Source organism: Phaseolus vulgaris, chromosome 3 (assembly GCF_000499845.2).
Source record: "Phaseolus vulgaris cultivar G19833 chromosome 3, P. vulgaris v2.0, whole genome shotgun sequence".
NCBI classification, from domain to species: Eukaryota; Viridiplantae; Streptophyta; class Magnoliopsida; order Fabales; family Fabaceae; genus Phaseolus; species Phaseolus vulgaris.
In genome coordinates, this window is record NC_023757.2 from 33886988 (window position 1) to 33959076 (window position 72089).

A 72089-nucleotide genomic window follows, 5' to 3' on the forward strand; every position below is an offset into this window, starting at 1 on the left:
TCTAAATTAGTTTCTATTATTGTTAAGTAGTTTTTAAATTGGTATCTAATTAACAACCAATGTTTTAACTACCAATTATTTAGTTTCTAAGTTTGGTCTCTAAACCTGGTTGCTAATTAGATACCAATTTAGAAACTATTTAACAATAATAAAAACTAATTTAGAAACCAATTTTTTTTTATAGTTTCTAAAATGGTCTTTATTTTAGTTACTATTGCACCTAATTATTTTGGTATCCAAAAATGAGTTTCTATTTCATTATTTTCTTGTAGTGGATGTACTGGAAACTTTCACGTTGATCCAATTAAAAACTTGGTGTTGGGTTTCATCCAAGTTGCTTTCGCGTTTTTAAAATGACTTTCTCTTGGTTAAGTTAGGAGTGTCTTGTATAACCATACATGAGATTATGTCTACTAAGAGTGATTAAGTTCGTCATTATGTATAAGGGTTGAACCACCCCTAAAGTAACTCATATTTATTTATTTTTTATTATCAATAAAAAAAAACCATATAAAACTAAAATGGAAACTCTAGACTTTTTTGTTGTATATGGTTGTTACAACCATTTTTTTTTGTCTCTCATCAACTTATTATTTATTGCTGAAAAAAAGTACTTGAAAAATTTGTAACGTGTTAATAGAACTTAGTTAATGACTATTTTAAGTTTGTTATGTTTTTTCTCATTAAGAGGTTTTTTATTACCATGACCTTCAATATTGAAAGATTTATAAAAAAATGGTATATAACAACATATACTGACATAAATTTTCTGTATATACTTAACATTGAATGTCAGGCAACGTGAATTTATGTATTTCTTAGAGTTAGTAATTATAATAACTTAAAAACAATTACCATAATTAAATAATATTTATTGTTATAAAGTAAACTTACAATTACGTAATCAAATTATATAACTCATAAACATGCAAATTACACAATCCATAAATAGACTTTTCTGAGAGTGTTTATAAAAAAGTTTCCTCCAAAGTCTTAATTTTTATTCAAGTCAAAATTTTGATTGAAATATTTATTTAAATATACACTGATTCAACTCAATTATTTTAGATACTTAAATTACTTTTATACGTGTGATTTCCTTTTTCTTCAATAAAATTATACTATAAGATATTAGATGATATATTTTTTATTATGTTTTATTTCTTATTTTTCTCTAAAAGGGTGAAAAAAGTTATCCAAATCTATTTTAAACTGTTTCAAGAACTATAATTTATGGCCGATAATTATAATTTCTCTTCTCTTATTTTCTTTTAATGACTTTTCTGATGATATATATGAGATTACCTTCAAGAACTTGTTTCCTTAAAAAAAATCATATAAAAAGTAACCCTCTCGCGAGATAAAAAAAAAATATTTTTTTGTCATAAAGACAGGTTCTTCAATAATTTAAATACACTACAAAAAATTATTAAATAGTAACTAAATTTAAAGATAAAAAATAATTAATCACTATATTAAATAATTAGATAGTAATTTAGAGATTAAAAATTATTCATAACTAAAGTGGTTTCTTTATTAATAAAAATTTATAAACTAGTTTATAAATTTGTATTTAAATTAGTTATTAATATTTTAATTTTAAATTAGTTTCTAAAAGACAAATAGAGACTAATTTTATATATAAAGTAGTAAGTAGATAAAACCTTGGTAGCTAATGGTTAAATACCAATTTAGAAATCATTTTATAGATTTTTATTAATAATAGAAATTACTCTAGATACCAATAATTTGTTTAGTTGATAAAAGATATCTACTTTAATCAAATAGTAACTAATTATTTTGGTATCTAAAATTATTTATTTAATGATTTTCTTGAAGTGATAGCTTATCTTAAAAGAATTTAAAATTTAAATTATTTACTAAAATATTTTTATGATGAGGTGAGAAGAGAGGATTAATTTTGATATCTCTAAAATAATTTCATCATATTATATATCCTTATATTAAATTTATTCTATAAATTACACGAGTGAGTATTAAATTGAAAATAATTTAACGAAATAAACTAATATGGTTTATTTATACAATATATCAATCTTAAAATTATATATAACTAAATAAATATAAAATTATATTTATGGTGTATAGATTATTATACATGCATATATATTTGAAGATAAATAATATTAACAGAATATTAATTCGAATTAGGAAAAAATATTTTTAAATTAAAATATATAAAACAGTAGATTCAATTAAGTAGACATAAAATATAATCCACCTTCTTTCTCAACATAGATGAAGTTTATCTTTCTAATAACTTTTTGAAGAGAGAGCCCGCCAGGGTGGGCACTGAAGAACGATAAATAACGGTAACGGAACGGATGTGCACTCTGAGGTTGATATACAAAACGACATGCCCTTTCTCGCAAAACGAAGATGAGAATTGAGGAAGAAAAAAAGCATACACAAAAGACAAAGAAGCAAGTAACTACTACTATTACTAATCAAACCAAAATAACAGGTTTGACTTTTGTATCATTAATTTATCGTTACCGTCTAACTTCTTCTACTAACATTAAATAAATAAAAGTCAACTCAAACACACACTTGGCCACCTTGCCACACGGACGAGAAAACACATTGAAAAGAAACAAACACGTTTTGCTAAAGTCAAGTGAGTAACACTATTCAGCATCAACTATACTATTTTTTTAATTCAACTTATTATAACTTAACTAGGAATCCAATTAGCCGTCACAATAATCTTATTCAACTCCAACACTCATATTTTATGAAAAAAGTATTATTAAATATAAAGTAATGTTTTAAATTCAAATTAATTATTAAACCCTCATTATACTACTTCAAAGTTTGAATTTTCTTTTTCTACCACGCTTGGTCCGACCTGTTTATATATATAATATGGTAGAAATAAAACACAATTTCTTTTTTTTCACTACATAAGTTATCGCCACAACAGGTAAAGCTAAACGCTCAGTTAAAATAAAAGTGAACTTATATTAAAAATAATAGTTAAATTATATAAAATAATATTAAAGAAAAATAATTTATAAAATTGAAAAATAAATTTTTAAACATAATTTGTAAGTGTTCGACACGTTTAAATTACATATTTCTTCCATCATTAAATATAAAATATTGACAACAGATTTACATAATGATTAATTTATTTAGTATCATTAAATTTGTTTGTAATTGTAATATTTTTTTAAAATTATCTAAAATGATTATATAGAGAATAATAATAATAATAATAGTGATGTTTTAATGTTTAAAACTAAACTTTTGGATTCTTCTATTTTCACAAGAGATAGAAAAAGAAAATTCTCAATATTCATTATATATATTAACTAAAATTAACAAGAATTTTATAAAGAGATAAAAAAAAAAAATCAAAACAATTTCTCATAGGGAGGATCACACTTTGTTGTAAAAGAAATATGAAACGAATAAAGTTATTTAAGTTCGTCACTCACGCAGACTATGCATTAAATATAACTAAATATTTTTATTTATTAATTCATCAATATCATATATTTATAAGTATAAATTTAGAATTTATTTCATTGTTATTTTAATATAGTTTTTGATAGTATGTTTTTTTACTTTAAATAGTAAATATAATTGTTGTAAATCTTTATTTTTATAAAATACTTAAGTTTGAGATTAAAAATAATGATTTTTTTTTTAAATTTTTTTTCAATATTTTTAGATTTATATGGGGGCTGGCCAAAAACCATAGTTATGTAGGATAAATCAGACCTATTAATTTTCAAGCGGGCTTACCGTCTTTCATTTTTTACGATTAAAAATAGGACGAGACAAAATGGGATAGGACGAGACACATTACCAGCTTTATGCGTTATTAATCATGAAGAATACATTATAATACTTTTTAACACTAAAAAGTATAATAAGTTGAAGTTTAAAAAATATATATAGGCATTTATTAATAATAAAAAATTATATTTAGAATAAAAAAGAAATATTTTAATTTTATTTTAACAAAATTAAAAATGTTATTTTATTAAATATTTTTATTGGCCTGCTACTTTTCTATGGATTTTACCTACTTTCCAGTTATTTTTATCAATTTTTAAACACTTTTATTATTTATTTTGAACTAGCTACTTAATCAATTTGTCGGTTTTTCTGTGTGATAGATTAGTTCAATACAATTTTCGTAATTATTAAATAAAATAAAAGAAAAAGCATGTTATTAGATAGGATCCGAGGTATTTTAGAGAAAAAGGTTTAAGTTGATTGAAAGGGCGTTATTGAAAGTATATACTTAAGATTACTTGAAAATAATTTAATAAAATAGAAAAAGATAGATATAGTTAATAGGGAGTTGCAACTTGCAAGTTCTATCACAAAGGGCAAGTGGCAGAGTCTAGTTATTATTGGACTTTCATGCACTATTATTAATATTGGATGCAATTTGGTTGGTTTGACTTGCTTGTTTCAACTCTTCCAGCTCTAATTAATGAGCCTTAAGCACCTTTAATACGGGATAAATCTGAGATACAAGCATTATTATAAGATAATTCCGAGTTTTAAACAAGACTAAATATCTTTTAAGTTTTAAAAAATTAACATTTTTGCGTTAAAAAAATGATAAAAGAATTTAAAGTAAATTGATCTGCTTGTGAGATTTTACATTGAATATGACTTAAAAACTAAAACTGGCACGCCAAAGTAATTAAGTAGGACCATGGACCTTGTTTCATGTTTCTCACGGTGTTAGGTTAGAAATTTTGTCACTTGAAAACAACGTGAGTAAGCTTTCTGAATTGATTTGAACGTACTCTATTGTTACGGTCTAATTAATGCATTCATGGCTGCATGTGCCTTTTACTTTCATGTCAATGATGCCAAGTTGATCATTAATACAATACAAACAACTTGGTAGAAAAAGCACTCAGATTCATCTCCAAAAGGTTCAACATACGTGCACTTATCCATTTATGAATTAGATCATCAAAAGTCAAACCCCATTTGTTTATTGTACACACACACAAACATTATAATATAAGCATCAACGATCACTACTTCATTAGCATATCCGAGTGGTTCAACAGAGGGAAGCTGAGAAAGAGTATGGGGACTTGTTTTTCTTGTAACTCAACCTCCATATTAAAGAATATCCGTGTGGTTCATATCAATGGTTATGTAGAGGATTTTGAGGAACCAATTTCAGTGAGGCAAGTAATTGGGTACCCCTCAAAACACTTTCTTTGCACTTCCACCCTCCTTCTTTCCACTTCCTCAAAACCAATGAATGGAAACACACACCTCCAACCTGGGCAAGTGTATTTCATGCTGCCATACTCAGTACTACAAGCTGATGTTTCTCCTGTGGACCTGACTGGTCTTGTAAAGAGACTCAGCGCAATAGCCAAAGCAAGTCCTTTGTCGAGCCAGAATCAAACAGTTTGGTGTTCACCTTCTAGGAGTCCTAGCAAAGCTGGTGCGGCAGAGCAATATGGTGTTGGTAAGATGAATATTGGTGGAAGAAGCCCTTGTAAAGTACAATCTTGGAAACCTATCTTGGACACCATATCAGAGAAGCCATACAATAGGAGGAGTGAATCTGATTGGCAAGAAAGTTATTGATGGTTGGATAACCTTGGATTGTGGCTATACAGATAAGACCAAGACATGTGGAGTGGTGTGTTTTGATCATTAAAAATATTCAGAAAAATGTTTCAGTTTGCTGAAACTTTCATGTTGGGAAATTGGGCTTTCATAATGTATTTTAGAGTTTTTTTTATCTGATTCTCCTAAGCTGTACTTATGAGTGTGTTAGAGGACATGTTAATTATTAAGCACCGGATACTGTAAATTTCTAATCCAGACTGTATCTAAGCTAAAAGTGAGTTAAGATACAACAGAGATAGGTTATCCTGCAATGTTTCGTCAATTATTGAAAAATAAAAAATATATTAACTTACAAAATTCACACCTTATTGAATCAAAGTGGATAAATGGTAGGTCAAGATAGTCTTAAACAATTGTTTCCTAGACTTTTTTCCATATCATTAGAACAAAGTGAAAGGTGGGGGAAGTAGGTGTATGTACATATACATGCTAACAATGGAGATTAAGTTGGAGAAAGAATAGGGTGAGTAGAAGAGCACAAGAAGAAGAATTTCTAACAGTTTTAAATAATGTATACATGAAAAGGGAGGTAAGTGATCCAAGGGAATGGGTAGGTAAAAACTGAGTTGTTATTAGGTCAATCTATGAAATTTTACATAATTCTGCTAAAAGTGAAAAATAACAGTATTTTTCAATTATAGTTGGACTCTTAAAAGTGCTCTCAAGTGTTCTAACCCTTACTTGGAGGGTTCTATTTACTTGGAGGGTTCTATGGTGTAGAGTGTTAAAGACATTAGACGATCCAATCAATTTTAGATGATTCATCGACTCGATCTGGATTCGAGATGACTAGGATCAATATAATTCTAGGTTGACTCGACTCGACTTTAACTGGGTCGACTCGAATCGACCTTAACTGGGTTGACTCAACTCGACCTGACCTTGACTTTGGTTGACTCGATTCTGTCTAAACTTGGATCGATTCAGTTTGACCTGGTTCGAGCCGATTCAACTCAACCTGAGTCCAGGTTAACTCGGCTCAACCTGATCTTAGACTAACTCAAAATCCAACCCAAAATTCATTTTGAATAATCCAAAAAGTATCTAATCTATATATAATCCATATCCAATTAATTAAATGGATCGGACTTAAAAAACAAAAATATAGATTTGGATTTGAGATAAATCCATCTCACTGGAATAAAAAATAATATGAATTTGAATAATTATAAATTGAATTTGACTGAATTTTTTTCCACCCCTACTTTAATTTATAACAAAAAATATTTTCATTAAAATATTTTTAATGAAAAGATATAATTTATACTTTAATTTTTTAATAATAAAATATTATATTTAAATTATGATAATACATATAAATAAAATAAGAATACACATAATTATTACATTATTGCATAAAGTATGAAAATTGTGAAGTATAGTCCTTTATTAGTTTTTTTATTCAATTTTTTCTTAATGTAGTACAATTTTAAAAATAATTCTGAAAATGGACAAATTTTTTATTTTTCAAATATGTAAATCGTATATGTATTGATTCAATGATATAAAATCGTCAATTTAAAACACAAGTTTTGTAAAAATGAAAACTCGTATATTTTATATATAATTTCTCTCTAAAATCGTATATGAAGTATACGTTTTCAATTTAAAATTGTAAGGACCAGTAAAAATTATAAAAAATGAAAATCGTTACCTTCATTAGGTTTTTAAGTTTTTATTTTATTATATATAATTAAAGAAAAATATGTTTTTATAAAATATTTTAATATTATATATAATTAAAGAATAATGAATGATTTTTTTATAAAATAATTTGTTATTATATATAATTAAATAATGGCCAAATAAGTTTTTATAAATTATTTTATTATTATACATAATTAAATAAATGCTGAAATTTTAGAAAATACCTTTTTTATATATAATTAAATAATGTTTGAATAAGTTTGCATAAATTATTTTATTATTACTTATAATTAAAAAATGATTGATTTAAAAAAAAATATTTTTTATATATAATTAAAAATTACATATAATTTTTTGATTTTTAATATATTAAAATCATTTTTGAATTTTGAATAAAATTATTGATGTAATATTTTAATAATATAAAAAAATATAAATAAATTGTTTTAAGAAAAAATATCAAACTAAATCTAATCTATACAATAAAAAATTAAGTTTGTAAATCTGATATTTAATTATTTCGACTCAAAGAAATGATAAATATTAGTATTTTGATGTTGATAATAGTCAACACCCAATCTTGCTCGAGTAAATAACGTTTTCACTAAATAAAATTTGAAAAAAAGAAGATAAAAAAAAAAAAAAAAAAAAAAATATTTTTTCCTTCTTCACCTTTTCTTTTCATTTCTTTGTATCCCACCTTCACTGTTCTTTTCTGCTCACATCCCTGTTTCACTTAGCACATATACGAGCTCATATTACTCTTCAGACACCCTGTTTCTCCTCACTCACCTCCCAGCCCATCTTAACCTTTTCCATTTCCACTCATACCCCATTCTTTTTCTTTGCTCCTTCACTGTCTTTGCTCCTTCACTGCAGGCCATGTTAACTAGTGCAGAAAAGCTAAACAAGGGCGGTTATTTTACATTTACAAATGCAGCTATAGAGCCGTATTTGATCAGCACACATTTGATCCATGCATTTCGATCCATTATATATTCTGGAATGGTTAAGATTTTTCAATCAGTGTTCTATCTCACGCGTTTGCCGAGAGTCGAACACCCCAGACTCAATACCAGAACATATTATTGCCGAAGATAACATATAAAGTAACAACTAACTACTAAATAATATAAATTTTAAAAAATACAAATTACATAATACATAAAAAAAAAAATTTCAAAATATAATAAGTACTAATACTAAATAATATAAATTTTAAAAAATGAAAATTATAATACACAAAATAACATACAAATTCAAAATATAATAAATACTAAATAATATAAACTTTAAAATATACAAATTCTAATACATAAAAAAATAAATTCAAACAATTAAATAAAAATTCAAAATATTTAAAACAGTACCAACCTTGTGTGAACCAACGTTGGTGGTGAAGAGTGGCAGGGAGCGCCGACAACAACGACGACAGTGGAAGCGAAGGCGGAGCAGCGACAGAGATAGGAATGCCAATGGAACAGTATCTTCGACGGAGATGGAGAGGAAGAAAATGATTCAAGAAATATAAGGAAACGAAAAACATTTATAATACTAACATGTGTGAAGATGGAGAGGAAGAAAACGATTCAAGAAACTTACATTGACACAATATAATGAAGATGCAAAAGAATAGATGAACGAAAGGCCAGTGCAGGAACAGTGCAACAAAGGAAAAACGGAGAAAAAAACTATACGAAAGTCTTTGGCGCGCTTCAAAACTTTAGGGTAAAAAAGGATTTTCAAATGCGGCTAAAAGTAAAACCGCACTTGTAAATCAAGCGCTTTGATTTACAAGTGCGGTTTTACATTTAGCCGCATTTGTAAATCAAAACGCTCTTGATTTACAAATGCGGTTATACAAATAGCCGCATTTGTAAATCAAATTAATTTAAAAAATGCCACCGCGTTTTTTACGAATGCGTTTAAGCGCGAAACTACACTAAATAAAGAACATTCTTTTCTTCATTTTGCACTAGTGGTTCTATCACGTACACACCAAACCATTAATTTTGTGGATTAATTATGTAAGAACGTAAAAAATAAAAGAAGTCGCAGACCCCTCCCCCCTATGGTTACTTTTTCTTTCCTATTTCTTTCTCTCTCCATCTCTCCCAAGTTATATTCTCTTCTTTCTCTCTTAATTTTATCTCTCAATTTTCATCTATTTTGTAATTTGATTGCACCACGTTGTAGCCAAGAAGTTAAGGAACATTTCTATTCGATAAGATTTTTAAATAAAATAAGTTCATTTTTGTCTAAAGATCATTTGTTCTCTGTTTTTTCTTAGAATTTAGTCATTGATAAAGGAAAAAGTATTTATGAAACAAATATTAATGCATTAAACTTTAATTTATTAAAGCAAAAACCCTGGATAAAGTTTCTGCATAACAAATATTAAACATACACTACAAATGTATATATAAAGGAAACATGAAATAAATAATAATAAATAGTAATTTTCCAAAAAATCATATGAATGATACATATTTCAAAAGAGTCATGAAAGTCTTTAATTTATTTTTCATCTCGTCAATGCGGTCATGAACCCTATCGAAACATGTGTTGATGTTGTCAAAACGTCTCTTCATGTTGAGGTTCATAGTCAGGATGGATTCCTACAATGCTTGGAATCCAGTTAAATATTGCGTTGACATTGTAGAGTTATCCTGCATTGGGACCTGAGGCACACTGCCATCAACGTGTTCCTCTGGAATGGTTAGGTCTGCATCATCTTCATCTTCTGCGTCATCCTCCTGGTCATCCCTTCCATACTGTCACACACCATGTACCAGATGGATATTTAACTTTTTCATTGATTTTTTTTTTCCAAAAAAGTGACACCATCTGAGATTCAAACATGATTATAGGGATAAATCGATTTCACATGCTATCATAAACTATAAGATCAACATGGCATATGGTAGAAAAATACATATGCATAATAAAATACAACCAAATTTTACATAGTTCAGGGATTTGCAGTCATTATCTTCACTAGTTTTCTAATTCGTCTCTTAAGAGGCAAGCCAAAGTGTTTTTTCACTACATTAGGATGACCACACTAGAAGTTATAACAATTATCCAATAGGTCTTTATCCTTTATGCTCATCTCCACTAACATTTCCCAGATATCAGATTCAGAGTACTGAAAAGTCGATGTACGACAGAGTGTGTGTGTGTTCACGAAATATGGAGTTTCGTTCTTCTTTTGCAACAACATGGCATCTATTATATTGCAGATTTTCTTTCATAGCATTAGTCACTAGTTGTGATGACAAACCGACAACGTCAAATGAAATGGATTGTCGCTCAACAATATGGCATAACCTATCTGACTAATCACTACCCCTCCCAAGTGCGGGGCGGGGCGGGTTGGCTCGCATAATCCGCATAACTTTAAAATGTATAATTTTTTTTTCTGCACCCCCATATTTTCTTTATGTAGCCTCATATTTCACATTATGAAATTTTTATTAACATCTTATTATGCATGTCTCATGAAAATAATATTACGAGAACATTTACCAAATACATCTAAATAAAAAAAATTCAAAATTTTTATTTAAAAATTTAATTTTTTAAAAAAATATTTCTTATGCGGGCTGGCCCGCAGACCCGCGGTCCAACTCTTGTGCAGGGCGGGCTAGAAAAATCAGCCTACAAATTCTATGCGGGACAGACCAACCCGACCTGCTTTTTACGGGTCAAATGTGGGACGAGCTTATGCGGGGCAGGTCAGCCCGCCACCCCTAATAACCACTTGTTTATAAACGCAAAGAGAATGTGTAGAGGACATAAAATGAGAAGAATTCCCATCACCTTAAACATTGATTGAAAAACTATGAAAAACAATTACTTTTTAGTATTTTCACCAAAATTTTCACTAAATAATGGCCAAAAAAAGTCACATATCTTAAACATTGAGGAAAAAATATGAGAAAAAATTAATTTATTACTTATATATAAAAAAAATGATTAGATGTAAGCAACATATGCTTCGAGAAAGAAAATCCCCTTGTCTAAAACTACAAAGAAAATATCACTACAAAAAAAATCACTTTTAGCGACCACCACATTCGGTCGCTAACAGTACAATAATCGGTCGCTAAACGTATATGCGACTGAAACAGTCACCAAATAAAGATGGAAGCGAAAATCCTAATCGCAAAGCCTTTAGCGACCGAATTATAAAGTAGTCGCTTATTTGCAACCGATATTTTGGTGGCGAAATCGGTCGCATAATATTTGGTCACCAAAGTTTAGAAACCAAATTAGCAATCGAAATTTCGGTGGCTAAATCAGTCGCAGAAAATTTGGTCACCAAAATTCAGAAACCAAATTAACGACCAAACTTTTATAAAAAATTGGTGGCTAAATCTGTGGTTGAAATAGAGGTGATAGCGACCACCATTTTCGGTCGCTAATGGATTAAATTAATTAATTAAAAAAAAAACTTTTGGTGGCTAATTCGGTAGCTAAATGGAGACCCCTTTAGCGATTGATTTGAATTCGGTGGCTAAATATTTTTCTTAATCACAGCGACTGATTATATTTTGGTCGCTAATTTTTTTTTTTTTGTTAAAATAGCCACCAAATCAGTTTCGGTGGCTATTTTTATATGTATTGTTCATACCTATTTAAAATGGTATTTTAACCATTTTATAAAGAAATTCAAACCTGCATATAGATACTCAAAATTTAATCAAGCTAAATACGAATGAACTTCAAATACAAAGTTTAAGAAGGAGTTGTAATCAAATTAAATGTAAATCGTATTACACAATAATGGATCTTCAATATTAATTTATGGATTTAGAACCTAAACAAAAGGCTATAAATTACACAATGTCTATCTAAAAGTAAAATTTGTATAAAAGGAAAATTAAAAACATACATATTGTTTGAACCATGTAGCAAAATAGGATGAAATGTATTGGCCAATTTGAGCTTCTGAAGCAGTAGGACTAATCTCTCTTAAATATTCAACATAAATACTGCAACAAAGAAATTGATTATTCAAACCTCATGCAACATAATTAACTTTCTTTTCAAATGAGTGAACATTGTCTTACTCAAAGTATGGTTGAACCTCTTCACAGTTTTGAAGAACATACAATTGGGCAGCATCAAAGTCCCTTTGATTTAGATAATATGTCATGCATTTTCCAATTTCTCTTCCTAGATAATTGAAAATTGAAATAGGAGGAGCATGTGAAGAACCCTCGCCTACTTCAAGATTACGAGGGATCCTAGTCCTTCTTGTTTCAACATGATCAGGATAATAAAATGAGGCAAATGTAGATGTTTCCTCCACCAAGTAAGCTTCACAAATAGAGCCTTCCACCCTCGCTTTATTTTTTACTTTTTTTTAGGGAGTGTAAGAACCTAAAAAAGAATATGGATGTACACAATTTTAAATATTAAATAAATAAACAACAAATGTTATAATAGTGATTAGTAATTTTATACCTCTCAAATGGATACATCCAACGATATTGGACTGGACCACCAACTTTTGCCTCGTAAGGTAGATGAATTGGAAGATGTTCCATGAAATCAAAGAAGCTTGGTGGAAATATTTGTTCCAATTTACACAATAACACAAGAATATTTTCTTCCATAACTCTTTAGGTGTTCAACATTTAGTGTTGTCGAACTTAATTCTCTAAAGAAAAGACTAAGTTCAATAAGAACTTTCCAGATTGATTTTGGTAATGCATCAAATGCAATTGGAAGCAAACGTTGCATGAACACATGACAATCATGACTTTTCATGCCATGTAACTTGCCTTGATTAAGGTCAACACATCTACCTAAATTGGAAGCATATCCATCTGGAAAATTCAGTTCTTTAACCCATTTTCAAATAAAAGACTCTTTGGGATTTCGTAAATGTATATGCTGCTTTTGGTTTGATGAGTTTGCCACCACCAATGTCTTTCAACTCCAACTCTTTTCGGTTGCATATTTGTGCTACATCCAATCGAGCCTTGTTTGTGTCCTTAGTTTTTCCTTTGATATCCATCACAGTGTCAAACACATTCATAAACACATTTCTCTTTGTGTGCATAACATCAATATTGTGACGTAAAAGTTAAGTTTTCCAATATGGCAACCTCCAAAATATACTTTGTTTCTTCCAATTATGTTTAATACCATATTCAGGAATATTTTGTTGTTCTTGTAATTCAGTGCAAACTGGTAAGTGTGCAACCATATTCCAAATGTCAAGACTAGACAAACGTGGAAGAGGGGGATCAGTCTCAACAAACTTCTTATTGAATGCCTTTTTATTCTTCCTAAATTGATGATCAGGTGAAAGAAACTGACGATGACAGACGAAAAAGGATATCTTGTGGCTATGACTAAGATAGAATGCCTTTGTTCTTTCCATGCATATAGGGCAAGAAAGTCTACCAGAAGTCATCCAACCCGATAACATGTCGTAAGTTGGAAAGTCATTAATTGTCCACATCAAAGCAGCTTTAATCATAAAATTTTGCCTTAATGACACGTCATAAGTCAATATCCCTTCAGTCCACAAGGTGCATAAGTCATCTATAAGTGGTTGCAAGAACACATCAATCTTATGCTTTGGATTTGAAGGACCTATAACTAAGATTGTCAAAAACATAAACTCCCTCTTCATGAACATGGAAGGCGGAAGGTTGTATGAGGTTAGGATAATTGGCCAACAAGAAGGTTGGGTGGTTTCCACTTGTAAAATGAGCATCCGCACCAGATCAGATGAGACAAAGTTATGACTATCCCCACTATCAATCAGAACCAAAACAATTCTTCCATTAAATCTTCTTTGCAACTTCATAGTCTGATTTGGTGTCATTCCCCCTATCGAAAAAATAGACAGATCCATGTGCAAACATTCTCTATCAAAATCTTTGGGCCGCTTTTCCTCTATGAGCTCTTCAACCTCATTGTGCTTGCAAACCGAGGTCCTCATCTTTAGCCAAGATATGACTCTTAAATTCTTATCAGGACAACAATGTCCAGGACTGTAAGCACCACCTCAGTGAAAGCATCTTCCCTCTTCTCTCCTCCTAATGTACTCATGATAGGCTAGGTTTTTGGTCCCTCAGTTTCTCATCCCTGCCGAATTCATTCCTTCCATTCTTGATCCTTGCCAAAAATAGTTACTCAGTTTCTATCAGTACGTACTGATTTTATAGCTATTGATGGTATTTAATAGATGCAGGGGATTGGATAATTTAGTGTTGGAAAAATAGTTACTCAGTTTCTATCAATACGTACTGATTTTATAGCTATTGATGGTATTTAATAGATGCAGGGGATTGGATAATTTAGTGTTGGATCAGGTCTTGTACATGACAGCTTTTGCAGCAGCTGAGATTTAGACTTTATCATGTTCATATATACATGTTCATATGTATATATATATATATATATATATATATATATATATATATATATATATCACTATTACGCTAATTGCTTCATACACATTCATAATTTAACAGTTCATAAGAAATTGCATTGGAACATTAATTAACTTGAGTAAAATATAGTAGAAAATACTTGCAGACCTCCGTTCGCATCTGTTCGCAACTCCGTTCGTCTTTGCTCGCGCCTCCGTTAGTCTCCGTTCGTCTTCGTTCGCGCCTCCGTTCGAACCTCTGTTTGTCTCCGTTTGCGCCGACGCCCTCCACCCGCAGCTTCCTCCTCCTCCTCTTGCACCTTCATTCGCACCACAACCACCACCTGCAACTTCCTCCTCCTTCTCCAATGGTTCTTTGTTTTATGAAAATTTACCCACTTCAATGCCCTAAAAGTCAACACCAACTCTCTGAAGCTAGAAGAAAAAAAGTAAGAAAACTTTCTTAAAATAATAATAATAATATTCAAGAATTTATGACACACAAATTTTTCTATAGATAAAATAAAATTGATTTTGAATCAACATCCCAATATTTTATTTAACTACATTATTTATTTTTTCAATTAGTAAAATAAAATTAATTTTGAATCAACATCTCAATATTTTATCTAATTACATTATTTATTATTAGAAATGAATAAAACTATGTAGCCATACACATTAAAAAATAAATATTAAATAAGTATTTAAATATACACATGATAATAAATATGAATATTTTAATCACTTAATTATTTTTCATAATAATACAAATTTCATGGTTTCTAACCTGTATATACTTATTATCTCTATTAATAATTTTTATTTAAACAGCCTTTTTTTATAGAAACAAGTAATAAAAGTGCTATTAATAAAAAAATATTAATAATTAAAAAATTATTTACAATTTAATTTTGAAAATTTATTTATTTTTATAAAATTAAAGTTATTTTGAAGAGATAGTTTTATTTAAATTTAATTATGTGGCGTAATTTATTTTTTTAAAAAAAATTAATTTTATTAATAATAATTTTTTGTTATGTAATTTTATTTATAATTTTTATTGAGCTGATATTTTAAAAATAATATTTAATTAATTTTATTTAAATTTAAGAAATTACAAACTTATGACCACTCATGAATATATAGAATGTGATTCTTGTATAGTTTTTTAAAATAAAAATAAATTATTATTATTATTAGCAGTAGTAGTAAAATAAACAATTATATTTAGTGACCAAAACAAATTTGGTGGCTAAAAAATAAATGTATTTGGTGGCTGATTTGGTGGAAAAAAATAAACACTTATATTTTGCGACCACAAATAAATCGGTGGCTAAAAAATAAACAAATTTGGTGGTTATTTTGGTGGCAAAAATAAACAATTATATTTAGCGACTAAAGAAAAATCGATGACTAAACAATAAACATATTCGGTGACTAAATAAGCAATAATAATTAGCGACCGAATTAGAATCGGTGGTTAAAAAAGAAACATAATTGGTGGCTAATTCGGTCGCAGATATATTTTCTCAAATTTATTCAAAACAGCCACCACTTTAGCGACCGATGATTTTGTCACTCTCATTGTCGGTCGCTGATTCGGTCGCAAAACTAACTAACATTATTAATAATTCAGTTGGTCGCTATTTCGGTCGCAAATTTGACACTACAAGTATTCGGTGACTAATTCGGTTGCAAATTGCAATCACTTGTTTTTTGTCGCTAAATTCGATAACTAAAGTGTTATTTTCTTGTAGTGTATGTAAAAAATAAAGATGGAAAAGAAGACACAAATGACCTGAAAAAGGAGGAAATAATAATTACAAAATCAAAATATATTAAAAGAAGATATTGTTATTACTTCTTGTCGATCCATCTTTTCTTGTCCAGAATTAGGATAACATATATGCATAACTTAATAATTAAAATTTTTAAAATAATCGTAAAAATAACACGTCTGTCATAAAACAATATGTTAAAATTGTAAATTTCTTATATAGATAATATATATTACTACCCACCTTATATTTGCAATCATGAATAACCCTCCAAGATAAGGATGCAGCATTTTTCCAACAAAATCCTTTTAACTTGGACATCAATCAATCAGATGTAAATAATGCAAAATTAATTTTTTTTAGGTATAAATAGTATATTTTTTTATATATTTATAGTAAAAAATTATTAAAATAAGTCATCATCAATTTTCTTTAAATGATAAACAAATTTTTATTATAAATTAAAATGTTACAATTTTGATACTGATTCAAGAAAATATTTGTTCAAATAATTCTTTTGTTATAAATATCCAATAGATTAAGATTTATTATATAGACACGTTATAGTACATATAAAAAAAAACATTTAAGATCAATCAATCAGTCAATACAGGTAAGTTTTTCATAACACTTATTTTTTAAAATAAAAATATTTTAATTTATTAAAAACTTTTTAAAAAACTTTATAATTAGTCACTTTTATCAAAGTTATAATATGTTTACAATCTTATTATTTGGTACAAATATCCTAGGGCTGCTTTTATTAAATTTACTAAATATTTCAATTAAATATCTCAAATTAATATTTTATTATTAAAACCTTAGAGAAAGATGGTTACCAGGGCATAATTTTCCTTTATCAAACAACTAACCCACTTTCGGTCAATGTATTATAAAAATTTGTGGTAATGGAAACATGATATTGAAAGATATGTTTACAAAAGCTATCTAGAAAAAGTTTATTTTGACACTAAAAAAAAAAAGATAAATAATACTAAACTTACATAACAATCCATTATAATAATATATATTAAGATTTTAAGTTAAAAAATAATATAAATATAAGTAAAATATACATGAGAAACCTGTGGTGGGAAAAGTGGAAAAAAAAAACCTGTTATCACAAAATAAATCAAGGAAAATACTTCACTTTTTCTCTCTCATCTATTTTCCAACTCTTTTTGTTCTTTAAATTCAACAGACAAATGTTCCAACACAATCTCAGTTATCTTATCTCTTCCTGGTGTGGAGAACAACTGTGATGGAGCCCGAAACTTTTGTAGCACTGGTAGCTGGTGTCACAGGGATGGCTGGGCTGAGTCTAGCCCAAGCCCTGAAGCAGCCTAATTGTCCCGGAGGCCCATGGAAAGTTTACGGCGCCGCTCGCAGGCCCCCTCCCAGTTGGTTCCCTCCTTCCACCGTCGACCACTTCATCACCTTTGACGCTGTCGACTCTTCCGACACGCGCGCCAAGCTTTCACCCATTGCGAGTGAAGTCACGCACCTATTCTGGGTGAGCTTGCAGGTTCGTGTAGATGAAGAAGCCAACGTGAGAGTCAACGAAACCATGCTCTTCAACGTTCTCTCCGTCCTCAAATCTTGCACGTCTTCAAAGCTTACCCATGTCACGCTCCAAACCGGCACCAAACACTACATGGGCCCAATTTTCGACCCACTCCTCTCTACCCAACTCATCTCCCACGACCCACCCTTTAACGAGAACATGGCGCGACTCCCTTACCCGAACTTCTACTACGCACTCGAGGATCTCGTTGCATCGTACGCGCCATCGCTCACGTACTCAGTGCACCGCTCCTCTATTATAGTAGGCGCCTCCTCCAGGAGTATATACAACTCCCTGGTCACGCTAGCAACCTACGCCGCAATTTGTCGCCACGTAGGATTGGCGTTTCGGTACCCGGGAACGAAGTACACGTGGGAGCATTTCTGTGACATGACTGACGCCGGAGTGTTGGCGCAGCAGCACGTGTGGGCTGCGGTTACCCCTGAGGCTAAAAATCAGGCCTTCAATTGCACAAACGGCGACGTTTTCACGTGGAAGAGCGTCTGGAAGTTATTCTCTGAACTTTTCGATGTGGAGTTCGTGGCGTTGGACGAAACGCAAGACTTGGATTTGGTGGAGGTGATGCGTGATAAGGGTAGCGTTTGGAAGGAGATTGTGGAGAAATACGAGCTTGAGAACACCATATTGGAGGAAATAACCTGCTATGAAGCCGTCCAAGCGGTGCTAGGTTTTAAGTTTCAACATGTATCTAGCATGAACAAGAGTAGAGAATATGGATTTTTTGGGCATGTGGATACCTTTAAGAGTATCAGATTTTGGGTGGAGAAGCTGAAACAGATGAAGATCATACCATCTTATCAACCATCAACTCCCTAAGATAACACTCTTGTAATGCTCATCTTTGCCAAGGTTCTATTTCAAATAATTTAACTTTGTCATAAATAAACTATTAACAATAATAACCATGTTTAAAACATTTTAACATTTTTTTAGTAATTAGATGATATATTATGTTGAACTAATTAAAATTTTTATTCTCCCATATATAAATCAAATTAGGTTGGATAACTCTTAAAAGTATGTTTAGCTATGATAAAAATAATCATCTCACAATTAAATTAAGAGACTATTTAAACAAAACATTCAATATAAAGAACAGTTAGTATTTTTCTTTATCGATGAATACAAAATTCCTATTTTAGTTGCATTAAAATCACTTCAAGACAAACAAATAAAGGTAAAGCCTCAAAAGTACAATATTTTATCATAAGTGTATACATAATTCATTTTTCAGTTAAGGTACATTTGAAGCATACAATATTATACTTAGGGTCATTAAGCTTAAAAGTGTAATCTTTTAATTATGATAAATAAATCATTCATCTTACAACCACATTAAGAAAACTTAAACAATACATTTGGCAGGACTCAATTTCTCTAGGTTAAAAATAGAATAGTTAAATGAAGAACAAATTTTATTTTTTTTAATCAGTAATAAAAATTTAATAAATAGAAGTAATAGGGTACTCCAAACCATGTACAAACAAATTTTATCTTAATTTGATTGTATTACAAGTTAATATAATAGCACGAGGAATAAGTTTATATCATATCAATAATATTATCATGACTGAATTATTTATTTTGTTTAAAAAACTGACAATATTTATAATGATATTTAAATAAAGACTTAATTATAGAAATAGACAGTATGCACTTGGTTTCAAATCACACTTTAGATCATATCGTTATTTTTTAAATGTATTAATTATAAAATATAAAAAATAAAAAATAAAAAATAGGTTGAAATTATAAAAAGTAGTTTTAAATATATAAATATATTTTAAAATATAATCATTTTACATTTTTTTAAACATATGAACAAAGATAACTAAGACAATTGAGAATATAAACACTGTTGTAGATCTAGAAGCATGAGAAAGGATAAGAAAATGGAGCAGAAACTATCTTTGGTGTTTCTTTCTACACCACTTGTTAGAATATCTTTCTATCATAAGCATTAGTCAACAAAAAAAATGATGTTCCAACCATCATTGTGTTTTTTTAGAATAACCAGTTGAGGTAACAACAGGGTAGAAGATTTCTGTTCATAATAAAAAAATCATATATCAAAGTTGGTTGCAGTGGTCGAACAAGAAATATATATATATATATATATATATATATATATATATATATATATATAAATATATATAAAGTGATTCATGAGCACAAGATTCTTCAAAAGACTCATTCAAAGAATAAAACAAATATGTTATAATACTAACTAAAAATCAAGGAAATCTAATGCTTGGTCTCTCTGCCTATCATATTATATGTTTTCATATAAACAGATTATAACAGTCTACATTACAGATACAAGATTGACTAATAATTTCAATAATTATCACAACATAACATAATTATACAACCTATACATTTATCACTCATAGTCTAGACAACATCAATAAATCATACTTGAATTGCTTACTTTGTAAAATAAAAACTTACTTTGTTGAAAAGTTGACCGGTTAAAAGGGTATTGAAAATTCATCCTTAAGAATATATACAAATTTAATAAATTGAACAACTTTACTTATTTACACAGAAAGAAAACTTTTTGTGTAAGTGTCGAAATCAATTTTGTTTTTGTTTGAGCAATTTCACATCATTTTGAGCGATACCTACTTTAGATGAAAAAATAATTAATACAATCTATATCTTAATTAAACGTCATCTAACATATTATCTTCAAAAGAAAAAGACTTTATTCGTATTTCTATTATTTAAAAGCTTACACATCTAAGTGTCTATACTACAGAAAATTATCAAATAGAAACCAATATTTAGAAACCAAAATAATTAGTTGCAATAGTAACTAAATTATAGACCATTTTAGAAACTAAAAAAGATGGTTTAGTTTCTATTATTGTGAAATAGTTTCTAAATTAGTATCTAATTAGCAACTAAGGTTTTAACTACCAATTATTTAGATTCTAAATTTGGTAGCAAAAACCTTAGTTGTTAATTAGATATCAATTTAAAAACCATTTAACCATAATAAAAACTAATTTAGAAACCAACAATTTATTTAGTTCCTAAAATGATCTCTAATTTAGTCACTATAGCAATTAATTATTTTTAGTCTCTAAAATTGGTTTCTATTTCATGATTTTCTTGTAGTACTAGTGTTGTAATAACACTTGTTACTTCATCTAAGTAATATGATTTATTATGATAGAAAAAAAAACATTAAAAATTAAAAACCAAAAAACAATCAATAATTGTAAAAGATAAACTCTTAATAAAATAAGAAATGAAATTTGTAATAAAATAAAGAATGAAGTTTTTAAATAAGCTGATATAATTTATTTTAAAATTATATCTTTAAGAAAAATAGGAATCTTCCCCCATTTCTTTATTCAAATAAGTATTTAAATCAAGCAATTTATTAATCAAACACATTCTATTCTAAGCCAATTCAACGTAATTAATCATTACTAGTCTCTTTTAATTTTAAACCAAAAGAAGGACTAAATTTAGATAACAAACAAAATATAAATTGCATTCTTCATAGTCACGAAATTACGATGAAGAGACATCGTGAGTGCCAATTAAAAATAAATACCTATAATTGACATAAGCAAATACATAAAATTTTGGCAAATGCACTAAACTTGTAGTGAACACAGGGAAACTCTTGAACTCAAGAAAACTAAGATGAAGAACACTCATATATAATGTAGTGAATGAAAAAAAAAAAAAAAAACACCTATAATTGACATGAGCAAACAAATAAAATGTTGGTAAATGCAACAACTTACAGTTTTTTTTATCAGAAAAAATGAATAAATATATGAGTTATTTCAGGAATACATTAACTTTTTTTTTGAAAGATTTACCTGAAGTTCTTACATTACTCATGCTAAATGCATCTTAGAAAAATTGACAGAAATTATATAAATTAATGGCTCAAGACACCTATCAGAATACGAAAAACTTACATTACGTATTCTAGATATGGATCAACTTATAATGACAATGAGTACAAAAAATTTATTTAGATTGGAAGATGAATATAAATGGTTTGAATTAAATTATAAAAATATCAATAACTTTATTTATTATTAATTGTTTTAATTAATTATTAGAATAAATAAAATAAAGAACTTTTGGTTCCCGTAAATTGTGTTTTTTTTTTTACTTAAATCAAACAAGGAAAGTGCGTCTTTCAGCACCGTCTCTTTCCGCTCATATATAAAAACACAGTGAAAAGGAGCTGCAATGAAAAAATAAAGTTGAAAATAATAAAAAGTACAAAAAATGATTAAATTATGTAGTGGAAAAAGTTTTAACTATAAAAAAAGTAATAGTTAATTTTTTTTTTTTAAAAAAACATGAGCAGATGAAAATAATACATGCCTCATTTGGATCCACAAAACTCCAATGAAATAGGAGGAAAAAAACTCATCACCATGAAACATCCATAGTCACCAATCATACTACAAAACAGCCTCCCAAACATATGATGACACTCATGCAATTGCTGCCAAAGAAATAAAACGAGAAGGGGAAAGAAATTGTATCAAAATCACAAGGAAAAAAAGTTAAAAATTATAATTTAAATAATTTTATTTTTTTTAGCAAAGAATTAAATTAAATAAAAGGAAATACTTCAGGGGTATCCTAACCTGTGTACAGAAAAAGGAAAGAAATCTATCTATATCTAGAACAAACACCTCTTCCCTTCTTAAAAAACTAATAAAACTTTCAATAAGGGACCATAAACAGTTTGCACCAAGAACAGGTACCATAAACTAGGTGACACAAGACAAGGCTTCATTAGAGCTAAGCCAACACCAACGAAACAACTAATTCTATCATTCCTCCAACACATCACAAACCTTGCATCCCCATGGATCATCCACGGCTTCCAGCAAAGTCACTACACCATAAACTAGGTGTTGGAATCTTATATCTTCATATTTACCAACCAGAGCCAGCCAAAAAACCAAATTGGCAGCAACAAATAATTAGCTGCAGCACACATCAAATAGCATTCTAGGATTGATACAGGCCTTGATTTGGCCTTGGATAACATCTGTCATATCTACCATCAGAACCACTGATAGCATCCTACATCCCTTCATTTGGATTAAGCTGTCCCTGCATAACGCTGTCATGTAATTAAAAAGGCAAACAACACACTACAACATCGTTTCCATCACCATCCAAATCTTCACCGTGGCACTTTAAGCACCTAGCCCTTCCGAATTGCTATGCACTAATACCCATACCAAGAAAACTCACTCCACTAGATCCCGCATCTAAACAGTATTATGGAATGACACTCATCCTTGAGATCAGAATCTCTTATGAAGTGGCAACCTCCAGTTGTGCTCATCTTCTCCACCTTGTCTCCAACATGGTCTCTAAAATCCAGCAGCATATACTTCCTTAGTTGGTTTTTTGACCATGATGGGTTTTTTTTTTTTTTTTGGTTTTTACCAAAATGGGGTCCGTTTAAAAAAAATTACAAATTTAGGCAAGTCGTGCCAATTCGGCACGACTTCATATGCAAAAATTGTTCCAATTAGGCACGACTTCTGCCATGTCATACTGAAGTCGTACCAACTTAGCACGACTTCTGCCCTGTCATATTGAAGTCGTGCCAACTTGGCACGACTTCTGCCTTATCATACAGAAGTCGTGCCAAGTTGGCACGACTTCTACGACGTCATATTTTTTTTAAAAAAAAATTATTGTTTATATATTGGATAGTAAGTTATGTAATGTTAAAAATTAATTTGATACATAATTTTCTAAGAGTGTTAGTTTTAAGAAATAAAAAATTGGATAATCGTGTATGGATCATGTTTGACGGTAATGTAATACAATAACTTGATTATTTGCTTAATTAAAAAATGAAGAAAATTGTTATTGAATTTGGAAATAAATAGATAAATGAAAAATTATTATATTTGGAAAATAAATAGAGAATTATTGTTGTGAATTTGCAAAATAAATAGTTTGAGAAGTAATGATTTTACATAACACGTAATGATGAGAAGAAATTAATTTTTAACATTACATAACTTACTACCTAATATATAAACAATAAAATTAAAAAAAAATTAAAAAAATTATGACGTGGCAGAAGTCATGTCAGGTTGACACGACTTCAGTATGACAGGGCAGAAGTCGTGCCAAGTTGGCACGACTTCAGTATGATAGGCAGAAGTCGTACAAAGTTGGCACGACTTTAGTATAACATGACAGAAGTCGTGCCTAATTGGACGACTTCTGCATATGAAGTCGTCCCAATTAGGCACGACTTGTCTAAATTTGTAATTTTTTTTAAACGGACCCCATTTTGGTAAAAACAAAAAAAAATAACCCCATCATGGTAAAAAAACCTCCTTAATTGGTCCTAGAGAATCAATCTTGTAAAACCCTCCATTGGCCTTTAGTTTTCTATTGTTTTACCTGCGATAAGAAATACTACCCTTCACACTTTTTCAGCTAAATCAAAATACACTATATACCCCTAACATTAGTCAAGGAATAATTCAGATGACAATTTAGTACTGCAAAACCAACAACACCATACAAATTATATTGAGAACATTGATTATATTTTTCTTCATTTATTTTGTAACCATATTAATGCATGTTAAAGGAGATAACATCCAGTCCGAGAAAGAGAACTTCACTTTTCTTACTTTATGTTTCATCTATACCCATGATCAGATTTGTGCCATAGTAAAAATTTCCTCATCATCTATTTTTGCTTGGTTAAAAATAACCTTGTTTCTAAACTTCCAGATGCACCAAACCACTGAGACCCAAAGGCTTTTCCATAAGCGGTTACCTTCTTGATTAAAACAAATACAAGAGAATTGTTGAAAGTGATGAAACAAATATAATTTAAATAATTTTACATTTGACTTGTAAAAATAAGATATAGACAAGTTTCAATTATTTACAAAAATATCATAATATATTTTTTTAATCTTCTTTTAATCTATGGAAAATGTGTCATCAAAGACTAAATTTATACTAGTAAAACAAGTTATTTATACTCTAATGGGTTATTATTATTCAAACAAAATGAGAGTATGTATAAGAAAATTGATTTAAATATTTGAATTATTTTCATGGATTTGAAGTGATTTCATTCAATTAACATCATCTCATTTATATTATTTTATTATCAGTGGAATGTTTGCTATTTATTTATTGTTATTGTGTTGTCCTGAGCCTATTCAGTGTTAAAGAGGTCCATGACCTAAGATTTTATTTAAATAAAAATTTAGGGAGTGGTGAGATAAAATCCAAGGATAAGGGGTACATTTATTGATGAATTTTATGGCATAATATTCCTTCTGAGTTTGAAAACATACGGAAATAATAATGAGAAAAGTGGAATGAGTTTTTTTGGTAACTGCTTTTGAAAGCCTACTTCTTTCTTTCTTGTACCTTCATACACCTAATTTTTATCTCAAAAATGTCTTTCTATATAAAAAAATAAAAAATTAAAGTGTCATTATATTCTGGAGGGTAAATTCCCTATCTAGCACCATTTAGACTTTTATTTCCCTAACTAGCACCCTTTTGTTTTTATTTCCCTATCTAGCACCCTTTTGTTTTTATTTCCCTATCTAGCACCCTTTTGTTTTTATTTTCCTATCTAGCACCCTTTTATTTTTTATTTCCGTATCTAGCACCATTTCAAAAATAAATAAATAAATAATAATTTATTTATTTTTTGATAATTTTAATTTTGAATGCATTAAAAAATAAATATTTTTAATGTATTCGGATTTTGAAATACTTACTAAAAACATAAAAGATATAAAATAAAGGCAAAACAAATTAAGATAAAGATAAAAGATATAAAAATAAATCCAAATAAGATAAATATAAGATATATAAGACGATACTAAATAAGTATATGTTGATCATAAAAATGAAAATAAATGAAAGATGATAATTCATTTAATATTTTCTTCAATGGTACATTAAGTAGTTTATGCGAAATGAAACATAATTAATGACGAGAAGTGCACAATCCAGTAATGTTGGGACATATTCTTTATGTGGGTCTTGGTGTTTGACAATATGAACATTTTTTTTCCGATCATGTTGTTCTTTTATGTCCATATCAGTCCTTATTTAACTTTGTTTTTTTTATAATTATGTCCTGTATTTTTTACTTCAAATTAACATAATTACATCATCAATAATAATAAAAATAAATACTAATTTATGTTTATATATTCAACTTTTATGTTGTTGTAGAGTTTAATTTTTTATTTTATTCATTCTTAAAAAAATTTAAACTAAACATTTTAAATTTATTACTTTTTTATTTTTATTTTGTAAAAACACATTTCTTTATTCATTAACTATATTTCTAACTGTTTTAAACATTAAAAATATTTATTTTTTAATGCATTCAAAATTAAAATTATCAAAAAATAATAATTTATTATTTTTTAATTTATTTTTGAAATGGTGCTAGATAGGGAAATAAAAATAAAAATGTGCTAGATAGGGAAATAAAAACAAAAGAGTGCTAGATAAGGAAATAAAAACAAAAGGGTGCTAGTTAGGAAAATAAAAGTGTAAATGGTGCTAAATAGGAAATTTATCCTATTCTGGATTATATAATCTGAAAGTTTTTTTTTTATATTCATAATTAGCTTCTGATTAATTAATTCATAATTTTTTTTAAATTTGTGATTAGTTTCCGAATTATACATTGTAGAAGTTTTTTTTATATGAGATTAGCTTCTAGATTTTGTAATTAAGATATATAATTCATAAATTCAGAAAAAACTTCGAAATCGAAAATATTTTTAAATTATATATGGGAGTAATACAAGAAGCATAACAAAAATGTATGGAAGGCTCTGCTTTGAAACATAGAAATTAGAAGGTGACAATTGGAGCATGAGGGACAGACTTTTGGATTGGTGAACAGTCCCAACCCTCTTCTTTGCTATAAGAGATGACGAAGTGTTTTGGGGTCCAATTTTCCCCCTTTTCTTCTCTTTCTCTCCCGACCTCCCTCTGTCTTTCCTCCACAATTTTCTTAGCTTCTCTTGCTTTTTCCCACTCTTTGCTCAATATGGCTTCGCTTAACTCTCCCCAAATAAGGGCTGTTTCTGTTGCCCAAACACTCTGATAATGTATAACACAATTTCATTCAGAAGACATGCACATTCACATTTTCAGCAAAGAGAAATTGAAAAAATAATCATTCTTTAAATTATCTTTTTATCCTAGGCATGGAAAGAGTGTTCTCTAGCAGTCAGCATTCTTTGGGGAAATATAGAGGCAGAAGAAACTAACAAGCAAGTGAAATACATGTGTTTACCTCTGGTTCCTTGACGATTGGAGCTTTAAGCCCTGAAATAACTTCTCTTGCATCATATATCACTCTTTCTTCCGCGTTAGATGCATTTTTAACTTTTACAGTTCTGTTGCATTTTGTGGATTAGGAACTTTTTAGTAAACAATTGGAAAACACTGGTTTTTGGTATAAACAGGAGCATATAGGTTATTAACAAAAATTCAAAGAGAGATTACCTGTCCCAATGACCTTCAATTTTGTGTAGAATCTTGTGAGACAATGAATCATAGATTTTTCCTTTAATCTGTCTTCGACCTGCACCAAACCCAAAGAAAGATTGGCTCATGTAGTTTAATTCTGCCACAAGGCCTGTTTCTGGGCACCGGATAGTGAGATTGCCAACCCATTCAGTCCCGGGGATTGGAAGAATTCTGATTACTAGATTCGGAGAATTCATTTCATACGTCTCTCCATGATTGTGGAGCTTCAACTGTCGTTTGCCATGCACCTTGGTTTCTATCGAAGTACCTGCATATTTGGTTTTGTTATGCACCATTAACCACAATTCAAACATCCATGCTCCAAATCATCAATTGAAGCAAAATCAAGAATGAAAAAATGTTTGATCCTGATATCAATATTTATACCATTGAACTTTGAAACCGGAGAGTGGCACCATGTCATGTCTATGTTTTCCTGGTGATCAGTGCCATAGAGGGCAGATACAGGAGGGTGGTGTGAAACCTGCAAACAGAAGCAGATGCATGTAAAAATCCTAATTAATTTATGTTTAAAAAGCAGAAAAGGGTGTGGTGATGAAAGAATTTTGAAACCAAAATGAGAATGATAAAAAAAGAGTGAGTAAGTATAGTACCTGCTCAAGTAAGAGATTGAGGTTTCCTTTGGAAACATGGTGAGTCTCACCAAGAGTGGGATTGTAGGGTGCAACACCAAACCTTAGAGGGCGTGTAGTAGAAATGGTCCATGCTACTACTAATATAAGTCTATCTAGTGGGGTCTTCCCACTGTTGAGGTTGCTTAACAAATCTGATGCTGTGCAATATATAGATTCTGCATAGCACTGTAGTTGTGACTTTGGCATGTTGAACACAGGTGGCAGCTGTGGACCAATACAGATTCAACAACCAAATCCAACTATCATTTTCTATTGCTTATGAATCATCATAAAAAATATATGTACCCAAGATAGTAAGAAGTTTCTATATATTAAATATAATTCTACTTGGTAGTAGTAAATATATGACTTATTTTCTTTTTTAGTTCTATATTTATAAATTTTACTTTTAGTGTTATTACAGTAAATTTATTAGTTCAATTTAACTTTTTATTGTTACTAGTATAATCGGAATTTATAAATAATATTTAATTTAACTTTTTATTGTTAAAATAACATTTAATTTAATCAAATATAATACTTAAATATTTTTTACTTTAAAAATAATTTTTATTTCATGATTTTTTTAATTATTTTTTTGTCTAAATTTTTTTCAGGAAAAAAGAAACTAATTTCTATATGTTTTTCAAGTAATGTAGAACCTAAACTTGCCTTGAAGCATGAGAGATCAGATCCTTGCCGAATATTCTTGAAGAGACTTAATATGCGTTGCAGAATATTTGGAGCTTCACAGTGTTCATCTGAACCTGATTCGCCCTCAAGTGTTAGTGGTTTTGAGAGCACAATTTTTGAGTCCTACGGGTATAAGAATAAAAGTTCAAATTAAAATTATGTGTGTAGATTAAATTAATAATAAAGAATAGATTATGAGAAGACAATAAAAGTGAAATATCCATAAACTTATAATAATATCTTGAAATTTTAGGATAAAAGGTATATATCTGATTATTATAAATTAAAAACCAAAAATTAGTGCCTAACTAATATGAACATATATATGGAGGATAGAGTAAAATAGGAGAAGACGTGTATGAATATGCTTCACACCAATCTTAATAATGTATTAAACATAGTATTCCCCACCCCACCCACATGCAGTACTACGTTGAACTCGTAGTTAAATGGTTCCATGATAAAGTCATCATGAACATTAATGAGCTTCTCACTTTTGGTAACCATTAATTTCTCACATTCAATCACGTATAGAACTTCTCATGTGCTTGCATGGAAACAACTCGCAATCACATCTCATAATAAACCTTACCATAGCTCATACCATTTACTTCACAAATCCAATTTTAATGAATAACCTTATCTAAATTAAGATACCTAATTTGGAAACTTTTATTTAAAAAAATCTTTTAAGAAGTTTCTCTTTTTATAAGTACGATGGTGTTAGACTTTTCAGTTTTTTATCATCAATTTGATTTTGTACAACCTTAACTATATCATCCATGTCTAGTTATTCATAAGTTGTTAAATTTTAGGTTTATAACTTTATTTTGTATAAAGATTAGAACATTTCCTCAAATATTTTCTTTAATTTAATTTATTTTTTATTAATAAAAAATTACATCCAATCATCAACTTATTAGTAGGTGAGACCTAAAAATAAATTGAGATTTTTTATTTTAAAATGTTAAAAAAATTTATTGAAATATATAGTTATTTTTAACTTTAAATACTACTAACAAATAATCTCAGATCATTTTTGTTTGTATTAGTGAGTCTCAAACATGATGCAACAAACACTACAAGAAAATCATGAAATAAAAACTATTTTTTATATACTAAAATAATTAGTTGCAATAGTAACTAAATTAGAGATCATTTTAGAAACTAAAAAAAATAGTTTATAAATTAGTTTCTATTATTATTAAATATTTTCTAATAAATAATACTTTCCCTATGTTTTTAATAAATTAACTCTCATCCCCTATGTTTTTAATAAATTAACTCTTTTTATCATTATTTTACTTAATTAAATAAAATTTAAAAAAATTATTAAAATTTAAAATTATTTTTAGGAGATAAAAATTAAATGAAAAAGGCTGAATAATTTTAATTCTTTCCATTAAAAATATCATAAAAACATATTATGACTAAATTATAAAAGTTTCTTTAAAATATTTTAAAAAAATATATTAAAAAATCGGAAATTTAAAAAATAATTTAATTTTGTGTTTATAAAGTTCTTTAATTTTTATGTTTTAAATATTTAATTTCTAATTTTTATAAATTTTTATTTAACTTTTAGTTGATATTATATTTTTAAATATAATAAAGCTGGTAAGTATCACTTTATTACAAAAAAAGTATAAAAGGTATACATGTCTATTTAAAAATCAAAGAAAAATTAATATTATTTTATTAAAATATAAAAATAAATGTTTATTTTAAAATTAGTGTAAATGTTATTAAAAAACCCTTATATTTTGGCTAAAACTTAAAACTGATAAAAGAATATGTATTTTAAAAAATAGTATCCCTAATATTTCTTATAAATGTCAAATGAGGAGAGTTTAGATAATTTTTTTTTAAAAAAGGTATTTTTTAAAAGTAAACAATGAGATTTGCGCTATTTATGAGAGTAGCAAACGTCTTGCCACCACGAATTCATCTATCCGGATATTTTGACAAAAAATCACAAACAACAAATAAAGGATAGAAAAACCTTTTTAAAACTTTAATATTAAATTTAATTTTAAATAGTTAATTAAAAAGTATCAATAATTACGTCTCCTGTGCCAGTATAAGTGATTTAGATATTAACTAAAAAAAATTTAAAAAATTTAAAAAAATTTAAGTTAATAATTAAAAAAATGCATAAGTTTAATGTAAACTTTAAAAGGAGATACTCTTATAAAACAAATATGACATGTAATTATGTAAAAGTTAGGTACAATTATTTTCCTTTTGAGATGAGAAATAAATTCTGCTATACATGAATATAGTAAAGAAAAAACAATAGACTAAAAAGGAAAGAAACATTAGACTAAAAAGGAAAGAAACATTAATTATATAAGTTACTTTTAAATACTGATAATTTATTTAATTTATTCGTAAAATAATTTATAATCTAATCAAATAGTAATTAATTATTTTAGTTTTTAAAATTACTTTTTATTTAATAATATTTTCATTAATATATATATATATATATATATATATATATATATATTTAACACAGCGTCTCCAAATAATAAGGGATTATAGAATTACAGACAGAAAAAATCAAGGATAACCAACAACTAATTAACACAAACCAAGTCCTTTCATAATAGTACATATAACATGAAGTGTTTGGCTAATATTTGTCGATTCTTGAATACTGAATTTTTGTTACTTTATGTAAGTGTGCAGTTAAATATTACAAAGCAAAAACCAAAGTTAAGCCTAAAAGGATTTCTGAAAATTTTAGCAGAATGAATGCTTTTATCTGCACTAGTTGCAATTCTGTGGCTTTGAAAGCTTATTACTGTCTGCAATTTAAGTTTATTTTTATACAAAGATTACGAAAAATAATAAATATATCTATTTTTTAAAACAATTTCATTCTCTTAAATTAATAATTTAAAGATGAATTAAAAATAAATTAAATTTTTAATAACATTTATAACGATTAATTCATTTGTCATAATAATCTAAATAGCGACAAACTTGTAAATATCAAATGATTTTCTATGTCATATGAAATTAAAATTGATGTATAGTTCAAGTTTTTTTTAAGATATTTGTTTTGGTATTCAGCTATTTTTTTTATTTGTCTTTACTATCCAATCTTATTATTACCGCCTCTTTTTTCCTCCTCCACGAAACTACCATTTCACACCACTATTCACTAAGGTGAGATACAGTATTTTTTTTTTCAAAATGTATATGAAGGAAAATAAATAAAGATAACATAACATTTTTTTTTAAATGTAATACTTTATGTCGGTAAAATATCATTACATGAAAAAATGATTTATTAGAAATAATTTCTGTAGTGCGTGTTTCTATCTATGTGCAACTTATTTTTTTCTGAGTTCAGCAAAAGATAATGTAGAGAAACTGGTTTGCGGCATTACTAGTAAAATCATAGAAGGAACTAACAGAGTTTTGATATATTTGAACTCACAATTAAAAGACCAATATAAATGGACAATTTGTTTATCTTCATACATAATATGGTTAATCTCTTAAATTTGTGATGAGGCAGAACTATTTTTAATAAATCTTGCTCTATCCAGGTATGGCTGAAAGTCTTCCACCATAATACTGTGTTATTTCTGTTGATTTTTAAAGAACGTAAAACTTTCAAAAGTTTGGTAAGGAATAGTATGAAGATATGAAGTTAGGGAGATGCCAGAAAAAGATATATAGAAAGAGAGATTAATGAGAATATAACGTACCATTGTAATTTGAAACTTGATGGACGCAAAATTGTAGGAGCAGGTGAACGAAAATGAAAGTTGGTGTATGAATAGGGAGAAGGTATTTGTTCAGACAGAACCTCTCTGAGTTCTTTCTGAGAGAAATTAAGAATACAGAAAGCAACCAAGGTTTATTACAATTTTATAATCACTTCATTATTTTTCTGTGAAGTTATAAAGATGGAAAAAGGAAGCGAAATATGATATTTGGAATGAGTCGATTAATTTAGAGTGGGTCCTAATAATAAAATAAGACGATAAGACTGCCACTGATCATTTAATATAAGGACAGTATTGGTTGGTTGTTGAACAGGACTTAGTTCGGTTTACCATCAATGGAGCAGTCAAATTCAATGCACTTCTTACGGACACTATTACAAGCATTAGGGTTTACTGAAAATAAAATGTCTTTTGAGAGTTACTATAGTTCATTCATATAACTACAACTATTATACCACTTAATTGATACTATTGTTCTTGTAATTTTTGGTGCCTGGAAAACCTTGAAGGAGCTCAGAAGATTCATCTCTAAATTGTTTAGAGATGTTGGACATTCTAGGAGATATACCACTCTCTCAAGTAAATAAAGAACAAGATCTGTAGGTTAAGGTTTCAGGATGGGAGAGAATTTCACAATACAAAAAGAGGTTTCTGTGGTTAGTCCTTAATTTTTTTTAATTCATAATTTTAGTTTCTTTGAAAAAATATTTGTATTCTTAATATTGGGGTCTTGTACAAAATCAAAAGTTTTTATGAAATTTAGCATTCTTAATAAAATCATTATACTGGTTTAATAGAATGATTGGAACCCATACTTAACTCTACTTGAATGAGTAACTCTCTTTCAGAATTGATTAGTATGGGAAATAGAGGGTACGTGGAAGTTTCTTCAATCGCACATTTCAATCTTTTACATTCCTCACTCTTCATTCATTGTGAGGGAAATAGAGAGTTTCATATTCACGTGGGATGCATGTGCCCTCATCTCTACTCCTCTTCCTCTCTCCCATTTCCAACACCAATCTGATGAGAGGGACACTGTTCTTTCAATTTGTTTCCTTCTTTCTATGACAAATTGGACAGTTCATTGCAGATTTCATGGCAAGAATTCAAAAGCAATACCTGCTTCACTTATTGCTTTTCATAACAACCATGCATATTGCTTTAGCTCATGACTTTCACAATATCTAACCCCCTTCATATATATATGAGTTTTAAAACATAGATGAAAATAATGCAGCATGCCGTTGTTTGTTGGAAAAGATGGTAACAGTTTTAAAAGATATACAAATAAATTACAAGGAGATGATAGGAGCGTTTGGGACCCACTTTTCAATTGGTGAACAGTTCCATCCCTTTTCTTTGCTACAAGACACCAAAAAGTGTTTAGGAACCCAATTTTCTCCTTTTGATTCTCTTTCTCTGTGAAGCTCCCTTTGTCTTTCTTCTATACTTTTCTTTGCTTCTTTTGCCTTTTCCCAGTCTTTGCTTAAGATGGCTTCGCTCAATTTATTCCAAACTAGAACTGTTTCTGTTGGCCACACTCTCTGCATAATAATGTACAACACAATCTAATAATAAAACGGGACACTTGCACATTCACATTTTAAGCAATGAAAATTGAGAAAATATATATACATGTATGTGTGTTATCATTAAGGAAAATGTACTTCCTAGAGCTAACACAAACAATATATGATATTTATTACCTCTAGATCCTTGACAACAGGAGCTTGGAGTCCTGATATAACTTCTTTTGCATCATATATCACCCTTACTTCTGCATTGTCTGTATTCTTCACTGTTACAGTACTGCAACAATGTGGGAATGATTGGATTAGGAACATATAGGTAAACAATTGACAAAAAGTGGTGAAAGGTACGTAGGTTTTGATTTCTGAGGACATATAGGTAATTAGTTAATAAAACTTCAGAGTGGGATACCTACCTATCCCAATGACCTTCAATTTTACACAGAATTTTCTTAGATAATGAATCAAAAATCTTCCCTTTAATCAGTCTCCGATTTGTTCCAAACCCAAAGAAAGATTGGCTTATGTAGCTTAATTCTGCCACAAGACCTGTTTCTATGCACCGAATAGTGACATTGCCAAACCAATCATTCCCAGGGACTGGGAAAATTCTGATCAGGAGATTAGGAGAATTCATTTCATAAGTCTCTCCATGATTGTGGAGCTTCAGCTCTCGTTTGCCATGAACATGAGCTTCTACTGAAGTACCTGCATGATTGATTTTGTTATGTATAAGTCTTTCTTTAATAATTCGAATTCAAAATTCAGAAAACGTTGGAACATTAATTATGATCAACTGAAGCTAAAATTAAGGATGACAAAGATTTCCAATTATTATGAAAATGAACATATTTATTTTATAAAAGAACATATATATGTTGAAGAACTTAAATTACCAGTGAATTTTGGAACAGTAGAATTGCACCATATAATTTCTATGTTCTCCTTAGAATCGGTTGCATGGAGAGCAGACACCGGAGGGTGATGTGAAACCTGAGAACAAAGCATATTTGTATGGAGATTTGAATTAAGCGTTTTAGGGAAAAGTGAGAATGAAATAACATAGTGAGTATAGTACCTGCTCCAGTAAGACATTGAGGTTTCCTTTGGAAACATGGTGAGTCTCACCAAGAGTGGGATTGTAAGGTGCAACACCAAACCATAAGGGGCGCACTGCAGAAATGGTCCATGCTACAACAGATATGAGTCTATCCAATGGTGTTTTGCCACCGTTGAGGTTGCTTAGGATGTCTAATGCTGTGGAATATACGCACTCTGCATAGCACTGAAGCTCTGACTTGGGCATGTTGAACTCAGGTGGAAGCTGCACCAGTAATCACTTACAATAATATGAGAAATCAAAATTACCTTTTCAAACATAATTTACAACTCTATCATTTCTTGAAAAATGTCACAAACTTTAGTACCAACTCTTTCAATTTAGTCATGTAATAAAAATGTTAATTGTTATATATATATATATATATATAATATGGTGTAGGTAGCTTACCTTGAAGCAAGAGACATCGGATCCTGGGCGAACATTCTTAAAAAGACTTAGTATGCGCCGCAAAATGTTTGGAGCTTTATAGTTTGTTTCCTGATCTGATTGCCTCTCCAGTGATAATGGCCTACTGAGGACTATTTTTGTCTCCTACACCACAAAACAAAACATAACACACACTATGATTTGTGAGTGATGAGAGAAATGAATGATGAAGGTCAGAAGCTGAATGAATGTGTACTTAGTTACCATGTATGTCTGCAACAACTTCACTTGCTGAACTCAGAAGCTAGCTAAGGTGAAGCTGAATATATATTTTGTTGTACAAGTGGTAGCTGCTTTTATTTATATCATACCTACACTGTAAAACCTAATTTGCCCTCTACATAACACAGTACATGTGTGTGTAATAACTACACTTCAATGCATAAACAGTTACTATAAATTTTAGGTTACAGTAATTTAAAGATAATTTCTAGCGGTGTGGCCAGGAAGTAGATACATTGAAAAGGTACTATTTGTTTCCATTAAAAAAAAATTGTTGAGAAATAGGATGAATATGTATAATTGATTTCGATGATCTTGAAGAAAAATAAATGAAACTGTAATGTTTCAATCGGTGTTCACATGTTGCTGCATCATGGATCGACAACGCGAGCACGTTTAACATGTCTCACTCAAGCTTTGTGACAATAAATACTGCGTTCCAGACCCAACGTTTTGTTTCTGCCTCGTGTATCGTTTTGGTCCTTCCTTTTTTTTTGGTTTTTACTATTTTAATTGTGAAATATCTATCTATTCATAAACGAGATATTTCATATTTATAAAAAAATATTAATATGACATTCTACTGGATATTTATCTAAATACATCTCAATTATCACTCTATTTTTTTCAAAAAATATAATAAATAAGAAATTCGATGATATGAATTCGATAATTTACATATAGGAGACACATACTTCCACCTTAAAACTTTAAAGTGATAAATTTGTTAATTTTTGTGCTTTTTCTTTATATATTATTCATGTTACACATCTCTCTTTATTGTTAAATGTTTAATTTCATATTTGAATTTTTTACAATCTCTTTCGAAATCTCTTTCGAGTATAAATGTGTTCACACATTGCAAACTTTCTTCCCAATTTGAAAGTGGCCCAGGTTGAAAAACACTCCATATGTAAACAATCTTGGCAACTTCTCCCTGCACCATATCAATTTCAACATACACCCAATCTTCTATTTAAAATATAAAAATATTCCCTCAAAATGATAAAAATAATCTTAAATAAATAAAAATATAGATAAAAATTACTTCCGGAATCTTTTATTTGGAAATATTTTGGATTTCAATTTCTTGAACATATTTTTGAATTTCAAAACTTTTTATCCAAAAATGCATTTTCAATTTTGTGTTCCAAATTTTTTTTTGTCCGAAATGCATTTTTTTAATTTTGAATTATATTTATTATTTTGGATTTTTAAATTCGAAATAAGGATAATTTTGAAAATTTTTAAAAAATAATAGAATGCAAGTTAGAATTGATATCGCACAAAAAGAAATTGCAATCTAAATTATCTTCAATTGTGTTTTATTGTTTGTTATTCTTGCTAATTCAACCACTATTATAAACTTTTTTAATATTAAATATTAAATTTTCTTATTAACTATAAATAAGATCAATTCATAATATATAAATAAGTACAAATTTCACGTTAATTTTATAAGATTAAATTAAATTTAAAATTTAATTAAAATTAGTATAAAAATTATTTAGAATTTATTTTAATCAGAACTTGTTATTATTTCATCAATTATTAAACCATTCATAAATATCTAATTTCACACATAAATTAAAATCTCAATCTCAGCGTAAAAAACGTAAAGGATTGTATTAAAGATTTCATAGAGATAAAAATAATTAATATATAAGTAATTTTTGTAAGATGAATTTAGATTTAAAAGTCCAACTTTTAATATAAAAATAACTAATAATACAAAAAGTATTGAAATTTAAAAGGAAAACGACTAATAACAATAAATAAACTAAGGAGCAATGATTGGGGCTGGAGGGACCCATTTATGAATGGGTAAGCAGACCCATTCCCACGTGTCTTTGCTGTAGGACACCCTAAAGTTCTTAGGAACCCAGCTTTCTCCTTTCATACCTCTTTCTCTAACCATCTTCTTCTCTCTTTCCTCCACACCTTCCTTTTCTTCACTCGCTTTCTCCCATTCATTCCTCATTATGGCTTCACTCAACTCACCCCAAACAACAGCTGATTCACTTCTCCACACCCTCTGCATGTAACAATCACAACACCAACAAAACCTTTTAATTGCCAAATTATCCAACACAAGTAAAATTAAAATTACTAACTCCATTGATACCAATAATTCATGCTGTCAGTTGTCGGTTTTTTCTGTAAGTAACTAGATGATAAACATGTGCTTAATTGAAATAAAACAATTAGGCTCAAATCAAAGTCTTTATATAATGACAGAGATTACGAATGTACATCTGTATCTGCTTGGGTGGTGGCTATGCAGAAGTTTTTCTACGGTACATGTTTGGAAAGGGACGTGTACGCGGAATTACGGAGTTTCCAACCTAACTATGTCAACACGTCGTTACAATTAAATGCTTGATGCAATATGTTAAGAACATTATGCTTGATTATTGATTGCTGTACGACTCACTAAAACTGAAGCACATACCGTATTTATTTGTTTAGGATGCGTCGCTATCATTTAAGTTTCTTTTTCATTGTCATATATATGAAAAAAAGAACAACAAGAAACTCTAGTTAGAAATCAAATATCATAAGAGATTACGATATTTCATAACAATCTTTGAACTCTTGTTAGAAATAAAATATCAATAAAAGATTAGGATATTTCTTGTTAAAAATCAAATATCAATAAGAGATTAGGATATTTCATAGTTTATAAGTGGATGTAAACCTAATCTCTAAATCCTAAATCTTATATTATAAGTTGGTTTTATGAAATTAAATTAAACTTAAAATACAATTCTTAATAACTTTTTTTTAACTTTTAAAGGATTCAAACGGATGAGAACATACAAAATAATATTCTTTGATTATAAAATGAACCAACTATTAAAATTTTTAAATCAAATTACAACACTAATTACGTTTAATAAAACTACTTTATTAAATATAATTTTTTGCATGTATTAAATTTTGACAATCTAATAGTTTAAGTTAAAAGTTTTTATCGAATGAGTAAGTCTGCAGGTTTTTATAAATTTTTAAATCATTTGATAGTAATCAAATAAAATTACCCTGCTATAAAAATGTTTGATATCCAATTTTAGTTGAGATAATAAAAAAATGACTGGATTATTTAAATTTAAAACACACTAAAAGTTACCCACTTGGTTATCTCTTTAATATAATTTTATTGTGTTTATAATTTAATGAAAAGGACAATTTTTTTCTTCACTATTACAGGGGATGATTTGTCTAAAGAACATTCTTGTAGTTCCTAATCAGAAAAGGCTTTTGCAGGCCATGCCAGGAAGATTGGTTGATAAATATCAGGGATATATAAATATAACTAATTAAATATCACAAGCAAATGGAGACAGAGCAGAAGTTAATTACCTCTGCATCCTTAACCATAGGTGTTTTGAGCCCCGAAATGACTTCTTTTGCATCATATATCACTCTGACTTCTCCACTGTTTGAATCCTTCACTTGAACTGTCCTGCATAATTTAATTTCATAAGAAATGTGTCACTATAATCATCATGTGTAGCATAATATTCTTGAAAAATCAAGTCATGTGAAAGTCATTAGAGAAATTATATAAAAGAATTCTATGAAATGAATAAATTTTAAATTATAGAGATGGAAGAAGAATAAATTAATGTTGGAGTTGGAGAGAGTATACACGTACTTATCCCAATGACCATCAACTTCGTAGAGAACTTTGAATAATGATGAGTCAATGATCTTCCCTTTGATCAAGTTACGATTTCCCCCAAATCCAAAAAGCGAGTGGCTTGATGTGTATGATATTTCAGCAACAAGACCTGTCTCAGGGCACCGTATATTAACATTGCCAATCCAGTCCATCCGAGGAACTGGAAGAATTCTAATTGAAAGGTGAGGACTATTCATTTCATATGTTTCCCCATGATTTAGGAGCTTCAGCAGCCGTTTACCATGCACTTCAGCATCAATGGATGTGCCTGCATATTTAGTTTGAAATTCTCTCATGAATTTACAGACATGACTGCTGAATAAGGGGCTAGCATTTACAACTTGAAATTTGACTTGAGACAGGTTAATTAAAATACTTGTTCAAGATCATTGTGAACCAACATAAGCAATGTTTTGCATGGATTCAACCATGGCATAAGTCAGAGGAACATGTAAAGATTCCACACCCAATTTGACCATCTAGAGGAAGACTGCAAAATTATACTAGTGACATCTTAATGAAATGCAGCACTTGAAAGAATGCATTCAGTTTTCACTTTGATATCTCATTTGTAGAAGGCAGGTAAATGCCATAATGCAAAAAAATAGAAGTCTTAGTGACACTCTTTAATTTCCTCACTAGTTAAAATTCATTAGAAATTACAGAATGGTGAGTGTGACTCAACAAATAAGAAGTAAAATTCCCACAAATTTATGATTTCTAACAAATTTCAGCTAGTGATGTAGAGTTTAAAAAATGTGTCAAGAGTGTACTGCGAACATATGTTCCTTTCTTAATTCTTTCTAATATCTCGTAATTGCTCTATGAGTGGTGAGCCACAGAAATTTGCTGCATGCCGAAAACTGAAAGCTACTACAACCATTCTGTAAGTTCGTTGTCGAGACAGATTTTAGTTATTGGCTAATTAATTAGGAATTGGAAAAGAATTGTATTGCAATTGTACATTTCAGTTTTTAAATTATGAGTTAGTGTGGATTTGAGTTACTAATTGTCCTAGAAAAAGGTGAAAGATACCATGAAATTTTGGAACAGGTTGTTGCCACCATATCATTTCAATGTTTTCCTTCTCATCTGTTGCATGGAGGGCAGACACAGGAGGGTTGACAGAAACCTGCAGACACAAGAAGGTGATTATGTTATTATATCTATCACGTTCAATGAAGAGAGAGTCCACATTTGAGCACAAATTGAGAAGCAATAAGTACCTGCTCCAGTAGGACATTGAGATTGCCCTTAGAAACATGGTGCGTCTCTCCAAGAGTAGGAGTATAAGGAGCCACACCAAAAGATGAAGGGCGTGTGGTAGATATGCTCCATGCTACCACAGATGTGAACCTGTCCAGTGGACTCTGCTCACTGTTGCATTTGCTCAGCAAGTTGGAAGATGTGCAGTACACTGATTCACCATAGCATTGGAGCTGAGATTTTGGGAAATTAAACACAGGCGGCAGCTGTACACAACACAAAATACTTAAATCTGTGATCATTCATAACTAATGCCTATTAGACAGTCACCATTAAGTTAATCCACCCTCTTTGTTCATGTTTAATTTTTGGTAAAAATATCTACTCATCACCTTTGATCAATTCTCCTTTTGAATCAGATTAACTTTACTCAAAAGTTGAGTCCACTCGAAATCATTAAAGTTATCCTCTATACATGTATGACTGTACTTGTATACATTTAAGCATTAAAATTGTATTCACAAATATAATTTTGTCAGTCTTTGGTATTGCCGAAAATTATAGGCAAATGTAGTTGTTGATATAATCTAAGTTTTAAGAAATGTATCTAAATATTCATCGAATAGAATATGTTAGAGCATTGAAGCAGTGTATGTAAATTTGGTAGGTCTAGATGAAGTTGAAAGTTAGTGTAAGAGAGAACTTGCCTGGAAGTTTGTGAGATCTGATCCTGGCCGCACGTTCTTGAGTAAACCTAACAAGCGACGCAGGAGATTGGGGGCTCTATAAAACGGTTCTGCATCAGATTCGCCTTCTAATGAGAAGGGTTTGGTCAAAACAATTTTTTTAGCTTCCTTCCCCATGGCTACCTCCATCTCCACCTAACCACAATCAAACACATTCTTAATACCCTTAAACATTTACCATTATCTGTGTATAAATTAATTAAAATATGAGCAAATAGCAATGACCTTTATAAAATATTAACTGCGATATTAAATTATTTTTAAAAACTGATATATAGAAGAGAGTTTCTTGTAGCCTTCATTTTTTGACTCTTTATTTTTATTATTTAAAAATTCTATAATTTTAGTTCAATTCTTAATTTTGTATGTGTTTATTTTTTTCATATTTTAATTAACTTCTTTACAGAATATTAAATAAATAACTTCTTCTTTCTTCTTTTTAACTCCTTATGGCAATTAAAAAACAGTGACTAGAATTGGTATCAATAATATTCTACAGTATCGTGTAGTGGGAGAACGAATATCAACCTTCCTTTTTTAAGTTTCTCGTTTCGCTTTCACGTGCTATAAGGTTTTAAGGTGGTGACATGACAACCAACGCATATAATATTATAATAGCATTATATTGCGTGATTAACCAAAATGTCTACAAACAATGTAGCGTGCATTCATATGAGTACCACCAATTTGGAACAGTAAAACCACCCTTTGGAGGTGCCGGAAAACAGCATAGGAAAACAACCTTATAAAGAATCGAAACTTAATTGAATCTAAAACAGTGGATGCTGTTATTGCAATTAGTATGATATGGATGGGGTGCACACAATACAAGCATGCTCAATCACAGATGGAAATAGTTGAGAAACACAGGACATACCTTGTTGGACAGTGATTGAGGTTATGAAGAAGATGAAGAAGAAGCAGGGTTTGGCAGTGAGAAAAACTATGTATGAACTCAACTTATGGGGAGTTTAAGGATTTGATTGAACAGGGAAACAAAGTTTGTTGTTTGGGCCACTCAAAATGAGCATGCCTGAGTGTATATTAATGGGTTGGGTTTTCCCATTAAATTTTAGCCATTTTAGAAAACCTAATAGTAATCGGTGGCATTTGGGTGCTTGCAAAGATTAAGAACTTAGTTAGTTGGGAGAAAGCTTGAACAAATAAATATTCTCTCTGACTATCACAACAGTTTCAGTCAAATTATATATGTACTAATTATGTATTAGTTATCCTAAATCACACGGTTTTTAAATAATTATCACATGTAACTAAATATAATTATTCTTATTATTATTTTCACGAATTCAAATTCTAAATTCATGTTACATAGAAATTATTATTAAAACCTGGATAGTCTAAACTATCTAATTCTTATTAAATTGACAATCATACCCATTATATGAAATTTATTAAAAAATATAAAAATTTATTAATTGCACTTCATACTTTATAAGTCAACAGTAAATTTTAATCCATAAAAAATGTTAAAACACTTCGTTAGTACTCCTCTTTAATTAAGAATAATTAGAAATTCCATACTATCTTCCTTATCCTCCAATATACCCTTCTACATCCTTTTAAGAAAGTATTAAATACAAAAATTAATACATCTTAAAATATAAAGCACATTTAATATTTACTGTAAAAGTAGGATAATTATTAAGATAATATCGGAGAATTAATTATTCTCGTAATTAAATGCCTGTTCAGAAAACTTATCACCTAAAACTTGTCATTAACACGAAATTTATTTATTTATACATGTTTTAAATAGAATAATTTAATTAGTTTTCCAGATATTCCTTAAACTGTTAAACATAAATACATTTGCTTTGGAGAGTTGGAGTTGCAATATTGTGTCATTGATTATGCAACTCAGAAGTCTATCATTAAAAACATGTCTTAGGATCTAGGATTTAACCACCTTAAATTGTTATTTTCAGCAAGCCAGTTGACTCCAAAAGATTCCCGTACGTCACATACACACCTAGAAGCAGCAAGTGTGGTGGACCACTGGTAGCCTTACTAGTAATGTATCATGGAAGAAAGCAAATGAAAGGACAAAACCTACCCAGTTTGAACATTCTTGGTGGAACATATTAATACTAAAAAGACAAATGCAAGAAGTCAATAATCATGTCTTTTAACCAAGTCTAACAATTATATTTTGGACCACAACACGACAACCCAGTTGCCAGTATTCAAACTCAGAGTGCTGATATAAGAGCCAAGGAATTGAACTTGCCAACAGCTTTGGAAAAATTTATGCTGTGCCATTGATACTTTATGTTATACTACTAATTATTTCATGTATTACACATGCAGTAAGCAAGATACTTTTGGGGAATGGGGCAGATACAAGGAAAAAACTTATGATGAAGCATTACAACAAATAACTAGACCATATAAGCAAAACTTTATATGTGGAAGAAACTAGGAGTGACCCCTTACACCTGCTTACCTTTACATTACATTACACCTATTCATGATTTAATATTATATATATATATATAGACGAATAAATGTAGCGCCATACCTTATTCCCCACAAGTTACAAAGAATGTTACAAGCAACACTGCTTTGCTTTCCTTTGCTGACCAAACTAAGCTATGACATCTATCTTCGGTATCCATTGGCCAGAACAGGGATCCTCACCTTGTGCCCTCTGCTCCCTTTCATCAAAACCTCTCCAAAACTATAGGTTCCTGTCACTGACCGAACTGTCAGTGTCACGGAAAACTGTCGTGATGCACCTGCTTTGATAGTCATTGCCGGAGGGTTGACTTCAATGGCAACAGCCGGCTCCATTCTGGCTGTGATCACATAGGTTTCTTCTTCAGCAACATTTGTGACCGTGCGTGTGACAACTTGAGTTCTCACAAGATGGGAAATTGTGATAGAAGGGGTGTTTAAATTTGATGGCTTGCCCATGGCGGTGTTACATGGTGTGTGAGTGTAGTTCCTTATCTCATGAACGTCAATGCCCGGTGTTGTGCACAAGAAGCCTAGATAATCCTTGTATCCTGCAAAATTGATTAGTAAATTTCTTAGATATAGTTGAAATACACTGAGTAAAAGTTGTTTACACTGTTATCCAATCATGGAGTGCTAGTTAATTGAAAATTGAGTTCTGTAATAATGACTTTTTTTTGCTGTATTGTAATAATGACTTTAAAAATCATATTTAAGGTGATTTTACATATCATAACTACTATCATTATGCTTCGGTTTTACCCCTTGTTTTAATACTAAAATTTATTTCAGGCTCCCAATGTTTGAGTAAATAGAAAACAACTGCAGAAAGTCCCTGTCTTGGTTAAAGAAATTTAACAATCGATTTTAATTACATTTCTATCAATGTTATTTTTTTTTCAGTTTCATCGAGATTCATCAGTTGCATTTCTTGTTATCATAGTTAATCAACCATTTTTTCATTTTATAGAGATTCTTTCAAGTGAACTTCTCGTAAACAACTGAACCAGCCAAAAAATGGGTTCCAGATCATGAGTTTAACACGATTAATCAAATACTTGTATACAAGTTAATTGGGAGTTTAAACTTGGTAAGACAAAGAAATAGTTATACTAGGGAAGAAGAAATCATACCTGCATCAAAGATGAGTCCAGGGTCCAAGGCAGCTGTTGGATCAACATGTCCACTCCCATAGTCAAAAGGAGTAGCTTTGACCAGCTTCATAGCTTCTGATTCAGATGTTTGCTGTGCTAGAAGATGATTCCCTGCTCTGTCTAGAGTTGTTGATGTTGTCATCAAGGCTGATTTAATGGCAGCAGGGCTCCAATGAGGATGCTTCTGCTTTATAAGAGCAGCTATTCCAGCTATATGTGGTGCAGACATGCTGGTTCCAGATATCATGGCAAACCCCTCACCTGCACAAGAAACAAAAATTGCTATGAATTATATAATAATATATAATATATCACCAAGTTTTTCTTCTAGCTTTCTCCCCCCCCCCCCCCCCCCCCCCCTCCTTAATGCATTTATTCTTTTAATAATATGAGGAAATCCTAACACATTTTCCCACAGTTTAGAGCATCAATTAGCAGGAATTAAAATTATCTACAAGTAATCTCAAAACAAAGAGAAACCATAAACATCAGTATCTAATATTCCTATGTAGAGCATATTAGTTTGTCAGGTTTTATAGTGCAATGTACATGTTCTCTTTTTTCTACCAAGAGGGTCTCTTGTCTGGCTCGGTATCTTGTATTGTCTCAGTTATTGAGGAAATTCTCATATTATCCACATGAAAAGAAGAAAATTATTTCCGGTTCAAAGCAGCATATCTTCAATCAATCAGTTGCTCCTATGAACAAATGCCAAAGTTCAGAGATCTCTATTTTTTGCAGAACTTAGGAATTGAACCCTACACCCCAAACCTCACTAACACATACGAGCTTAAGCCCAGGTCATGAGGTTGAAAGGTATAATTGTAGGTAGAAGCTTTCAAGCAACCACAGCAAAGACAATATAGCCAAGTCATAACTTACCAACATAATTTGGCTCATCAGTTCCATTTGGACACCAAGCAGCCCAAATCAATGAACCAGGAGCTAATATATCTGGTTTGAGAAGATCTGCCTCTTGGAAGCTGAAATCCTTTATATTTGGTCCTCGAGCAGAGAATAATGCCACCTGTGGTGCAGATTTATGCAGAATAGGCATCAAACCATCACCAATTTTACCTGTACCTTCAAACCTCTTTACCCGTCCAGTCCAATCTCTTGGTGTAGTGATATTATAATAATCTATTAGGTCCTGAAAAAAAATAATTTGAAAGTACTAAATCACATGATAAATAGTGCACACTTTATGATTATAAACAAAAACAAATATTATTGATGAAAATGTAGAAAAATAAAATAAAAACAGTGGTAACTGAGATAAGTACTTGACTGTGGAATAAATTATAGGCAAAGAGAAAATGAACATAGCATTGAACTCAATGTAAACCTACATAGATATACCAGTACAGATGAGTTGATTACCTTTGAATAACTGGCATCTGTTATGAGAATCCCAGGAAGGCCGACAGGGACTGGATCAAATTTTGTTCCTGGAGAAACATTTTCAACACAAAGAACAAACCCAACTGCACCAAGGGCCTTTGCTGTTGCTGAAACTCTCTTGATCGATGCAGTGCCAACAACAAAATTGAAGGAATAACCACAGAGAAGAATATTGCCCTTTATCAAGTTCTTGTTTAAAAGTTCTGGTCTCTGGCAATCTGTGGGGCTGTACTTCATAACTGAAGAATCTAGCAACACATCATTTGCAGCAACCAATGTGTATGTTTCGTTCAAATGTGTGGAAGCTGTACAAGCCATTATGCATATTTTAGCAATATAGATTTGGTATTGAATATTTATAGTGTACATGAGGATCTAAAATAAATCAACTGTTAACATCAATATATCTGATTTGACAATGCTATGTAAGCATAAATTTACACAACACTGGAGAGACCTTATTTCTTGAACGAAATTTGCTTTGCAACCTACGTTGCATTAATAACTAAACCCCATACAACAAAACAAACCTAATATGTATACAACTCTACCACATTTCATATTATAAAGTAAACAATAAATTGTAAACAATAACTTTATAAAATCGTAAACAATAACTTATTATATCATTTGGAAATACTCACTGCTTCTATAGACAACTAGTACATGATGAACATATACATCCTCAGTCACCAAAAGATATGTTGAAAAGCACCTAGCAATGTCAGTACAATTTACCTCGGCTATTAAATATTCTATTTACTATATTCAACTTAAATTGAAAAATAATTTACAAACCAAATAACAGAACATGTTTTGTTGCACGCACTTTTAATTAAGGGATGAGTTGTCTCACTAATATGCATTGAACCATTTAAGGTGAAAGATAATCAGGAATCAACATATCTGGTCTATATTTAATAAACCAAACTTCATTGAAAGAATACTGAATACCAAACATTTTCATTCTGACTACTACTCTAATTTAACAATTAAAGCTAGCTAGTAAATGCATTTTTCCAATTAAAGTAAAGGAGGGATATGACATACCTAAGTCCCAAGGAGGACATTTCTACACTTGGAAATGATTGATGTCACACAGAAGAAAAAGACAATACAATTACCTTGTTCTTATATTCTTTTAGTGGTAACGAAGAAAACAAAGCTAGAGATAAAGTGAAGCAATAACAGAAAAAAGATCAGTTTTCTCGAAAATGTGTTTTTGTTTCTTTCCTTTTTTTTTCAAATTCAGAAAGGGAAACTTATTTTTGTGTTCCCATCAACTAAAAAGGAAAATTTCTTCTCACAAGTCTCGATAATCAATCCATACCATAACTCCTGACTATCAATATCAATCCATCAAAAAGAATAATAATCTGAAAATACAGAGTAAGAATTCGGAAAACTCACGTGATAACCCAATTCCAGCTAAGGTTTTTCCATTTCCAAGGATCAGATGGTTTTTATATCTACGATCATCAATTGCAGCTGCTACCGATGCTATCCATGGACTATATGAAATCAGTGTCTTCGGAAAAGGACCACCATTTCCAGCAGCCTGTGCGACAAATACACCAGCTTTCACAGCTCCAAGAAGAGTAGCATCAAAAGGGTTCAAGAAGCTAGTTCTGGTGGCTGCTGGAGGACTGTTGGGTCCAACTGAAAGGCTGAGTATATCCACTCCATCATATACAGCCTGTAGATACTCAAATTTTGTAAATTATAATTTGAGATAGAAACAAACAGCAAAAAATGAGATTGCTGGGACAAGTTACTGAATTTTATATTGAATGTTAAGATTTACATCAAAATAAAAAGTGCAGCTGCAAGGTGCACTAATATACACTCATAAGAAATCTAGTGTGAACATATTGCCTGGGTGGGAGGTAGGGACTATTACATGAATTCGTAAGTTAATGTGTGTGTGCGTGTGTATAATATTCTTGTATACCTGATCGATTGCAGCAACTACATCTGCGACATACCCTCCAAACAGTCTATAAAGTGCCTTGTACACAGCAATCCTGAAAAAGATACACCAAATCTTTAGTGCAATAGAACGAATTGTAGTTTCCAGTTTTAAAACAACCAAGGGTATTATTGTTCCTCACCTAGCACGAGGGGCCATCCCACTGGCTCTCCCAAATTCGTGGCCATGCATTCTCACAGGAATTCCATTATTTCCAGCTGCAATAGATGCCGTATGACTTCCAGGAGACGACAAAGAAAAAACAGAAAATCATTAAAAAAAAAGTTATCAAATAAAAATATATATGGCTTTAGGCATAATGTTGTCATTGTTAAAACTATCCATTTCAAGTGCTTCAAAGAAAAAGAATGAAGAACTAATGTTACTTTCTTATTATTTGCTCATAAAAAGGATTGAAGGAAATGACACATTTTGATATCTTTCAATCCTGTAGAAAGGGAACATGAGAAGAATTCCTAGGGAAGAAGTTCATAAATAAAAAAGGCGGCAGGGCCTAACCTTCCATGCCCATCACCATCTAGAGGAGACGCAAAGTCAATTGTGGGGTTGAATGCCCCAGCAGCTATTGCAGCTTGAGCAAAATGCTGTGCTCCAACAATCTTCCCATTGCAGTAACTTCTCTTAGTATCCGGATCAGCTTCACATTTTCCTCTATATTTTGGAACTGGCCCATATGGCTCAGCATTATGAGTTGCAAAACTTGGGTGATGAGGATAGATCCCTGAGTCCACAAATCCAATGACAATGTTTTCTCCAGCCCTATCAAAGCCACCTCCAGTTGGCCAAACCCCAGTTGGAAGCCCTAAAAATTGTGGGGTGTGTGTTGTAAGTTTCCTCACTTTCCAGTCCCTCTCAACAGATTTCACTCCGGGAGCACGTCTTAGAGTTTCTGCCTACTAATATAAAGGGATAGCATATCGAAATTAGAGTAAGGAAATGAATTCAAAATATGTTAGTCAGCTTATAAAGAATAATAAAAGGATAAAAGAAGACTTCACCTGTTCCGGTGAAATATGAACAGCAAACCCATTTATAAGATGTCGATAGCTATAGAGTTTCTGGTATGTCCCTTCCTCAAACAGCAACCCAAGCAGCATGTCATGTTTTTTCTCAAGATGGCGAGCATAAGAAGTAACCAATTCACTGGAAGAAGTTTTAAATAGTATAAAAGGTGAGCAACCACACTATCCAGTATCCATCTCTTGGTTCATCAGATACTAGAAGAGAAAAATAACAGTCAAATTTATTTTTTTTCGGTAAAATGAAAATTACTGCTCAAAACAGAGTGGGGTGGTGATCATTGCATTATTTTCCTCGAAAACGAAGAGAGAGAAAAGGCAACATCTATAAATAAATTGTTCGCAATCACAAATTAGCCTACACAAGAAAGATAAATATCTCTACTTCTCAAATAATTCAGGTTTCCAACAAAAAATTATATGAGCAATAGTTGAATTGAACAGTTAAACCATTTACTTTACCGTTCATACTTCTTAAGAGGGTCTAAAATAAATTTATTCGAGAAGAAATTAAATAGACTCTTCAAAAATCTATTGACATGTTCACCTCAGCTAAAAACAAGTCCAATCAAAGGCTCAAAAGGAGATTTTAGTGAAGAGAGAAACAACTCAAAGGAAAGTCTCTAAGTAGTAATCACAAAAAAGAGTAGAGTGGAATGTATACAAGTACCTTTCGGAATCAATCTTCTCATCAGATTCCACTGCAGTAGCTTCAAACCCATCAATACCTCCAGTGTAACTTATGATAGGCTCACCTTCAACAGTTACTATGTAAATCTCAGCATCCCCGTAAACCAGAAGTGCCGATACAACAACCAACACACACCCAAACACCAACAATCTCATTTTCACTAACCAATCCCCAACTCCAATAGCTTACAAGATCTGTGTTAGGTCCAGTCAATGCCAAGCAGTTAGACAAAATGGTAACTAAAAAATTACTAAATAGAAATCACAAGCTGGTTCCATATCTAAAACTAAAACAACCCTTTTGAAATTTGGGCTCAAAGCAACAAACTTTACCAATGTCCACTCACTCTGATCCAAGTAGCCAGCAGTTGCTCTCTCACATAAACTGGAAGCAGAGAAAAAACCAAAAAAAAAATAACACGAGATGGTGAGAACAAAGTAAGAATAAGAATGAGTAATGAAGAAGAGGAAGCAAAGAATCAGTGTGAGGGAGAAAAGCAGAAGAAGATGGAATCAAAGAGAAAAGTGAAAGGGCATGGTTTGCACACGTACTTGACTTGATTCACATACACGCCAATGCACTCAGTCATTCATTCACATTGCGGTGATCAGTGATCTAACCGTCAGTGTTGAACCTGAAAGCCATGGAAGAAGAAGAAAAAGAAGAAGAAGAAGAAGAAGAAGAAGAAGAAGAAGGTGGTGAGTGAAGAGTGAGAGTGTTAGGGTTTGGTTTATTTGTTTAATTGAATGTCAATGGAGTGAAGTAAGAGCATCATGGCTGATCTTGAATCATGATGCAGGGAAGTAATATTAATATTGATGTTAGTATTATTAATAATTAACTTTCATTGTTTATCATTATTATTGGAATCATTTTGTTTGCGTTGTTCTGATTTTAATGAATATAATCAAAAAAATGTGAGTGTGTTTTTTTTTTACTTTTAGAAAATTTGTGAGGTTGCGGTTCTGCTTTGTTCGCAAATTAATAGTATTAAATAAAAGGTGGGAAAGGGGACATTCGCGCGCAGGCTGTCGGAGGCGGTTGAGGTGAAAGGACGATATTGCCCTTCACGTTTGGTGGCGTTTACGCGTGTCCGAAATCATAGGGATGGGAAAAGGGATGTGTATTCATTATTGCTTCTATTATTATTATTATTATTATTGAAATTTTTCATTTCTATTATTAGACTGATATATCCATTTATTAAATTTGAATCTTTTTACTGGTTTAGTAGTGGAAATTTGAGTCATTTATTATAGACTTTAAGTTAAAAGAATACTGTTTTAATAGTAAACAATTGTTGAATGATACATAATAATTTTTATTAAGGATTATTTATGATAAAAGAAAAAAGTGTTTATGAATTTCAGCCAAAACTATTTTATTTTTCATAAATGAAATAATTTCATCTCCTATTTTCACTTAGTTCAATTAAAAAAGTTTAATGGTCATAATTTAAGCATAGAGGTTTAAGAAGATAAATTATTTGAGTGGAAATTTTGAAATATTTTGCAGTAACATGTTATCTAAAAACATTGAAATTTTATAAAAATAATTAGATTACATAAAAATTAAATTTAATAATAATTTGAAATTTCTTATAATTTTAAATTTATGTGTTTTCTTACATATTTTCAAATTGATGTGTTTTTATATTTTTTTCATAAATTGATTTTGTTTAGAGACATTGTTGGAATATATACTTTTTTATTCATGTTAATTAAGGTTTTTTATTATAGTTTATCACATTTTTTTATTTAAATTTAATTTAAATTATTTTTTGTTTTTGTAAACTACTATTATTTTTCATTTATTTTCTTGGTTAATAATAGAGATATTTTTTTCAAATGTGAATATATTTGTTTGATTGATCTTTGTCATTTTTTCCATGTCTATGATGATTATTATCGTTTTATTATCGATAATGTTATTTGTTATTAATAATTTATTATGATTTATTTTCAAATGTTAATTGATCAAATTCAGAAAATATTAATTAAGATTTTTTTTCTCAATGTTAATTAAAAAATTGTTGACTTTAATCTAAAAAAAATTGACAAAAAAAAACTCAATAAAAAATCATGAAACTAACCTCAATCAACATTACCCTAACTAATTATAGTTGACATTAACGAACTGACTCAAATAAAATATTTAAAAGATAAATAATTTAAAATAAAAGTAACTCAAATTCAATATATATTTAATATTTTTAAATATTTTATAAATTATGAAATTTTCTATCTAAAACCATTGTTAAAATATTTTCTACTAATAATAATACATTTTCAATATGAAATCATGAGTTTGTAAAAAAAAAATTAAATTAGAGACATTTTAAAGACTAATTTTTTTTTAATTACAAAATTAGTTTCTATTATTATTAAATAGTTTTTAAATTGATATCTAATTAGTTACTAAAGTTTTAACTACGATTATCTTTAACTACCAATTATTTAGATTATAAATTTGATAGCAAAAATTTTTGTAGTTAATTATATACTAATTTAGAAATTAATTAACAATAATATAAACTAATTTAGAAATCAAATTTTTTTAAAAAATTGTGTTTAATTTAGTTATATTACTGTAACTAATTAGTTTTTTTTATCTAAAATTGGTTTCTATTTATGTTTTCTTTAGTGATATATTATTTTTTTTCTTAAAATTTGTAATATTGTAATTTATTTTTTAATGTTAAGATTAAGGTCATCTTGAAATTAACAAAAAAAAATATAGAAATGATTTTTTTATCTTAATAATTAAACCTTTTAAGAAATTGACATCGAATCCCAATGAGATTTATTCTGTCTAACTAAAAGCATTATTTTATTTTGATTTGTTGCTATCAATATTAGTTTATATTAATATTACTTTAATCAGTCATCAGTCAGACCTTCATCTCATCTCACTTCATCATTTCATTACGCGTACATGAATTCCCCTTTAAATTGATGGGAAACATTAATTAATAAAAAAGGTTCCCCAACTCCAAATCCTAGCACCTTAATAAATAAATAAATAAATGTTGGGAATTTTATGTTTTGTCATTACTATAATGTGATTTTGATTACCTTCGTGAATTTGCAAATTAAACAATGAGGAGTGTAATCATGGTATATTATCTAACTTTCTCCATGTGAACGTTTCATGAACATTTATTATTTAATAATCTTCAGAGTCAAAAGGAGAGTTTAGGTGAGTGGACTCAAACAAAACTTTAATTATGAATAATAGAAAAAGATATAAATGTTGTGTGATGTTAGCTTGATTATGTGCTTGGAAACTTTAAGGAAATTGAATGAATGTAGGAAAAAATATTAATATAGTTAAATTTAGATGACAAATGATCATTTTAAAAATATAAAAAGTAAATTTAATTTTTTAATAAAAAAAAAGTACTAATGTGATTAAAAGGGTAAAAAGTAAAAGTGAGAATAGTGTTTTTTGAGAAAAAAGTTTTATATAATAAAGAAAATGCAGAAACATTATGGAAGCAACGAGGATGGTGCAGTTGTCTTTAGGAATTAATAGAGAATTTTGACATGGAGCAGTTGCTAAGTGTTATCTTGTCTTCTGCCACAGAAATGTAACTTGCCATGTTTTTGTGATACACATGTATCTCATGTCTCCATGCTCTGCTTTTCATTCTTCTCCCTTTATGTTGTGTAATTAGTGGCTATGTATGGCATCCATTTCTTTTATATAAACATGGATTCGTGATATTACCCAAAAATATTTGTTTTACAAGTTCTATTTTGTTTTCTCACACATTAGTGTTTTTCAAGATTGAAATTGAAAGATAGTGTGTTTTTAGGTCATGTTGTTTTTCAATATAACTCAAACCTATAAATTGGAAAGAATAAATATATGGTTTGTTGTATATTTTGATATATATATTTTTTTTATTTGATAATTATAATATGTTCATGTAGAATCGAATATTTAATACTCTTGGTCTTTAAGTTTTGGTCTCTATCTTTTGGATTTTGATTTTTTGATATTTAGAGTTTCTATCTCTCGGTTTTGTAGTAGGAGTATATGTTATTTATACTCTCACGCTCAATGTAGTTATAGTTTGAGTAAAGAAAATATATATGAGTAATAATAAGTCACAAATTAATTACTTTTAATTTTAGAGTGTTTATCTATTTATAGTTATTGTATTTGGTTTATACTATACGGATAAGTAAGTTAGGCTGACCCAAATGTATCTAATAATAATGATTTTATAAGTTGTTTAATGTTCAATCTTTATTAATTACATTGTTGAATAATTGAACCTAAATTAATCATAAATTTAGCAGAGATGTCAAGATGTCAAATATGATTTCAACACTAGAAAATTGACTCTCAAATTCAATGAAGCAACCTATGAAATTAATTGGTTGGAAGAATATAAATAATAACAAACCAAAAGATATGTTATGTTTAGTGTAATCTTACTCCATGTAATTTAACTTTTAAGTTATGTATTACTTTACAAAGTGTATTGTTCTTTGAAAAGTGATGATACTTTGACATCAAAAAAATGATAAAATACATTCATTTGACAACATTACAAGATAAAATATTCATTCATATTTTAATTTAAAATATTAATATATATTATTATATTATTAAAATTTGTGATATTTCTATACTTTTTCACATCTAATAACCATAATCTGTATGAAATATCAAATTTAATATATAAACATAATACAAATGTTTACAACTCTTTCATATAATGTTTCAAAACATCTCTTTCTTCATAAGACGTTGAGTATTCACATAAAATTTCAGCTTCTCGCCGAGAAACTCTATCACTTGTAACATCATTTGTTCCCGTGAAAATACACGATCATCACATATTAAAGAAAACAACCACAAAACAAAACAAATGGCAGGTTAGATATTTTTAAAACTTGTAATATAAATATAACTTTAAACATCTACATAAAACCATCAATTTTCATGCATTTCATATAACCATCAAGTGTCTATCAAAAATTCAAAATTCATTTTTCTCATGTCCGACTTCTACTGACTCACAACACATGGACACTTGACTCTACTTCCGGAAGATTCGTGTATTGAACTTAGCATCCATAGACCTGCACATGTCATACTACTCGCTATGAAATCCAAACAGTCATGAGCATACTCATCTCAATTTCTCATAATCTCATATGACAGGGTGAATCCATTTGATATGCTCTGATCAGTTCTTTCAAACCTCACACTCAGCCAAATGGACCTCCCTCGACTCTCACCAACATCTATGTGATTTCATTATATCAGTAGAGTCAAGATTGTCTCATTCACAGGATACTCACAGATATATACACCCTAATAACAATCTCAACACGATATTTCCTTTCCTGAAAAATACTATGTTTTGATTCACTTACACACCATTCCACATCTCATGTAACACATCAATGCACCATTCAATCACATCATATTTTAAATTTTTCTAAACAATTGAATTATATCTCAAAAATCATTGAAACACATAATTAAGTTCCTTTAATTATATTTTTAAATAAGATTTAGTTTTTTCGCTTAAAAACAATAAGAAATAATACATTATACTTTTAAAAGCAAAAAAAAATAAAATAAAAAATAAGTCTTTTTACAGAGATTCTAGCTTGAGCGAGAATTTCTCGCTTGAGCGAGAATCAAGCTGAGAACACCTAGAATTTCATCCCAGGTCTCGCTTGAGCAAGGAGAGCACCTCTTTTTTTCCATTCTAATATCGCTTGAGCAAGAATTATCTCGCTTATGCGAGATATGCAGAAAAATCTACATAATTCTGCCTAATTTCACCATTCAGAGTCAAACAAAAACAATTTCAACAACTCATTCATTTCAAAAGTAACTTGCACTAATCAACTAAATTTTTAGATTCAAACAAAATCTTATACCATAAATCATCTATATCAAAATCAACATTTTTCACATTTTATTTAAAATAATACCACATTACTCATAAACAATAATTCTTGCAAACCAAAATTTGAACTAGTGACCACGTCACCCCACATCTAGATCTTATAGCCAAGGGTTCTATTGAAAATTTAAACTAGCTTCCCTTACTTGAACTTAAGCAGATGCTCCCTAAGAGCTCAAAACTACCAAAAGCTCAAGGCTAGCATAACATGCACCACATAGTCCTGATAAGAAAATCTAACTATATCATTAGGACCATGAGCTAACAGAGATTAATCCTGAAGTTAAAAGAGTCACATGCAAAGCCTATGCAGAGACAAACCTGACAAGTTCAAAATTTGACTCATAGAGAAGAGTAAAAAAATGAATTTACTTTATTAAAGATTATGATCAGACAGTCTTGTAGTATTCACTTCCAGGAGTCTGATGGCGGACTTCGATCATCAAACTGATGAGCGAGGATGTCAGAATCTTAGAGAGAATTGAGAGGAAAGGAAAAATGAGTTTTTAGAGAGATGATGGTTCTTTTAAAATGAAACCTGAATAACTAAATTTCTATTTATATGATATTTTAAGTTTAATAATAAAATATTATAGTGTCATTTTAATTGTACCACTTCTACTTTAAAGACTATTTTTCTCAGTCGTTCCTTACAAAAATTGGTTGTTAGATAAGATTATTTTTTTTTAAAGAATGTGAATATTATTTCTGTTTTTAGAATGAACTAGACATAGAGCTTATAAATAGGTAATGGATACTAATAATGATCTGGCAAAATGCAAAAATAAAATCCTCAAAGACTTTCTGGTTTGAACAAATATATAATATGTTTTTAAGTAAAATTGAGGTAGATATATGAACTAAAAGAGTTGATTTTGTTGTGTGAATTGGAGTAATATAAGATGAGATTGTTGAGATGAAGTGAAGTTTATTATAGGGTGAGGGTTCCTTTGTTCAGTGCACATGTTGGGAGACCCACTACCCTTGTCTTTATGCTCATACACCACATGTGACCAAACAGGCCCTTATTCATAAGAGAGAAAATGAAAGTGCACAATTCCAAAATACATGTTGGGATGCACTGCCCAGGATTACAGAGTTCGGATCAAGTGTGGAGAATTTTCAATTTATTTTATAACAAAGTTTATTTAAGTTTAATAAATATTACATTAACAAAATTAAGACATTTTCTTTATATTTTATTCTTTAAATGTTCATATTATTTTTTTCAATAGTAAAATATCAATTTATTGTTTTTATTTTTCTTATTTGTTTTTATTGATTAAGATCCGTGTTGGTGGGATGATATAAATAAAAAATAAAATGATGTTATTTGATGGATGAAGTGGGAAAGAATGTGTGTGTAAAACACAGTCACAATTTGGTTATCATTGCAATGCAATTAGTATTTAGTTTATATACACACACCCCCTAATATATGCTACTATTTATAGACATTACTACCTCATCATGACATGCTTTATTACCTTATCTTTATCACAATCAATGCCCATCATTCTTTAAATGGAAACATTACAAATCATTACATGTATTTAATTTTATATATGATCACCTAACAAACAACCATGTACAAATATATTTGTCTTTCTAAATTGTGGAAAATTAGTCTTAATTTTTTAATTATTTATTACTTTTTTTTTTCATTAAGAGTAATTTATATATTTATATAACAGAAAATAATGTATTTCACATTAGAAGAGTCTAAAAAAATTAAAGATACTAAATGAAATTCAAAAACTTTTGAGAGTCTAAATCATATTTTACTTTAAAAATATTTATTTACATGACTTACCTTGTAAGGAAGTAAATAGAAAAAAAATGTGAAAATCCCACAGATATTAGACTTAAAAAAATCAATAACCTAACTTAACTGTTTTAATTGATATAGGCAATCTATTTTGTTAGAAGTATCTTATATTAAATATTAAAGAAACCACAAAAGAACAAAATAATAATAATAATAATAAGTATATCTAATAAAAAATGAATGATTTATTATACCCAAACATTTTTTTCTTGAGTTGCAAAATGAAGTGAATGGTGAATGAAGTGAGCCCCATTTTGTTTCCTATTCCTCCAACCAAACCATGAAACGCTTCAAAGTTATCCTTAACCATTCATTTTCAATCGAAACAAAGTGTAAAATGTGAGCACCAAAGATTACTCTGACCCAAAAGAGAGGAAAAAGGTAGAAAAGAAAAAGTTATAATTTTAGTATTATTCGTTGCCACTTGATTCGTAGGTGTCTGGTGAGATAAAAACAAGAACTATAATTAGTTATTAGAATTCAAAGTAACATGATTAAGAAGGCATAATTAAGTGCAATATGGGAAGTGAAACAGGCACCAGCGTGAAACTGTTACTGATAAAACGTTTTGGAGAGATTCTTTGTTTCAACCCATGTGTTGTGTAATAGGAGTCCCCAATCCCTTTGAAAAGGACTTGCACTTGTTATGAATAGGGACAAAAGTGGTTGTCAGTGTGACAAAAGTCACTGGACTTTTTGATGCCACTTAAGGACACATAATCACCCTAAATCATCTCACTTTTTTCCACACATTTACCCCTTTTAGGGATTTTCACAACTCTGTCATTTTTATGAGTGATGGGGTGAGAGAGAATGAGCCATTCAATTTGTTGAATTGAAAAGTTGATGCAATATCCCTAGGTAGCTAGCACTAGTAGTAGTAGCTATTCAGAATTTTAACCTTTTTTATTGTTTGGTCCATGCTTAGAGAGTTGTGTTGTGTTGTGATCATTATTAATCCATGGCATCCATCATGGGAGAGGTGGGCTCTGAAATTCATTATTTTAATTTCAAAGAATCACGGACAAAGTTGCTAGTGTTTATCTTTTGGCGTTATCCTCCACTTCCAAACTCCTCACTACCTATCAAATCACAATTACCCTTATTCACCAACTACCGAAACATCAAACAAAGATGCTATTTCTGCCCCTTTTTCTCTGTTTTACTGCGCAAGTTTCGTTCAGATTATTTTTCACTAAATTATTATTTCTGAATCACGGGAATTATAGAGAGGTGTGTGTATAAGTCTAGAAATTAAACTTTGTGTCGGGCCAATCTGTCGTTTAGGTTAGGATCTAATCAAAATTAGGCAGTTTCTTCCAGTATTCCTACATTTTTCTTCTTGCACCCCACAAGGTTACGCAAAGATAAAACTGTTCCTATATGAACTGTACATTTATTTTATTTTTGTATTCTGGATTATGAAATTCGGTAAATTTTCGGATTGGTGCATCCGGTAATCTCCCGGATTGATGTTTTCGGTAGTACATGAATGATAGTGTTAATCCAAAATAAAAAAATGCAAAACATCCATAATTGAAAAAACCATTATGGATTCACCAATCCGTAATAGAAATTAGGCTTTCAGATTCAACAATCTGGAAATCAATAATTTATGCAAAATTGCTTCTAGAACACCCCCTCATCCGGAATGCAATATGATTCACTTCTGGATTGATAAATCCGTAGCACACTCCCAGATCCTGGAATTGTGGGGGTCAGTTTCGGAATTTACAAAATTGTGGGGTGCAAGAAGAAAAATGTAGGGGTGCAGGAAGAAACAGTCTCAAAATTAGGTTCATAAACAGACAAGGCCCAACTATTTGTTGTCAACTGGGGCAAGGTTTTTGCTTTCCTGTAGCTAATAAATTGACATGCACATAATGTAAAACAATAAAAATGTCTTTTTTAGTGTTTAAATAGAAACAGGGGATAAGGTCAAAATGTATTCTGAATTTGATATTTCAGAATATAATTTTGGATTTAGGTTCTCGAGACATGTTTTCGGATTAAGTTTTTCCCTAATATGTTTTTAAAAAATTATTTTATAAATTTATTTTTTTAATATGTTTCTATATTTTGTTTTTTCAGATTTTTTTTAGAAATGTATTATTTGTATTATGGATTTTTTTTTGGAATGAAATTTTGATTTTTCAATTATATTCCAGAATTTTATTTCTGTAACGTACAAAATCTATTCTAAAATTATTTTTTGGAATATAATTTTTAATTTTAATTTTTCAATAGAAGGACTATTCTAAATTTTTGTAAAAAGTAATAGAATGCATGTTAGAATTGATTGGGGTCAATTTCTTGTACTTCTATGATTTCTTCCTCTGCACCCTCATAGAACATGTGGAATAATATTTTTTTTCCCTTTTTTTATACTTTTTATTGACACTCCTCTCTTTTTTTTCCATCATTTCAAACTCCAAAATGCTGAATATAATTTTGTATTTCAAAATTTTCGCACAAAAAAATATCTTTAAAACTCTAAAATCCGAAATAGAAAATTGTATTTTGAATTTTAAAGTTTAAAATGCATTTTCAAAGTCTACAAATATCTTTCAAACTCCATAATAAAATTTTCTGTTTTGAATTCTAGAGTTCGAAAGATATACAAATTATACAATTCGAAAATAAATAAATAAAAGACAAAATCCTACACTTCGGTGAAGGAAGAAACTATGGAGGTGGAGGAAGAAATTACTTGATTAGATGCAGGAAGCAAAAGCCCTGAAGGAAACTTGTCCTCCGTAATGGGCTTAACCTGACCCATTTGTTAGATGAAAATGGCAGCTTTTTCTGCATCCCTACATTTTTCTTCCTGCACCCCCACAATGTTATGCAAAGCTAAACTTGTCCTTACTATTTTTTAAAACCCCTAAAATGCACTTAAACCTAAACTATTCTTTACTTATTCGTTTGCCTCTCAACAACGTTGTTCATCTTATCTCTCAGCAACATCGTTACATTCCTCTCTCAACTAACTCCATTGCCTCTCCACGGACTTCATTCCTCTCTCAGCGACACTGTTTCATTTCGCGTTTCTGTTGGTGGTTTAGGGTGGTGTCTCAACAACTTGGTGGGAGAAGAGTGATTTCTCTTGAAGGTAAGTAAATTTTTTGTTTTCCAGATATGTAGTTTTGTTTTTTCTTCAACAATTTATGCAAAATTTGCTTCCAAAACAACGCAAAACGCCATAACCACTAATGTTCTTAAAAAAAACTTAATTCTTACCTTTAGAAGTCAAGCAAAACTTCAACAACGCAACTCACTCCTTTACCTTGCTTTGCACAACTAAAATAACTATCTACCAACGCCTAAAATGAATGAAGAAGATGAACCGTGCCATATAAACTGAAACATGGTGGTTTTTTCAAATAAAAGATCAAAACCAATTTCAAGATTTATTACATTATAGGTGCATGAAGAAAAATATAGGAGGTGCAGAAAGAAGAAGCCGACGAAAATCCAGTTGTGCCTGCATGCGGAAGTCATGTGCCCATTTTGACAATCACGTCTGCGTTTACAAAAGAATATGCAAATACACACCCATGAATATTCAGAAAAAAATCATATGATAAAAAAAATTATGACTTATATAGAAAATTATTAAATAGAAAAAAAATTATTAAATAAAAACTATTTAAAAAAAAATAATTAGTTTCTATATTAATTAAATTATATATTATTTTAAAATTAAATAAATTATTAATATTTAAATAAATTTTTATTAATAAATAATTTTTAAATTTATATTTAATTAATTACTTATATTTTAATTACCAATTTTACAATCTAAACAATTGGTAACTTAAAAACTAGATAACTAATTAAATATCAATTTAAAAGTTATTTATCAATAAGTGAAATTAATTTAGATATTATTTATCAATAATTTTTTAGTTTTTAATTTAGTCACAATAACAATTAATTATTTTTTAAAATTAATTTCTATTTAATGATTTTCTAGTAGTAATATTAGTAGTATGTTTTTTTTATTTTCTTTAAATACATATTTTTTATTCTTTTAATATTTGAACTTTTATATGTTTTAAATTTGACATATTTTTAATTTAATCACTTTTTAGTATGTTAATTTTAAATAATATAAGAGAAATAAGTATCACTAAGTTGCAATTTATTAAAAACATGTGAAATGTTAATGTTTTAAAAAATTAAAAGAAATATATGATTACCATCTTATAAAAACTTAATAGAGTTAAAGGTTTGTTTTATTTTTAAAAATTATATATCTAAGAATTAACAACATTTGGACTTAGGGCATTGGTGTGTGTTTGAAAAATATAAGTGATAAAAATGTTTGGTTCAGTAAATGAATGTGTAGGCTTCACTTCATATTAAAGCTGCTTTTGGAAACTAACATCATGAAATAAAATCTTAGTTTAATTTATGATAGTAATTTTTTATTTTCAATTTCATAGAATATATATTATAATAGTATAATAATTAAAATAAATATTTAATACTCAATATCTTAAATATTCATGAATCACATCTTCGACATTGTATTAGAAACATTTAAAATAATGTATTAAAATATATTAAAAATAGGAATATAAAAAATAAATTTTTTTTAAATAAATTAAAAATTATTAGACAATAAGTCTTAAAATAAAATATTTTAACTTATTTTAATATATTCTTTAGGGTTCATTCATAGACAATCATTTCATTGGTATAATAGACTTCCATCTAGTCTGTTCTTAGAATTCTTTATGAATAGGTATAGTCTACCTATGTATCGTTTTTGTTAACATGTGGGTTTTGGTCTAGTCCCTCCATATTTTTGTATTTTCTTTCTTTTTCTTTTTTTTAATAATACTTTTTTTATGTGATGGCAGATGATTGTTGTTATTTGAGATGTCAGCCTAACTGAGATGTCAAGTTGCATAGTGATGCCTAACATGAAAATTTTCATTAAAAAAAAATATATTCTTAATAAAAATTGTTGAGAATAATATCAGTTATTCCCAACCGCAATTGCAAAATAAACAAATAAATGGTGTATAATGTCCCTTTCCTTTTGGTGTAAGCATTTGAGAGCACCCAAAACCAATATTTCTTACAACTTTCAATTTCTTTGCATCATTTTGTATTTTCTGTCTCATACATTATTTTATTTACTATACTTTACTTCTTTTCTTTTCGTTTTGTCTCTCCATAGTATAAAAAATGTAATAACATCATGAAAATTCCTTTATATTAGAGTTAGTAATTTTATCAACTCAATTTGTTTTTCTCAAATTAAAGAAACCAAATGAAAAAAAATGTATCATTGAAAAGATGATATATGATACACCTAATTTCTTCAACTTAAATATATTTTTGTCTATAAAAAAATACACTTTAAAATTCGAATGGCAAAGAACTAATAATTTTCTAAGTAGGATTTATTTGAAGTATAATAAAATAAAAACAAAAAAAAAATCATAAAAATATGAGTAATCTGAAGTTTGTTTATTATTAGAGTAAAACTATATATAATTTTCTTAAAAGAGATATAACATTTCTGAGACCACAAAAAATTCTTTTGTCTTCTAATATATTTAATTTAAGCTTAAGGTTTGTATTTTTCTAAAATGAGTAACTTCTTTCCTTCTAAATTTGGCTGGTGAATTATGTCTACAATTTTATGGTGTATCTAAAAAAAAAAAAAAAATATTTTGAGTCAAAACAATATTGGAGTAAAGTGCTTGAACTTAAACAACTACTTTTCTCATCCCTTATACACATACTAAATCTAATCTCTTCATGCAAGGTTATAAACGAAAAATTGATTTTTCATTTACAATAGCATTAAATATAATTTAAAACTTGTTTAACAGCCACAAAAACATTATTTCCTCGAATTTACAAAATCAGATTATAAAATTTACAAATGTAGATAGTTTTTACATTGATATTTAATGGCAATGTAATACTATATATAAGTTCATAAATTTGTTAACTTTATAATAACTATTTTTAAGAAACCACATTTATCATAATTTCCAATTGATCAATAAAATAAAACTTCTACAACAAAATACGTAAAAAAGTGAACTTTTGTTTATTACAAGTCTTTGATTAAAAAAAATAAAAGTAGTCTTGAGATCGCCAGTGGGAGTAGGTGAGGTATAAACAATTATAAATTCATAATTTTAAATATTTAGTAGATATTAAAGTTATCTCTTTTGCTATATTATTTAATTATGAAGGAGTATCTTTTTGCTAAAAAAACAACAAATAGTGAAATAGTGGCTGTGTCTGGAGTGTGAGTAAAGGAAAGAGTTATGATACATACAATTTCAATTTCATTACAATTATTAATATTATTATTTTAATATTTTTTAATTATAAATATATCCTTTATTATATATTTATTTTTAAATTCATTATATTATAGTTATATATAATTTCAAAAATTGTTAAAGTATCATTTTCCTACAGAAAAATGAAAATAAAATGGACAACTCAATTTACCCTTAATCCAATGCATCCTAACATACTTCCCAGCACATATGCGTTATTCCCTCTTCCTTTTTTCTTCTCTATTCCCATTTCATTCCTCTGCTCTGTTCCAACAAACTTCCTCTTCTCTCCTTTTCTCTGTCTCTTCCCATAAAGGAAGAAAGAAAAAAACAGAGACATTGAGAAGTAGAGAGAGTCTCTGCACAAACACATCCAACTTTCATCCTAATTTTTCTTTCTCCGCCCACACTCTCATCTCCCTATTCACCTTTTTTCTCTCCTTAAGTAGCTCCACAATAAAATTCCGCTTATCCCTTCAACCCCCGCCTGTTGCGCGCCTGAAAATTTTCAATTTTTCGCTTTCCCAGAAGACCAATTCGGCTTCTGGCGGAGACCCGCTTCACAATTTCAGACAAATTTCATTGATTTTTCGATTTGTCTGGATTCTAGTTTGTTTTGAGCATCTGGGTCGGCGAGGGGTTGCCGGATAATCATGCCGCCGGCTCTGATGGATCCTCCATTGCCGGAATCGTCTTCGGTGCTGTCTTTTTCCTCCGACATTGTTTTTCCGGGAACGGAGCCGGGTAATCGGCGATTCGGGGATCTTAGAGGTCTGCAGTGGCGTATAAATCTTGGGGTGTTGCCATCTTCTTCCATTGATGATCTTCGTCGTGCCACAGCTAATTCTAGAAGGAGGTAAAGGGGCCAGTTTAATGATCATACCTTATTAGTTTTAATCCAATCTGTGGTGTTTGTATAATTGTATCCCTCAAGGTTGGTGCGTATTTGATAGCTTTGTTGTTAGTGATAGCCTGGTAGGTGTTCTAGCCAAAGTTATACCGAGTTTGAGATTACTTCCTAGATGTTGATGATAAATTTAACGTCTAACTACATGATATAACTTTTTCTTTTCTCATTATGTCTAATTTCCCTCCTTCAACTCTCAATAATAACGAGGGAAGTTCGCACCTTACATTTTTTTGGTAATGGAGGGAGACACATACATAGAGAAATTACAGGATATTTTGGCAATTTACATTCGAGAATGCTTACATACGTGTTTGGGCGAATTGGGTTTGATACTATCTTCATTTTTGTTCCCCTTGTCAGGCCAATATAATCTTGTATCAAAGTTTTGTTTCTTTGGTTGTTGCATAAATTATGGATTTGGCTCTTTACTGCCTTTTCTATATCTCGTACAGTGTTGCCAGGACTGAGTTTTAGATCCACCTGTTTATTAATGTCTGTCATAATTGTGCATTAAAAACAATTGCATATTTGTTCAGTTAATAGCAATTGTTTGGGGATGTATCTTATTTAACATGAACTGTTTATAATCTTGTCAGATATGCCAGTTTGAGAGGGCGCCATTTGGTTGATCCTCATATTGTAAAGGATGAAAGTAATGCGCCCAATCTTGTCATGGATAACCCACTTTCACAAAATCCAGGTAAACCCAAGCATATTCTCTCACCTCGTTCCTGTACTTTTGTTGTGGATAAATCTATATATATCTGATTACAATCCGTGATTTAACCAATATACTTTCATAAATTCCTTTATATTGAGTGGAGAGAAAGTTATATATCTTATGCTAATGTACAATATTTTCTTCCACCTTTCCTGAGATTGGCTTAATAAGAGCTTCATGTATCCTTTTATTTTATTTGTTGACAGATCATATATCTATTGTAAATTTTCTATTTTCCAAGATTTTGCAAATATATATCACCCCTAAAGGAATATAGCAATGTTCCATTCTCATTTCAAACCCATGAAAATGTTAAGCTAAAAAAATAATGACGGGTAAACTGTTGAGGTGAAGAGGGAGGATACAGAAAAAGCCAAGCTAATAAATTGTTTCATATCTTGTCATAATGTTGTCTCAACATTGAAATACATATTACTGATATAAGTAGATTTTTCGGTAGTCTGTCTAACCCTCTCAGTCTCTTGCCATTTGAACTCTGTCTGTGTTGACATTATTATCAATTTTTCCTATTTTTCAGACAGTACATGGAGTCGCTTTTTTCGCAATGCAGAGATAGAGAGAATGATTGATCAGGATTTGTCACGTTTATACCCAGAACATGGCAACTATTTCCAGACGCCAGGATGCCAAGGCATATTGAGACGAATTTTGCTACTATGGTGTCACAAACACCCTGAGTGCGGTTACAGACAAGGTAAATTTCTCTGCCAAGCAACATTTTAAGACAATATGTTGAATTTAAGTGAACATTTTGGGATGGTTGCCTTATTTTTCCTTCCAACTCCATGTAAGAAACTTGGGGAAATTACACTTATCTTCTCCCATTGTTATGCCAAATGACACTTCCACCTCCTCTAGTTTCAAGATAGACACTCATTTTTTTTAAGCTTTTAATAAAATAACAATTACACCTCCTTTACCTTTCAAAAGACACTCAGCTCCTTATGTTTTTAGTCAAGTGATATTCATACGCTTTATATTTTAATAAAGTGATACTCGCCTCTATTTTATTTAAAAATAACATATTGGCTAAATTTTAATAAAAAAACTATGAGTATTTAAACTTAAAGTTTTATGTAAAAATTTAAAGATTTTTTTTATAAAAGAATTAAACAATTTAATTATCATATGTTAACAATAACTAAAAAAATTATATTGTCTCTCTATTATAAATTGTCATATAAAAATATTTTTTTTTTGAGAAAACATTGTTTTAATATAAAAATAAATAAATAATTATAAAATGTAAAATTATATTTATTAACTTATTATTATATTTAAATATAATGTTATATATATATATATATAAATAAATAAGGAGTATGAATCTTATCAATAACATAAATAATGCAAATGTCTATTTTAAAAGTAGAAAAAGTATGAATGTCATTAAAAAATTCTCAATGGGGGTGCAATAATTAAATCGTTTGATTTTTTATTTATAAAATAATATTTAATTTTTATATTTATATTTATATTTTAAAAATTTAATTTTGAATTTTCATAAGTTTTAATTAAATTTTATCCAATATGTTATTTTCAAATAAAATTAGGAAAGTGAGTGATACTTTATTAAAAACATGAGATGAATGTCATTTTGTTGAAAACATTTTTGCCGTCTCATCTTTAATTCAAGTAAGCCTTCTTATTTATCATAAGTGTCTCATTTTTTCCTTCCAACATTATATAGTTAACCATAGCACATGTAATTGAATGAAAAACTTGACTATACTTATCACAAAAAGGCAAATCATACGGTTTGCTCATATCCACTTTTATGTTCTCTGGGGCATCAACAATCATTAATTACTATATCTATCATCCATATCCTTTACTATCAACAAGTTTGTAACTACTTTTGCATGGATTACTATTCCATTATCTGCATGTATACTGAACATTATCTTATCTATTGCAAGATCAATTGATTAAATTGTTGGAAATCTTTTAGCTGGTAAATTATAAATTTCCTTAGTTTGACATTGAGGTTCCCATATAACTTGTTTTGTGTGATGCAATAGTTAATATGATATTATTGGGCTTATTTCATTCATTTATTTTGTAGGAATGCATGAATTACTTGCTCCGGTGCTTTATGTACTCCAATATGATGTGGAGTGTCTCTCAGAAGTTCGAAAGCTTTATGAAGATCACTTCACTGACAGATTTGATGACCTCCTTTGTCAAGAGAATGATCTTTCTTACAACTTTGATTTTAAAAAATCTTCAGACTCGAAGGAGGATGGAATTGACTCCAATGGAAATGCAAAGAAAATCAAGAGTCTTGATGAGCTTGACCCCAGCATACAGAACATTGTATTGGTAAGTGACGCTTATGGGGCAGAAGGTGAACTGGGCATTGTTTTATCTGAGAAATTCATCGAACATGATGCTTATTGTATGTTTGATGCTTTGATGAACGGGGCTCGTGGTTCAATTGCAATGATCGATTTCTTCTCTTATTCCCCTTTGCCTGGGTCCCATACTGGCTTGCCTCCTGTAATTGAAGCTTCTGCTGCATTGTATCATTTATTGTCTCATGTGGATTCATCTCTGCATGGCCATCTTGTTGATCTCGGGGTTGAACCCCAGTACTTTGCTCTCCGCTGGTTGCGAGTTTTATTTGGACGAGAATTTTCACTCAGCAACCTTTTAGTAATCTGGGATGAAATATTTTTATCAGATAATAGTAAAGCGGATAAAGATGCTGAGGACAATGCAGACTCTGGTTTTAGGATCTTCAATTCGTCTCGAGGAGCATTTATCTGCGCTATGGCTGTAGCAATGACGCTTCATTTAAGATCTACGCTTCTAGCTGCAGAAAATCCTACAACCTGTCTTCAGAGATTATTAAACTTCCCAGAGAACACTGATATTCAAAAACTAATAGAGAAGGCTAAATCCTTGCAGGCCCTTGCATTAAGTGCTGAGTTTTTGTCCACTAGACCTTCATTTGTCGAGTATTATAACCAGGCTAAACCAGTTATTGTCAGATCTCGCACCCTTTCATCTGACTCAATATCTCCCAAAGCTCCTCTGAGTTTGGTACCCGAGAGCTACTGGGAAGAAAAGTGGAGAGTTGTCCACAAGGCTGAAGAACTCAAACAAGATGCAGTAGAAAAGCAGGTTTCCACTCGGAAGAAGGGATGGACAGAAAAGGTAAAGTTCAGTTTGAAAACAGAATCTGACCCGTCTTCACCAAGCTCTAAGAGTGGTAAAAAGAAATCCAAGTCACCAGTTAGGCGCGGTTTGTTAGACGATCTATCTAAGGAACTTGGCTTTGAGGAAGATACTGAAAATCCCTACAGTCTTGATAATCTGCCTGCAACAGTTGAAGAGGAGCAACGGGAAGACGGTTTGGAATGTAGCAACAGTGATTATCCTGCAGATAGATGTCTAAGTCGAAACACAAGTGGTGTGGAAAACTCATCTGCTATTTCTTGCTCGGCTAGCCCTCCTAACGAGGCCAATGATCACAAAAATGACTGTGAGAAGAGTAGTGTTGGGTCTAATTTATCCCTTGATGGAATTAATGAAGCCTCACTTTGTAGTCCCGTTGATTCACCTCTTCCAATCTCTGATCATCCTGAGAACGCATCAGATACGACACGGAGAAATAATAGTAATTCTGCCGGAAATTCAACTACGCATTCTAAGGAGAGAAAATTGAACAGATTTCCGTGGCTATGGAAGTTTGGGCGTAGTAATGGCGAGTTTACTTTAGAGAAAGGAAGTGATGCTTCTGAGACAGTAAAACCTGCTAACAGTTGTGATAATCAAAGCAATACAGTACCCTCTTCTACAGCCAATGCACATTGTAGTTCTGTTGGCTACAAAGGGGAATCTACAGAGCAGAATGTGACGGCCACTATGAGGATTATTGGGCAATCAATGCTTGGGCATATCCAGGTATACTTATTTCTCATTGTCACACTCAAAGTCAGTTAGTTAGTGAGTGAACTCAGGTTACAATCTAAAGAGTAACTCAATTCTATAAAACCAATATAATAATTGTCAATATAAGAATCACCTGTTGGATGCACCAAAGTAAGAAGTAATATTTGTAGTTTAGGTTTGAATGTAGAGTGAAAGAAACAGTGTTATTGACATGAAATGTATGCTAAGAAGTTTTGTGTGGCAGGTGATAGAGAGTGCTTTCCAACAGTGGGGCGAGGGAGCATCATTGGATAACATGTCTAACAATGTTGTGGTTGGTGAAGAGCAGTTGAGTCCCATGTCAGCTCTGAAGGAGCTACGTAAAATTAGCAATCTTTTGTCTGAGATGTGACCCGAATCTTGCATTGATCTGTCCTTTGTGTATATATGTATTGTAATTATAATTTTTTAGTGGGAATAATTACTGAGATTCTTCTGCTTCACTTCTATATATACCTCATGAATACCATAGATTTGCAGTGATGGACTTGTAAATACCAATATTGGAGTTACCATCAAATAAAATATGGTGTTTCATTCCTGTTTCTGATTTCAATTTTGCTTCATTGCATTGCATACCTTGGATTGCATTTTACAGCACCGCTGCAAAAGCAATTCCAAACTAAATTGTGGTTAAGTTTGGATACCCTCAAAATTTGAATGTATCAAATGGATCAAACATGTATTCAATCGTATTTAAATTCTTACACTTTTTTTTAAAATTTTTATTTCTCTACTTTTTCTAATATTTACCAAATACTTACACTTTAATATTTTCATTATTTTTAAAAATTATGTTATAATTCGAAATTTCCCCTTCATTTTATATTTCACTATATTTTTTCCTTTTTCATACATTTGAACTTTTGTTTATCTTTTTTTAAATAATCATATTTACTTCGTAGTTTTTAAACTTTCATACTGCAGCTTTTTCATATTTTATTGGCGTTAGTTTGACACGTTTTTATTTTTGAAAACATCAAATTTTGTCCATAGATTTTAAAGTTTTAAAAAATATTATATTTTAATTTTTAATAAATATTAAAATTTTCTTATTATTAATCATATTTCAACTTTCTGATTAATCCTCGTTAATATAATATATATTTTCTATTAACAAAAGATCAATTAAAAACCTAATAATTAATTTGTATATTTATCTTGTTACTTTGAATAATCAAATCTTAACTATAATTATCATATTTTTTTTGGAAATCATAGTTTATCATTATTACAAAATAACCAATATTAGGAATGAAATTAAGTACACAATATAGATATTTTTCTCATAACATAGTTTATTTCATTAACATGGTTAAGATTCAAACGTGAATCACAAATTACAATGATCATGTGTACTGAAATTATATAACTTTATTAATTAACAAGTATATACATATTTAATATAATATTTCTGAAATTATAAAAAACTACTCTATCATAAAGAATGTTACTATATTACTAAATATATTATTATCACGGTAAATAATATTCCAGCAAATATATAAAAAGGTAAACTATATATTTTTTAGTATATGTTAAGATTTTACTGAAATTTGTTGAGGTGTCAAATGCCTAGTTGTTTATTATTGTGTTTATAATGAACAAGTGAAGATTTTAGTATGCGGAGTTTGTTATTTTATCGACATAGGTTTCTTAAAAATGTTATTATTATTACTAAAAAGTACCGAATATGGAATATTTAAAAAATTAAGCGTTTGAAAAATTAGGTTTCGTAAAGGAAGGAACATTAAGATTTTGAGGGTTCAGGATTGGGCGTTTGTGAAGGAAAATGAAGCATAGGTGCGATTTTTTGGTGTTTCGCGAAGGAAATAGAGGTGTCGCTTGCGTTTTGCAGAGAGGGATTTGGAGGGGTTGATGTTTTCGATTGAGTGGTTTTTGAAGGGAGAAGGAAGTAGAGTAGATGTGTGTTGTGATTTTGTGTTTTGGATTGGGAGTGCGATTGCGATTGCGCTCGAATCTTGAGGTTTTTTTTTTTTTTTTTTTTCGTTTGATTGGGGTTTATTTGTTTGATTGTTTTGTAATATGGTTTTGGTTTGATTTTTG

General features: G+C 29.8%; 7 protein-coding genes and 1 long non-coding RNA gene across 9 annotated transcripts; 3 read left to right on the forward strand and 5 right to left on the reverse strand.

The window, feature by feature from the left end:
* Window positions 1-5039: 5039 nt before the first annotated feature.
* LOC137805885 (uncharacterized) lies at window positions 5040-5837 on the forward strand. Its single transcript, XM_068605775.1, has one exon. It carries the CDS (start codon window positions 5086-5088, stop codon window positions 5599-5601), a length of 516 nt encoding a protein of 171 aa, XP_068461876.1. The 5' UTR covers window positions 5040-5085; the 3' UTR covers window positions 5602-5837.
* A 6337-nt stretch (window positions 5838-12174) lies between these two features.
* Window positions 12175-12842, reverse strand: LOC137805886 (uncharacterized). Its single transcript, XR_011080268.1, has 3 exons — window positions 12766-12842; window positions 12369-12681; window positions 12175-12290 (listed from the first exon to the last, which is right to left on the reverse strand). It is a non-coding gene; the product is annotated as an uncharacterized lncRNA (long non-coding RNA).
* Window positions 12843-17562: 4720 nt separating this feature from the next.
* On the forward strand, window positions 17563-18977 carry LOC137807248 (3-oxo-Delta(4,5)-steroid 5-beta-reductase-like). The gene has a single exon (XM_068607766.1). The coding sequence runs from the start codon at window positions 17732-17734 to the stop codon at window positions 18869-18871; it is 1140 nt and encodes a 379-aa protein (XP_068463867.1). The 5' UTR covers window positions 17563-17731; the 3' UTR covers window positions 18872-18977.
* Window positions 18978-26837: 7860 nt separating this feature from the next.
* On the reverse strand, window positions 26838-32830 carry LOC137807251 (oxysterol-binding protein-related protein 4B-like). The gene is made up of 7 exons (XM_068607769.1): window positions 32664-32830; window positions 28921-29064; window positions 28228-28473; window positions 28001-28097; window positions 27590-27881; window positions 27378-27480; window positions 26838-27181 (listed from the first exon to the last, which is right to left on the reverse strand). Exons 1-7 carry the CDS (start codon window positions 32664-32666, stop codon window positions 26930-26932), a joined length of 1137 nt encoding a protein of 378 aa, XP_068463870.1. The 5' UTR covers window positions 32667-32830; the 3' UTR covers window positions 26838-26929.
* Window positions 32831-33860: 1030 nt separating this feature from the next.
* LOC137807252 (oxysterol-binding protein-related protein 4B-like) lies at window positions 33861-36223 on the reverse strand. The gene is made up of 7 exons (XM_068607771.1): window positions 35970-36223; window positions 35727-35870; window positions 35295-35540; window positions 35113-35209; window positions 34633-34924; window positions 34394-34496; window positions 33861-34231 (listed from the first exon to the last, which is right to left on the reverse strand). Exons 1-7 carry the CDS (start codon window positions 35970-35972, stop codon window positions 33980-33982), a joined length of 1137 nt encoding a protein of 378 aa, XP_068463872.1. The 5' UTR covers window positions 35973-36223; the 3' UTR covers window positions 33861-33979.
* Window positions 36224-37672: 1449 nt separating this feature from the next.
* LOC137807253 (oxysterol-binding protein-related protein 4C-like) lies at window positions 37673-42802 on the reverse strand. The gene is made up of 7 exons (XM_068607772.1): window positions 42502-42802; window positions 41586-41759; window positions 40899-41144; window positions 40708-40804; window positions 39646-39940; window positions 39351-39453; window positions 37673-38022 (listed from the first exon to the last, which is right to left on the reverse strand). Exons 2-7 carry the CDS (start codon window positions 41751-41753, stop codon window positions 37768-37770), a joined length of 1164 nt encoding a protein of 387 aa, XP_068463873.1. The 5' UTR covers window positions 41754-41759; window positions 42502-42802; the 3' UTR covers window positions 37673-37767.
* Window positions 42803-43879: 1077 nt separating this feature from the next.
* Window positions 43880-51320, reverse strand: LOC137807254 (subtilisin-like protease SBT2.5). 2 transcript variants are annotated; one of them, XM_068607774.1, is made up of 12 exons: window positions 50906-51320; window positions 50701-50738; window positions 50334-50548; window positions 49643-49787; window positions 49143-49537; window positions 48766-48861; window positions 48606-48678; window positions 48065-48350; window positions 46634-46959; window positions 46136-46403; window positions 45233-45514; window positions 43880-44650 (listed from the first exon to the last, which is right to left on the reverse strand). In XM_068607774.1, the coding sequence occupies exons 3-12, from the start codon at window positions 50507-50509 to the stop codon at window positions 44244-44246; spliced, it is 2454 nt and encodes an 817-aa protein (XP_068463875.1). In that variant the 5' UTR covers window positions 50510-50548; window positions 50701-50738; window positions 50906-51320; the 3' UTR covers window positions 43880-44243. The 2 variants fall into 2 exon arrangements, with proteins under 2 accessions (XP_068463875.1, XP_068463874.1); XM_068607773.1 differs by having other exon boundaries at window positions 50687-50738; window positions 50906-51308.
* A 13295-nt stretch (window positions 51321-64615) lies between these two features.
* Window positions 64616-70563, forward strand: LOC137807255 (uncharacterized). The gene is made up of 5 exons (XM_068607775.1): window positions 64616-65290; window positions 65941-66044; window positions 66604-66780; window positions 68152-69995; window positions 70228-70563. Exons 1-5 carry the CDS (start codon window positions 65088-65090, stop codon window positions 70372-70374), a joined length of 2475 nt encoding a protein of 824 aa, XP_068463876.1. The 5' UTR covers window positions 64616-65087; the 3' UTR covers window positions 70375-70563.
* The last annotated feature ends 1526 nt before the right edge of the window (window positions 70564-72089 follow it).

Excerpts from the sequence above, each read along its gene's own strand:
- LOC137805885 (XM_068605775.1), top strand. The coding sequence starts at position 5,086 with ATGGGGACTTGTTTTTCTTGTAACTCAACCTCCATATTAAAGAATATC.
- LOC137807248 (XM_068607766.1), top strand. The coding sequence starts at position 17,732 with ATGGAGCCCGAAACTTTTGTAGCACTGGTAGCTGGTGTCACAGGGATG.
- LOC137807251 (XM_068607769.1), bottom strand. Across the intron at positions 28,474-28,920 it reads CTGATCTCTCATGCTTCAAG|CTGCCACCTGTGTTCAACAT; the intron begins GCAAGTTTAGGT and ends ATTGGTCCACAG. Across the intron at positions 27,182-27,377 it reads CAATCGTCAAGGAACCAGAG|AGTGTTTGGGCAACAGAAAC; the intron begins GTAAACACATGT and ends ATACATTATCAG.
- LOC137807252 (XM_068607771.1), bottom strand. Across the intron at positions 35,210-35,294 it reads TCAATGTCTTACTGGAGCAG|GTTTCACATCACCCTCCGGT; the intron begins GTACTATACTCA and ends CTTTGTTCTCAG. Across the intron at positions 34,497-34,632 it reads ATTGAAGGTCATTGGGATAG|TACTGTAACAGTGAAGAATA; the intron begins GTAGGTATCCCA and ends ACATTGTTGCAG.
- LOC137807253 (XM_068607772.1), bottom strand. The coding sequence starts at position 41,753 with ATGGAGGTAGCCATGGGGAAGGAAGCTAAAAAAATTGTTTTGACCAAA. Across the intron at positions 39,941-40,707 it reads ACCTGTTCCAAAATTTCATG|GCACATCCATTGATGCTGAA; the intron begins GTATCTTTCACC and ends CTAAATATGCAG. Across the intron at positions 39,454-39,645 it reads GTTGATGGTCATTGGGATAA|GACAGTTCAAGTGAAGGATT; the intron begins GTACGTGTATAC and ends TAAATTATGCAG.
- LOC137807254 (XM_068607774.1), bottom strand. The coding sequence starts at position 50,509 with ATGAGATTGTTGGTGTTTGGGTGTGTGTTGGTTGTTGTATCGGCACTT. Across the intron at positions 48,862-49,142 it reads GATGGTGATGGGCATGGAAG|TCATACGGCATCTATTGCAG; the intron begins GTTAGGCCCTGC and ends GTCTCCTGGAAG. Across the intron at positions 46,960-48,064 it reads AGCTGGAATTGGGTTATCAC|CTTCCACACATTTGAACGAA; the intron begins GTGAGTTTTCCG and ends TGGCTTGTACAG.
- LOC137807255 (XM_068607775.1), top strand. The coding sequence starts at position 65,088 with ATGCCGCCGGCTCTGATGGATCCTCCATTGCCGGAATCGTCTTCGGTG. Across the intron at positions 65,291-65,940 it reads ACAGCTAATTCTAGAAGGAG|ATATGCCAGTTTGAGAGGGC; the intron begins GTAAAGGGGCCA and ends TAATCTTGTCAG. Across the intron at positions 66,045-66,603 it reads CCCACTTTCACAAAATCCAG|ACAGTACATGGAGTCGCTTT; the intron begins GTAAACCCAAGC and ends CCTATTTTTCAG.